Here is a 69,471-nt window from a genome sequence, read left to right as displayed (position 1 = left end):
TCATTTCTAAAGTGTGTAATGCAGCTGTTGCATCAGACAAAAGTTGCCATCAAACAAGGGCTATCCTGTGATTTCAGTGCTTAACCCTTAAATCAGCTTCATCCTACATCATAACAGTTGCCTTCTGAGCATCAGCAGTCCGCAAGCACACTCTACATTTTCTTTCTTATTTGCATTGGATTGCTAGGAAATAGCACTGGTCCATATATTGCCTGCTTAAAATATTGTTCTGCCTGTAAAATACGTTGGGTTCAAATGACTTTTAAGTCATCACTTGCACTAAACTAGTGTTTGCTAGTATTTCTAGTAATGCCTTCATGCATTTCCATCTTTTCCTACGAAAAGTCTTTATTCCACAGTGGTTTGTTAGTATTCTTGATGTCTGTACTTTTCAGCACCATGTCACAAAAATCACCCAGTATTACTACATACCATTGTTCTGGCTCAATCGTCATGTGTTCTCTCACTTAAAAATTCAATTGATAATAAATAGCTACACCTTTTCCTTATCTCACAGTGCAATTTTTTGCTTTTTTTTTTTTTTTTTTTTTGAATACTTACATTTAAAAATTAATTAATCCAATAACACTCAGCAATTAAGCTCTGCTTCTGACAGATAATCAAATTGGAGCACTGGTTTATTAATTGAACTTTTCTGTCACTATTAGACATGCTGGTCATTAAAGGCAATGAGGATGAAGAAATTCCAGTTTTTAGAAGACTGTTATGAAAAAAAGATTTAAGAAGACTAACTGAGAGCTACAGATCTTTTTTGGAAAGCACAGATATTTTCAAAGATGTAAAAGAAGCAAATATTCCTCATTTCTACAGGCTCATCAGCCTTTAAGCAATCCTCAGCCTAAATGGTAAGGTTGATTACTCTCTATACATGTTTTAAATCCAACACCTGTCTTCTGTACTGGTCAAGCTGACATTCGAAATGCCATTCTCCTGTCCCAGGGAGTGAATGCAGCCTTGTCCATTGCTCACTGCTTTGTGGCTGCCATGGACTTCTGCATCAGCTCTTCTTCCCTACTCCTTGTCCACGGTAACCCAATTGGACATTTCATCACCAAAACTTTTTCTGCTTTCACATGATCTAAAAGCTGTCCTTGCACAGATTTACTCCATGCTCAAGGAGAGGATTATAGGTTTGTGTCTGAAATCTGAAGAAGCAAGTTCTCTTCTAGGTTTTTCTCCCCATCTGAGCACACCAGGAACATTTTCACCCTGTGGTTCTGATTGTGTTGTGAAATGGTATCTGAAGAGCAAACTGCTCCATCTCCAGTGCTGCAGCAAAGACCTTCTGCAGAAATGCTGCAATATCAGAGCCTGAAGGCCCTGAGAAGGCTGGCTGCATCACAAGCACTTAGCTGCTGGGGAAAATGTGCAGACATCCTGGGAGATTAGATATGCCCATTTGAGCATCACAGAAATGGAAAACTAAAACTGACTGAAACACGCTGAAGGCTTTAGGCTCCATCCCCTCCTGGGGTCTCGTCCCAAATCCAGGTGAGGAGCAGCTCCCTTTTGCTTCCCCCAGTGCCCTACAGACAGCTTGCCCAGGCACAAGGCAGTGCTGAATCCATAGGGAGATAAGGCTGATGGATGGCATGGTTGGCTGGCAGGATGTGATAACACCAAGGACACAGGACCCAGCATGCAGCAGAGGAGCAGCAACCAGAACCTGTCTCCCACCTCTACCTGGGAAGAAGTCCAGGGCTTGACCCTGCTTACTGCAGTGAGAGCCTTCCATCTTCACTAATGGAAACTCTTATCTGAGGCTGGAAAATAACTTCATATCTTCAGAATTCACATGCCCTACCATCACATCCTTTGGTCTGTGGCCCCACTCCTATAAGAACAGGGTCCCAGTGGTCCCCAGGGTGCGTGTGTGGCAGGTCCTGTCTCACCGCTGCTTCTCAGCTCTCTCATTTCACTGCATCTCTGCAATTGGGATGCAGGAGAGTCTTCCACATCTTGGAGATGTTGTCTTCAAGAGAAGATGTTGGTTCTCACTGTTTACAACATGAGAGACATCTTGTAACTGGCGGCATCTTGGATAACACAGAAAAAAAGGTTTCCTGTTCTCTTTAGAGAGCAGAAAGAGAAAAGAGAGATTTCCAGAGTTGTGCTTCCGCCTTTATGAACTCCACAGTTCTACTTGGCGTAGTTTTAAAAAGAAATCTTCCTAAAACTGGAGGGAATCCTTTGAGTCTTAGAAATGCACTGTTAATACCACTGCTGCCACAAAGATATCTGTGAAGATGAGGACCATTCTTAAATGAGGGTTAAACAAACAGGTGTTTTTAAAAACACAAGATGTGGGGATGAACGAACCAAATTTATTCTGCTTTGAAAAGACTTTTAACATTATCAAGGAAATTTGGCTGATGTCTTTTTTTCAGAGTGAGCTCTCTTCAACAAATGAGTGTTTAATAATCCTCATGTTCTCCTTTTTGCAGTCACTTCAGTCTGATATTAAATACGACGTGTTCAGATGCCTCTCAGATACAAGGTATGTGTGCCAGTGTTTGGACAGAGAATAATTGGATTTATATCTCTGTTATGCTTTCAAATTGCTAGGTCAGATTTGGGTCTCTGGCAGTAAATTCTTCAATTCTATTCTAAGTCAAAGGAATGTGACAGATTTAATACCTAGCATAAGTTATTAACTGCAATGGTGCATAAACCAGTGGCACTCTTATAAATAGTACGTCCATAGTGCTCCTGTTTTCTAAGGGAAATAAATAAATACGTCTTATCTGTTTGTTTCTTGCAGTTCTTGTTAAGTTTTTCTTGATTAATCTGTGAAGAACTTGAAGGTGTGCCTAAAAGAACAACCTCCTTTTATTTTTATTGCAGTAATAATTTGTGTTGGAATTAGTTTTACTTTCAACATTAGTACTTAATTTATAAGAGCAAGAGGAATTTGTCCACATACATGGCATTAAAGCATCACTAGCTATAAACAGAAAGTGCCTGTTCATAGCATGAATTGTTTATGAAAGACTAACATGGAGTTACGTGCTGTGTGGAAAGAAATCAAGTAAGACTGTGCAAGCAGGAAACGTGGCCAACCTGTGCATGTGCCAGTGAAAAATAGATGGAGTGACCTGTTGACTTCATGCAGCTGAAAATAGTTGGGTTTTCTTCTCCCACAGGCTGAGTGATTGCTGTGTGCTCTGTGCCTGTCATGCCAGCCTGCTTTACCCCCAGAGGAGCTGGCCAGGGCTGCTGGATGACAGCTGGGACTCCTGCACGCAGTTTTGCCAATAGCACAGTTGTCCCTTCCCATCTCTCAGAATCGTGGCTTTAGGGTTGCCTTTGCCAGCTCCGCCCCAGTGCTGTTGTGAGGCTTACTCTTCTCTCTCCAGTAAATAGATGACAGCTGTTGAAGACTACTGGGGCTTTGGAGATGGAAACCTACCTGCCAATGATTTAGTTTCCATTTTTTTTATCTTTGGGAATTTGTCCCTGCATAACAGTCTGAAGGATCACCGTGATAACCCGTATTTTGAGAAAGTCCATGAGAAATGTAACAATTTTTCAATACTTAAGCTGATACAACCAGAAAATAGAAAACAGATCAGATCTCCAGCCACTCTATTTTACTCCAGGGAATTTTGAGACGTGAAATGTATCCATATCTTGCCATATTAAATATTTGCTCAATGTAAGCTAAAAAACAACTGCTAGATTTCACTTTTCAGATCCTGATATCCTCCAAAATTGGCTAAAACACAGTGTATACAATTTTTGCCAGATATCTGTGTTTTCTTTGCAGCTGTTTGGATGGATAGTTTCAGAAACATGCCAGTTTCTTTTTCTTTTTCTTTTTCTTTTTCTTTTTCTTTTTCTTTTTCTTTTTCTTTTTCTTTTTCTTTTTCTTTTTCTTTTTCTTTTTCTTTTTCTTTTTCTTTTTCTTTTTCTTTTTCTTTTTCTTTTTCTTTTTTTTTTCTTTTTCTTTTTCTTTTTCTTTTTCTTTTTTCTTTTCTAAACAAATAAGGGTCTTTTCTTTGTTTTGTTTGTTTGTTTGCTTGTTCAGTTCTTTTTAACCAGAATAATATAGTCATTTTTCATTAGTCCACATGGTTGAACTAACCTCCTCATTTACTGTGTGAGTAAAGTGATATAAAGTAGGGGACTTGAACTTAGGGCTCCAATGTCTCAGAAAAACAGCATAATTTCAGAATTATATCTCTCAGTTTCACTGCAAGATTTATCCTAGATCTGGGAAAACAATGTTTTTGTAAAAGTTCACATCTCAATACATTTTCAGAAAACAGTTTTTGCTGAAATGTTGCCAATTATCCCTAACAAGAATACAGAATGTAATACATAGCACAGAGTGACTCTAGAAGAAATAGACTTTAATGAGTCTTACATCCTTTCTACTGCAACTGAGGTGTTCTGGGGAAACTGCCTACTAGGCTAGAGCCAAGAAAACTTATGAAGCTGTCACAAAAGCCTAAGAGAATCAGTCCCGTTTACCTAAAAATGACACTTTTTTATTATTAAGTAGCATAATAATCACAGGACATGATGACAATGTATTGTCCTTTCAGGAGTGCTCTCACGAGACTCTTCATCCTTCCACTCAGAAGCCATGTTTAATAAGTATTAAATATTTTCCCCAAGGTAGTCAGCGTCAGAAGGTCTAACAGCTCTTGGCTACTAAGGAGCTTAGCACTAGCAATAAGGAAAAATGATTGAGAAATATTGATTTTTTATTTTCATGATCTTGATAATGGACTTAATCAAGCTTTACTACTGTCTTTTGTTTTATATACTGTTATTCAGAGAATTTCATATATATACGATGTCGTCAAAGCTAAGTGTTTGGGCTTAAGTGATAAATTCTAGGAAATCATGAAGCTGAGACTGCTGTGCTATCTTCAATTCACTGTGCTTTGTCTAGTTATGGATGGGACTCCAAAGAAGCAGAGAAATATTTGTAACTATAAATCAGGACCAGTCATGTGCATGTTTGTTTGTGACCTTAGTCCTACTTTGATGTGAGAATCACTTCCTGATTTTTAAGTACCCTGGGCATCTCTTTCACTTTATGAATAGTTACTTTTATACCAAATAATGTGTTAGGCTTTGACAGCACGATCAGAGACATTTTCTGTTTCACACATTAGGCACAGGGCACCACCTACTAGTGGCATAAAAAGTGCCTGGCCATGGATGTCCAGTGTGGCAGCAGGAAACAGGCAGGAAGGTGCAACCAACAGCAAACAATTTTGTCAGAACTGCTTTAGTGTTTTCTGTAACCAGAACTTGTGACTGCCATAGAGAGGCCACAGCCACACTGGAGTCCATATAGAATAACAAAAATCTGTGTTGGTTTTGATGTAGAAGTCCACAAAATGCTGGAATTAGGATCATAAAGAAGAAAGTGCGGAGTGTGTTTCAGAAGATTGCTACTGGGATCCCTCATGTGCTACTTTGTACTGTTTACAGAGCTACTGTGGTGGATCTCCCAATTGAAGGTTGTTTTTTCTTTTAAGAGTGGTAAAAATCCCAGTAATTTGAGAGATATGGTCAACTAAATTTAAATTAATTCAGAGAGGGTAGAGGTTCCAATCTTTATCTTTTAGAAAAAAAGTAGCAAAGCCCAAATTATATCTTAGAAAATATGTTGAAACAGGCTTTCATTTCATAGTCTTTTGATGTATTGAAGGTAGTTTTTATGATGTCATCCAGTAGTTTAAATAAACTGTTTGCATATAAGGTTAACAAGCTGCAGTGCTAACAGTCTGTGTGGGATTATATTAGAATTAATTTGATCAATTACTTTTAGTTCCAGAGGTCTCCAGATGAGACAGAAGCCAGCATACGCAGTTTGGCAGATGAAGAATCAGTGCAGTCAACACATGCCGTGAAGGTAATGAACATTCTTTTAAACTTCATTTTTCATCCTGAGTAGAGAAGCCAACTAAGCCCAGACATTGCTGCTCAGAGCAGCCAAAATGATAACTATAAATTATCATAATAGAGAGTCCATGGCTCACATGCAGTTGTGAAGGATAAAATAAGTATTCCTCCATCAAGATGATACTGTTAAACCCAGAATTTTCATTACAGATTGCCCTGGAGCGCATGAAAATTCCTCTACCTTGAGATGCACATTCTAAATTAAAAGATTGCAGAGCATTTTCTTTTGATAAACTGCTCAAAATAAGAAGCTGGGAAAAACATCACATAGTCAAATCAAGGAAAACCTCTCTGACACTGCATTTCACTTCCACAACTGCACTGAAATAGTGGAGGATCAGGTCTGAAGGCCAGCTCTCGCAGGAGGCAGTGGGAGGCACACCTATGAAGGGCTGCCATGGGCTCAGCACTGCCCAGCCTTTATACCACTGATTCACACACAGACCTCCTGCTGATTCAATAGCATCTTCTGACTGTGCTAGAACCTGTAAAGCAGGACCACAGATTTTCAGCATTCAACAGCTGCAGCAGTCACGCAAGCAGAAGATGAACATTTTATGATAGTGACGAAAAATTCTTATTGGCCAGAACTAAATGGTAGCTTGGCAGAAATTGGAATAAAATTGTGACAACAAATGCAAAAACGTACTGCACCATGCACATACACCCTACTTTCTGCCAAATGTACTTCCTTTTCTTTCCTTCTCTCTTTAAGCAAGCCCCGTGTTCTTATGGTGAATGTGAAATTCAGAGCTCTTGTTTTATACTACGTAGAATTAAGCTAACAAATAATCTTCACTATAAATCTGATTTATCAGTTGACAAAGAGATTACTATTGTTACTTGGTCCTTGTTACTATTTTATGGAATCGCAGGGGTTGTAAGGGACATTCAGAGATCATCAAGTCCAACCCCCCCTGATAAGACAGGTTCCCTACAACAGGTCAGACAGGTAGGCATCCAGACAGGTCACGATAGTCTCCATAGAAGACTCCACTACCTCTCCGGGCAGCCTGTTCCAGTGCTCCATCACTCTTACTGTGAAGAAGTTCTTATGCATGTTTGTACAGAAAATTCTGTGTTCAAGTTTAGGTCTTTACTCCTTGTTCTTTCACTACACAGCACCAAGAAGAGCCTGGCCTCATTCATTTGTCTCCCAGCTCCCTTCAGATATTTATAAATGTGATTCTGTGATTCTGTGGTAAACATTCATCAGATCCTCCTCTCAGACTTATTTTCCCAGGCTGAGAAGTCCCAAGTCACTCAGCTATTCCTTTTATGGGAGACCCTCCAGGCCCTTAATCATCTCCATTGGACTCCTTCTAGGAGATCCCTGTCTTTTGTGAACTGGGGAGCTTAGAAATGGGCACAGTATTCTAAATATGTCTCTCCCCTCCCTCCCCTCCCTCCCTCCCCTCCCCTCCCTCCCCGCCCCTCCCCTCCCTCCCCTCCCCTCCCCTCCCCTCCCCTCCCTCCCTCCCCTCCCTCCCCTCCCCTCCCTCCCCTCTCCTCTCCTCTCCTCTCCTCTCCTCTCCTCTCCTCTCCTCTCCTCTCCTCTCCTCTCCTCTCCTCTCCTCTCCTCTCCTCTCCTCTCCTCTCCTCTCCTCTCCTCTCCTCTCCTCTCCCCTCCCCTCCCCTCCCCTCCCCTCCCCTCCCCTCCCCTCCCCTCCCCTCCCCTCCCCTGCCCTCTTCTCTCTGCCATTCCATTCCATTCCATTCCATTCCATTCCATTCCATTCCATTCCATTCCATTCCATCCTATCCTTAGCTTTGTTCAAAATCTGATTGATCAATATTGCTCATCACTTCAACTTCACTCCAAAATTCTGTGATAGCAGAGCTATAAGTAGGATTGCAGCCCTGGACTTCATATCAACCATGTCCTCTTCTGTAAGTTACTTGGAGGAATTCCATAGGTTAAGGACCTGGAAAGTAAGAGAGTCCAAGAGAGCTTGGTGGTATTCAAGCATCATTTACTTCAAGCTCAAGATTGGTGCACCCCTATGAGTAAGAAGTCAAGTAAAGGGGGTAAGAGACTTGCATGGATGTGTAAGGAGCTCCTGGCAAAACTTAACAGAAGTATGCAGAATGTGGAAAAAGAGACAGGTCTCTTAGCAGGAATATAAGAAGTCAGAGTATGCATGATGCAATGAGGAAGTCTAAGGCCCACCTGGAATAATACTTTTCCAAAGATGTCAAGGACAACAACAATAAAAAGCCTTCTTGAAATACATCAGTAGCAAAAGGAAAACTAGGGAGAACATGAGCTCACTGCTGAATGAGGTGGGTGCCCTGGTGAAGAAGGATACAGAGAAGGCAGAGTTATGATTGCTTTCTTTGCTTCTGTCTTTACTGCTAAGGCCAGCCTTCAGAAATCCCAGACAATAGAGACAAGCACAATTTTGGAGAAGGGAAGACTTCCCTTTCATTTAGACAGACCTGACCCCACAAATCCATGAGCCTCAATAGGATGCACTCACAGGTGTGAAGGCAGCTATTGGACACCATTGCTGAGCCACTCTCCATCTGTGTGGAAAGGCCATGGAGAATGGGAGAAGTGTATGAGTATTGGAAGAATCTGCTAAGGAATCTGCTTTAGTGTAAGGCTGGACTCAACGATCTCCAGAGTTCCCTTCCTACCTCAGCTGTTCAGTGTGTGATTCTCTGTGTGATATAACTAGATTTACTTGCCAAGTAAATTAGTACATTCTAAATGAGAGTTGGCTATGCAGACACTTAATGTGGTTTAGCCAATCCATTTTAAAAGTTAATTCAGATTGATTTTTCTGCATGTTCTGGACAAAACCATCAGCTCTTAAAACAGCTAACTCTGAAATGGAAATTGAAATACTATTTATTCCAGGGATGTAGTTTAAATCTTACTTGCTAGCTCCTCTAAGAGTAATCTTGCTTGTCTGTAGTGTATGTACTAAGATATTTTTTTGAAAGAACTGAAGTCTTCTTTTTCCTTTCTTTTTTTCCCATTTAAAGAGCTTCTGTGTACATTTACTTGGCAATAGAGGATTCCTACAGGAATGCCACTCAACATCTTGGGACCTTAGACCAGCAGTAACTGTGAAATTTGTAATACATGTTTTCATGTCATGCTTTAAGAGCTGTTGCAAATGTTCTGAACAACAACAACAACAAAAATTTAACAAACTACTGTTACATGACAAAAGTGCAGAATAGAGGTTACGAGTACTGATAATTTTATGTTCAAGTCAAAATGGACTGCCTCAGAGGAGTTATTCCAAAATTAATACTGCAAAGTAAACCATACAGCTCCAATCTTCCATCTAATTAAAAAGTAATGACAGTAGACTGGAATGTGGCACATTAAAGACTCCTATTAGCCACCATCAGTCCTTGGTGGCTGAACAAAGTGTGACAAGAAAGATGACTGTGAAATGGGGCTTGCTACCAACTTCCCTAGTCACGTAGAAGTAGTTAGGATATTTTCTTAGAGTATGGCATTATTTAACATGTTTTAATTATTTATCAAATTCAGAGCAGGAGAGGAACTCTTACCATTAACTAAGCTGAAGCATGCTTTGTTCTACTGGAAAGAACTGTTAGTATATCATTAGTTTGGCACTAGCACAAGCAGCCCCAGTTGTTGACTGATTGATAAATTGACAGATAGAAGAGCAATATTTATTACATGTATGTGCTGTAGAGATAAGTTAGAGGAAGACTTATGAAGTGCCTCGCTGAGTTAGTACAACAAATTTTACTGGCAGTCAATAAAGATTTGTGTTCCTAACCTTCTTGGTGATTTTGATGAGAAATTAAAGATATGTCTGCCTATGAAAGTGCAATTGTGTAACATCTTAGTATACTGCTCCTAAATTAATTAAGTGCCCCTGGAGAGTTTCTTTTCTGATAGCACACGCTAAAATTGCTGCTACAATGGCTGTTATTACTATCAGTGCCATGAGGTTAGCCTAGATAAACTGGGATGTCATTGTGTGTGCAGATGAGTCTGAAGAGGACGACATATCTGACAAATAGATACTGAAAGACATTTGGAGAAAAAGGAGTTACTAATTTAGGATAACATCTAGGAACATTTAGGGATAGGAAAAACCTTAGGATTTTTAGATTTTAAGTTAAAAATTGCAAGATAGACCAGTTTTCTGGTATTTCACTCCTGTGAATACTCGACTTCACTTACAACTGTAATAATGAAATGGTTATATTATGTTTACAGGTATTCAGTAGGTCATGAAGAAGGTTTTCACAGTTTTCACATCTGGTCTTAACATTTTATCTTTTTCTTTCAGACCAGTTGGTACTTCAAAGATCCAAGTGTAGTAAATCTTCCAAAATAAAATCTAGAAATTCCTGGCAAAGTGTCACATGTTTAGATCTTAAGCAATCTTATCACACAGCATAATCTTGCCTAGGAACCACACAAAAATGTAAGCTTTCAATGTGTATGCAAAGCACATTCAGAAATCAAAGCCTTTACCTATGGTTCCAGCACTCTATTTTTGTACCTATGGAAGAGATGCTCTATCTTTATGGAACTTTCTACCTTCCCTTTCAAACTAGCAGTTAGGCTCACGGGAATAGTAAAAACCAAATTTTCTATGAAAAAGATATCCCTCTTATTCACCTTCGTGTCATACTTCATGTCCTACCCCAGAGCAGGACCCTTACAGCATACATGCAATTGCAAGACTTCATTCTTATGTAGCTAATATAAGGATATTTTGAGAAACAATAAACTACACTGAAGAAAAGAAAAAGGTTTAATTAACTGTGGAGCACATTGATTCAATTTTCTATTTGGTAAAGGCTATTTAATATTCCTTCTTGAACGTACAAAGATTTCTCTGGGACTGCTGAAGCAAAATAGTAATAATAGAAGTAGAGCACATTCACTGAAATGTCTAAGCTACACTACCAGCTCCAGGACGTAGAAGATTTATTTAAAGTACTGTTAGCTACTTGATCTCCTAGGGGCATGGCTATATGAGCAAGTAGAACGCTCTGGTACGAACACATTTGCAAGCCTTTTCATGTAAAGATCTGTATGTGTGAAAGCTACACTTAAGCTTGTATAAAGCTGTACCAAACAAAAAAAAGGTTAATGTTTGAGCTCATGCTTGAAGCTGAGCCTGCATTTCTCACAGTGAGTGAGCAAAGCAGTCAGGGCTGGCAGAGCTCTGTGGGGGCAGCTGCTTGCATAGGGGCAGCTGGTAGCTCTGATGGGGCAAGAAGGGTTCCTAAAGTCTTCCCTAGAAATGTCTTAGATCCTGCCTCAGTTCAAAGGTGTCTGTTTAAACCGTAGCCAAACACAGCAGTTTGTCAGATTAATGTGTACCATGGGGCTGATGTCAAGTTTATGCTGCCCAGAGGGGCAGGACAGAACATAAACACCTCCACATCGGTACTGGCTTGTGGTAGCATTACCTTATGTGACATGAGATCTAACCTCAGAACCAGCCATTAGTAGTGGGAAAATTAAGAACAAGGAGCCCATCGCTGTTACATAAGTGGAGAAAAGATACAGATAGTGATATACAAAAGACAAAATGTATAGATAGAGCTTTGAAGCTTTTCTAGATTTTGCTGCTTGATATATTGCAATAAAAGACATGAGGATGTATTAGTTCCTCATACCTCTGAAATCTATGAATAAAATTTATGGCTAATTACTATTCACCAGAGAGAATTAACAAGTGGGATATAGTCTTGTTTACATCTCATCACACTGAAAATAATCCCTTGGTCATAGATCACGGGAGTCAAAATTCTTTTGGCAGGGGAGAATTACATACAGCACAGAAAGGCCTATACTGCCTGTATGGGAACTGCTGAGTCACGGCCTGAACCTCTGATTAATCACCTGAGGCGAGCCATGAGTCAGCCAGAGGAGCACAGGTGAAGGCAATTCACCTGTGCTGCCGGAAGGGGTGGAGCCAGGCTCCACCCCTCCTAGACCTATTTAAGAGCTGGCTACCAGAGGGGAAGGATCTCTTCTGGAGATCCCTTCTCTTGGTGTCTTCTGGTGAGCTCAGCCGAAGGGTAAGCTCTTCCGCTTATTCTCTTTGTGATCATTGTCTACCTTGCTTGATTCTCTCGATTATATTGTGATTACAACATCTTGATATCTGTTGATTAAACAACTATATTGCAATTATAGCATCTTGATTATACACTTGGCGAGCCAGGCAGGCCAAATATACTGAAATTAACATCATGTCTTTTTTATGGAATTTCTATAAATGGGTCAAGGGGGAGAACAATACTCCTCTAGAGAAAATGATTCCAGGGCAGATCCCAGGATTTGAGGGATCGCCCTATTATGAGTTAGCTACTATCATTGAAAAATGGGGTCCCTTACGCGTTATGGGCAATATCTCCCCATATCGCATGGCGGACTATTTTCAAGGACTTGGCAAGGATGTCCTCATTACTAAAGAAAGACAACTGGCTGCCTCCATGGTGGCATGGCCATTATTAACTGCCTTAAATCATGCGGACTTAAGAAATAATACTTTAGAAATGGAAAATCAGCTTTTGAAAGACCGCGTTGAAAAGCTAGAGCACGAACTTGGCGTTTTAACAGGGAAGAAGCCAATTCTACATCTTCCCATAGGCCAAATTCGTAGTATTTCAATAAATGATGACCAGACTCCTGAATCAACAGACTTCGTTGATCAGGAGAACAAGAAATCCAAATCAGACCTTGAATGTCCTATTCTGACTGATCCCCTGGAAATCCGTCCTGTTGTAACCCAGAAAACAAAAAAAGTACAGGACAGACCGGCAGGGGTGCCGCCTGATCAATGGCCCCCTGCCCAGACTCATTTACATGTAACGGCACGGCCATACACGGCAACAGAATTAATGGACTTAGTACAACGATTTCGGCAGAAGCCTAGAGAAAGTGTGCCAGCTTGGTTATTAAGACTGTGGGATTCTGGGGCAGAAAGTGTCTTGGTGAATGGCCCAGAAATAGCCAAGTTGGCCACCATGACCATCCATCCTGCTCTCAGACAGAGGTTATATGTAGGTAATCAATATCGTGATGAAAACCATTCCATACTAGAATGGTTAATGGCAGCCTGCCGTATGGTATGGCCAAATAAATCAGACATACCTTTACATACAGGCATGTGGTCCTCCATGGAGGACCTTCAAAACTATATCCGCGAACTGGGTGTAAGAGAGGCCATCTATGAAGATACATTTGATGGCCCTGATATGGTTAAATTTTCAGCAGGGATGAGAGATTTAATTTTACAACAAGCTCCCTCCCATCTGTATGGCACCTTAGTCTCCATATTGAATCCCCTTGTAGCATCAGAAGCCGTAGTCCAGCAGGCTGCCCAGTTAGTTGCCGACCTGGGAGAAACAGAACGCCTGCGGACTAGGCGCAATATTCGGTTTCTGGAGGAAGCAGAGGTCCTGCCGGTAAATAAAACCAAAATGCCGGCTACTCGAGCTCCTCCATCGGGACCCATAAGGGTATCCCGAAAACAAATGTTTAATGATTTAATTCGGGCTGGGGTCCAATTTGCTAAGATTGACCACCAGCCCAACCATGTCCTTCTCCAGCTCTGGAGACAACTAAAGGACAATCAAAAATTCCAGAGCTACCCTAAGAAATCAAGGGTAAGAGCTATAGAGAGGGTTCCAACAACAACATGGAACCTAGAAGATTTTATTATTCCAAACAGAAAAAAGAAGCCACCTCAGGTGTCTCGGGCCACAATGCCTGAGCCATCAGAAGCAAAAGAATTGGCCCTAGCCCAATTCATGGAGTGACAAGGGATGTTAGTCCCCGTAGGGCCTCCAGACGGGACCGGAGGCCCTATGTAGAATTAACAATTTATTGGTCCCGAAAAAATATTCAGAGAGTAATGGCATTGGTAGACACAGGAGCAGAAACATCAATTATCTATGGAGATCCGGGAAAATTTGCTGGTGACAGAGTGATGATTGGTGGTTTTGGGGGACAGACTATTCCTGTCACCCAAACATGGTTAAAATTGGGGGTTGGGCGTCTCCCACCCCGGGAGTACAAGGTGTCTATCGCCCCAGTCCAAGAATACATCCTGGGCATAGATATTCTATGGGGTCTGGCTCTCCAAACAACTGTGGGAGAGTTCAGGCTTCGACAAAGATGTATCAGTATCCGGGCGGTGCAGGCAATATTAAGAGGCCATGCGAAACATGAGCCTGTTTGCCTGCCGAAACCGCGCTGGATTACTAACGTTAGACAGTATAGACTCCCGGGTGGGCAAGATGAAATATCGAGAACGGTGCAGGAATTAGAAAAAGTGGGTATTATAAGACCTGCACACAGCCCGTATAACTCCCCCATATGGCCAGTGCGAAAGTCGGATGGCACATGGAGGATGACAGTAGATTACAGAGAATTAAATAAGGTCACGCCGCCTATTCATGCGGCTGTACCCAATATTGCCTCCCTAATGGACACATTGAGTAGGGAGATAAAAACCTATCATTGTGTCCTAGATCTAGCAAATGCGTTCTTCAGTATTCCAATTGCTGAGGAATCGCAAGATCAGTTTGCGTTTACGTGGGAAGGCAGGCAGTGGACCTTTCAGGTCCTGCCACAGGGGTACGTGCATTCACCAACGTATTGTCACAATCTAGTGGCGCGTGACCTGGCTGATTGGAGAAAACCTGATGGTGTTAACCTATATCATTATATTGATGATCTCCTGTTGACATCCGACTCACTGGAGGCAGTAGGACAGGCAGCAGATTCATTAACTGCCTATTTACAACAGAGGGGATGGGCTATAAATCCCCAAAAGGTGCAAGGTCCAGGCCTGTCCGTAAAATTCCTGGGGGTGGTTTGGTCAGGAAAGACCAAAGTGCTACCCAGTGCTGTCATAGATAAGGTTCAGGCCTTCCCAGTCCCTACAACATCAAAGCAGCTGCAAGAGTTTCTAGGTATATTGGGTTATTGGCGTTCCTTTATACCTCACCTGGCGCAGCTGCTACGGCCACTATACAGACTCACAAAAAAGGGGCAGCTATGGGACTGGGGGAAAACCGAACAGGATGCTTTCCAACAAGCGAAATTGGCAGTTAAACAAGCTCAGGCATTGGGTATATTCGATCCTACCCTCCCAGCCGAGTTGGACGTTCATGTTACCCAAGACGGCTTCGGTTGGGGCCTGTGGCAACGCCAGAGCTCTGTTCGGACCCCCATTGGTTTCTGGTCTCAGGTTTGGCACGGAGCAGAAGAAAGATACAGTATGATTGAAAAACAGTTATTGGCTGCCTATTCGGCATTACAGGCAGTAGAGCCAATAACTCAAACAGCTGCAGTTATAGTCAAGACCACTCTGCCAATTCAGGGGTGGGTGAAAGATCTGACCCACCTTCCTAAGACAGGGGTGGCCCAAGCACAAACAGTGGCACGATGGGTCGCCTATCTCAGCCAAAGGAGCAGTCTGTCTTCATCACCCTTGAAAGAAGAACTCCAGAAGATCCTAGGCCCAGTGACGTATCACAGTGATGCACCAAAAGAAATACTGGTCGCTCCACCAGAGAAGAGTCCCGTTCAGGAGGGAAAATATCCTATCCCTGAAGATGCCTGGTACACAGATGGGTCCAGCAAGGGCAACCCGAGCAAGTGGAGAGCAATAGCATATCATCCTTCCACCGAGACAATCTGGTTCGATGAGGGGGATGGTCAGAGCAGCCAATGGGCAGAACTGCGAGCCGTGTGGATGGTTATAACCAAGGAACCCGGTGATGGTATCCTGAACATCTGCACAGATAGTTGGGCTGTGTACCGGGGGCTCACTCTTTGGATTGCACAGTGGGCCACCCAGGAATGGACTATCCATGCCCGACCGATCTGGGGCAAAGACATGTGGTTAGATATATGGAATACGGTCAAACACAGGACTGTACGTGTCTACCATGTTTCTGGTCATCAGCCCCTACAGTCACCGGGAAACGATGAAGCCGACACACTGGCCCGAGTTCGATGGATTGAGAATTCACCATCTGAGAACATTGCCCGCTGGTTACATCAGAAGCTACGGCATGCTGGACAAAAGACAATGTGGGCAGCTGCTAAAGCATGGGGACTGCCCATACAACTATCTGATATCATCCAGGCATGCCAGGATTGCGACGCTTGCTCCAAGATGAGACCGAGATCGTTGCCTGAAACAACAGCCCATCTTGCTAGGGGACACAATCCTCTCCAGCGATGGCAGGTCGATTACATCAGGCCCCTTCCTCGTTCCGAAGGGGCAAGATACGCCCTGACCTGTGTCGATACTGCAAGTGGGCCACTGCAGGCCTATCCAGTACCAAAAGCAAACCAGGCATATACCATCAAGGCACTCACTAAACTGATGTCTGCCTACGGGACACCGCAAGTCATCGAGAGCGACCAAGGGACTCATTTTACTGGTGCAACGATACAGCGCTGGGCAGAAGAAAATAACATCGAATGGCGATTCCACCTGCCATATAATCCAACGGGGGCAGGCCTCATCGAACGTTATAATGGTATTCTTAAGGCTGCCCTGAAGACAGACTCCCAGTCCCTGCAGGGGTGGACAAAAAGACTGTATGAAACCCTGCGGGACCTGAATGAAAGACCTCGAGACGGCAGACCCAGTGCCCTGAGAATGTTGCAGATGACATGGGCCACCCCGCTTAGGATCCAAATTACGGGCACTGATCATCAGGTAAGACCCCAGATTGGTAATGAAAATAATCTTCTGCTCCCTGCCCCTGAAAATTTAGAGCCAGGTACCCATAAAATAAAATGGCCCTGGAAGGTGCAAGTAGGACCCAAGTGGTGTGGCCTACTTGCGCCTTGGGGGAGACTATTGGAGGTGGGAGGCTCAGTAGTCCCTCCAGTAATAGGTACATGGCCTACTGATATTGTGGTCAACACTCCGATCTTTATTGCTAAAGGGACCCCCATCATGTCCCTGTGGCAGATCAGGACACCTCCTTTGGTGCCTGATATTGTTATGCAGCCGCAGATATCCGGCCAAAAGGTGTGGTACAGGCGGCCAGGACGTGCCCCCGTACAAGCGGAAGTGTTGACCCAAGACAGAAATACGGCCTGTATCTTGCCCTGGAGAGCAGACCTTCCCCTCCTGGTACCTGTAAAACATCTGTATTACTCCCCGTGAGTCTGTGAGCCTTCAGGACCACCGGAAGGAACAAAACGCCATCAAGTGTTCCAGTGTTGCTGTCAGATCACGTACAACACCCGGTGATGGTCTGCATGGGACTGATGGGACATAGAACGGACCTGCACCTCAGGACCTCATGCCTCCAGTCACATCATCGAGCACTGGCCCATAGAAGAACATGGACATTCACTAATCGTCACTTGTCTTGAACTGTACCAACACACGTCGCGATAAAATTGTATAAGTGTCGCGATATACCGGATCTCTGTATTAGGGAAAGCTCACCCTTTTGTTAACCTGATCAGTGGTTCACGCCGTGAAGGGGTGGAGTGTATGGGAACTGCTGAGTCACGGCCTGAACCTCTGATTAATCACCTGAGGCGAGCCATGAGTCAGCCAGAGGAGCACAGGTGAAGGCAATTCACCTGTGCTGCCGGAAGGGGTGGAGCCTGGCTCCACCCCTCCTAGACCTATTTAAGAGCTGGCTACCAGAGGGGAAGGATCTCTTCTGGAGATCCCTTCTCTTGGTGTCTTCTGGTGAGCTCAGCCGAAGGGTAAGCTCTTCCGCTTATTCTCTTTGTGATCATTGTCTACCTTGCTTGATTCTCTCGATTATATTGTGATTACAACATCTTGATATCTGTTGATTAAACAACTATATTGCAATTATAGCATCTTGATTATACAACTGCCTTTAAACATTTATAGTTCAAGACATCAGTAAGTAATTGAAAAAATAGAAAAGACTAATGAAAAGTACAGTAAAACTGGTGGGTATGAACTGACAGAAACACTAAAAACCTGTTTTTCTCAGGGGTCTCCTCAACATCAGTAAGAAACTCAGATGGTGTCAAGGAGTAAGTTCTTTACTATGAGAGTGGTGAGGTGCTGGAACAGCTGCCCAGAGAGGTTGTGGATGCCCCATCCCTGGAGGTGTTCAAGGCCAGGTTGGATGGGGCCTTGGGCAGCCTGGTCTAGAATTAAACGTGGAGGTTGATGGCCCTGCATGTGGCAGGGAGGTTGGAGATTCATGATCCTTGAGATCCCTTCCAACCCTGGCCATTCTGTGATTCTGTGAGTAGTATTGCAGTATGCATTAATTCCTGGATAAAGAATTGGTAAAGAGCCTGCTCTGAGGTAGAGCTATCTTTATTAACTCTGGGGCTTCATTTAAGGTATGATAGCTCTCCAGCTTTCCTTTTGTTAGGAAACTGTTCCCTATATGCACTCAGTCACACACACACAAACACTAAGTCTTGTCCAACCAGAATACAAATTTCCCCATGCTGATTTTAGTGATTCAAAACTCAGTGTACTTATGAACTCACACAGAACTGTTAGGAAATCAGAATTTAATAACAGTCCATAACAGTTTTGTTCCAAATATACAATTTTTTTTTAAATACGAAGGCTTTACTATTCAAAATAGGATTTTATCTTCTCTGGTGAAAGAGACTACAGAAGTCTTAAGGGTTATTTGTGCCAGATGGCACCATTAAAGAGTTCTTTCTGCCTTCCTGCTTTGGGCCAGCCATTCAGCAGTCTTCTGGTATTTCTTGAACATGAAGCTATGTCAATCATTCATAACGCTTAGGAATCAAGACAGTTGGGAAAGATTGTGTCCACAAACAGTGGCTCTCCTCATGTGCTACGAGCCAGCCAGAGGCTGACACCAATGTTTTCTTCTCTGGTTGTGTGCCTGCAGCTGGTGCTCATGCTGAAGCCATCCCCTCATGGATGGACAAGTCTGCCTTTGGGAATCCATCTGCCAATGGGCGGTGGAGCAACAAAGACACCTACTATAGAGGAGAAATGAAATGCTGTTGCCTTAAATGCTGCTTGTGTTCTGGGACACAATTGTGCAGCAAGTCTCAGAAGGTGTAAATTCATGTGGGCAGTTAAATTGGCTCAAAACAAACCCTGGTCTAACTCAGCAGTGATCAATTAAACTGTAAGACGTTTTTGATTGGGCCAAAACATACAGTGCTTGTAAGCATGCTTGTAAGCACCTAACACAGTGGGCTCCCAGTTGATGACATGGGCTCAAGTGTGCAATCGCACTGCAAAATACTAGTAAGTTATCTGATTTTATTATTATTATTCAGTGAATGCCGTAAAATGCAGTAAGCTAGTTTAGCTCTGTGGTGTTGAAGCATTACATGTAAACAGTCTCTAGCTTGCCAGAAGTCTAATTACAACTCACTGCAAGCAGACAAATGAATGTATCTGTGCTCTCAGTTTGCAGGGTGGGCACATCAAAGTGCTTGATGAATGGTGATGAATTCATGATTCCCGACTATATATTTTTTTCAAAGCATAGGATTTGATATCTGTTCAAAGTACAAAAGGGGATAAACAAGCATCAGTCATTTTTAACAAGAGGTTCAGCAGAGGGAAGGAACAAAATCTGTCTTCTGTTTATGCTACACATAAAAGAAACAAATTCAAATGCAGAGTTTCTGTAGGAAAGCAATGAGAAGAAATACAACTCTTACATATAAAACATAAAATCCACATCCTGACAGAGACATTTTGGAAAGCAAAAAAGAGAAAAATAGATGCAGGTGACAATCACTTTGCTGCATCCTGCACAAACAGACCTAGATAAAATAGGCTGCTAGCTCCAAAAAAGCATCTCTGGTATGGAGAGGAAACTCCCACTGATATCAGGGTAGTCCTTGTGGATGTCAGGGGCCATGGCCTCTGCCCAGCAACTTTGCTACTGCAAGACACGGTCCAGACACAGCTGTGTAGCACAAGGTTTACTCCACAGTCAGTAGCAGTTAGTGCTTTCAGACTGAAGTATTTTGACAGGTAGGAGGATAGAAGGATACCATGGCAGAAAGCCATGGTACCAGCATCGAGGAAAGGGGGAGAGCCCCTGCCAAAATACACTCCCTAAAAGCTAGCTGCTTACTATAATCGCACATCATTTATTGAACATGAAAGACAGTCTGAGACAAGCAGAGTGCAGTGACCTTGCAATTTATTTCACTTTTCTTTGTCACAGACAAGACACTTTTGGGTCAGATGGAGGTTCTTATCCACTCTCCAACCAATACATGCTTTTTCCTCCCCTTATATTAGCTTTCTCTACACAGACCAATTAGGAAAAATTCCTCCTCAGAAGTCAGTAGCTCAAATACAGTGCAGGTGTTTATACTGACCTGTCTCAAATGCTTGCTGTGAAACATAGTCCTGGTGATCTCCAGATAGCACACAGGCCCTGTCTTACTGACCTCAGCTGTGCCTGCCAGAGCAGAAGGGGTGACCAGGAGTCCTCCTGCAGTGGCTGGAAAATTCACTTGTCCTTGCCCGGTGCACCCTGACACCAACAACTTGGACAGAGAGAAAAGTAATTCAGAGTTTTGTTTTTCCGGTATTTCTTTGGGAGCATGTTAAGGTCTCAGAGATTTTCACTACTGGAATGTTCTGCTCATATTAAACATGTCTGGGCAATTTAAGGCAAGGATTTACTGAGTTTTAACGGGTTATTTTCTTTCACAGCAAACATCAGCAGGTATAGCATGACTGTGCAGAGCAGGGTGCATGAATATGCATGAACATAATAATTTTTTGGATGCTCCCCAGTGTCCATTGAATACTCCCTGGAAACTTGGCATACTTCATTTACCTGTAGACAACCAGGATTAATATACTACTGACACATAAGCAGATAAAAAGCTGTGGGCAACTTTTGGCAGGTGACCATCTATCGACGTGACAAACGTGTTGCTTTCATGCCAAGCAAACATTTATGTGCTGCCTTTTTGTAATCCACAGTGTAGCTTACACAGACAGGGGAGTTCAAAGATCTGTTCTTATGAAATATATATTTTGTATGTGTAAATATAATTTATTTACTTAATGAGCTTGCCTGCAGAAAATCATGCTGCTCAGAATAAGAAAGCACTGTCAGCGTACTCATCAGCAGGTCCAGCAGTAGTCCTCTGGCAAATATCCCCTTGTTTCATATAGAATGTAAAACTCATGCTTTAGTTCCACTAGTTAATATTCAGAGAGTGCTTGCTATTATTCTCCCAGGAAATAACTGAACTATTTCATTTTGCCTGAACAGTTCTTCCTCATTTGTTAATGAACTTTTCTCTCTTTCTGTTCCACAGTGCATTAATATGATTTACATTTGCTTGCCTTTTTCTCTTGGTTTGAGGACAAAGAATTTGACAGTGCAATATGCAGTCCAAGTCTTTTTCCTTAAAAATGAAATAGAAGCAAAACATTCAGATCTTTTATAATCAGTGACTGAAGAGGAATTTAGGTTTTAGGATTTTTTTTATTAGAAAATACTTTACAAAATGCTCTTAGAGTCAAGGTTAATGTTACATAAGACAAAAACAGGCAAGATAAGTAGTAAGATGTTCATGCCCTCAGCCTTAGCAACCTTTACCCCTGGACACTTAGGATGCCATTAAACAACAATATGCAGCAGCAGATTCTTTTCCCTTGCAGTGGTCTTGCAAAAAAAAAACCAAAGTTTCAGTACCATTAGGGTCACCAAGAAACTTGTGAATTTCCTAGTGAGCTGGAATGCCACACAGTGGATGTAGCAGAGAATCGTTGAGAGGTCCTTCCACAGTCCCTTCTCTGCTTCATAACACTTAAAGCCATGCAAACAAATGTCATGCTCAAAGAGTTGGAGAAATAAACATGGTCTGGTGTGAGAATGTGGCTGGGGAAAATCAGCTCATGAAAGCCAAACATTACATTACTTTTGGACTTCATTAGACTTATTTTTTTGTACAATCATAACCTCAGCTGTTGCTCTGGGGATAATAATGTAATATTTTAATTCTCAGTATTTCAGGCATCAGTTAGCAAATTTTTTGAGATAGTCATTATTTGTGTAACATAAAATATATCCACTTTATCTACTTTCCATGGTGTCCAATGAGAGGACAATGCAGGCATCTTCCTTGATTAACTTTGATTCAAGGAATTGAGCTAAATCTTAATACATGTGCACTATTAACACTCCAACTACACTTCATGTCAGCTCAGTGCATTTTACAGAAAAACTCCTTAAAAACCATATTTCACAGAATTGCAGAATGGCCAGGGTTGGAAGGGACCTCAAGGATCACGAATCTCCAACCCCTCTGCCACAGGCAGAGCCACCAACCTCCCCATTTAATACAAGACCAGGCTGCCCAAAGCCTCATTCAGTCCAGCCTTGAACACTTCTAGGGACAGGGCATCCACAACTTCTTTGGGCAGCTGTTCCAGCACCTCACCACTGTCTCTGTGAAGAACTTCCCCTTGACATCCAACCTAAATCTTCCCTCCCTCAACTTAAAACCATTTCCCCTTGTCCTGCTGTTACCTACCCTTTCAAAGAGTTGATATTTCAAGCTGCTTTATGATGGACTAGTTCATTACTCTCTTCAGTGGAGCCTTAGGTCCTGTCTTCTTCATCATCATCTCTGCTTTAGCACAGCCTTTCGAGATGGATGCTGTGGAATATCTCTCCTAGCACTAAAGATGGCTTGTAGCTCCAAATCAGACACATCTCCAAGGAGTTATGAGAGTCCCTGCACATTATCAGAATTATAATGATATTTATAGTAAGGATATACTTAAGTTACTTTCAATTCCTCTTTTTCTATTGTTTCCATGCAGAATTACTTGTAATTCTTGGTGTTCTTGTTATCAAAGTTCACCATTCTGGCCTACATCAAAAAAAGGCTGCCTGGGTAGACTCCAATACTCCATGGGGTTTCCCAAGGTTCTCCCTGAAATATGTGGGTATCATCCAGACAACTAGATGTTACCATACATGCTTGAGGCAGTTTATTCTTCCCTATTTCCAAGCAAAACAAATCTTTGCTGGTAGACATTGAGAAATACAGCATGCTTCTCAATTACTTTTTTTTTTTTTTTTAAAAATATGTTATAAAATTAAATATAAATATCCGAGCTTAATGATTTATAAATAACCCAGAATTTTATATTCCTGCATTGAGCATGGTGATTCCTTTTATTTCATTTTATATCATGATGTATAAATCCAGATCTTCAAAACCAGCTGCTAATCTTGATGTCTCCTTCTGGAACAGAGCTGAAAGGAATGTCAGAACATCTGAAACAAAGGTTGCCCCGTGTTGTCATTTCTTCCAGATGACAATAGCACTAGATGTAGAACTATGCAGATGTAATGACAGCAACTGAAAGAGAGAGGGGAAAAAATCTCACAAAGAGGATGAATATTGATTTAGACAAGAGGAGGAAATTTGATGCTCAGAGGAAAAAAACAAGGTATTGCTAGAGCACAAGAGTAGGAAAGAGCAGGTAGGATGCAATGTGGAATAATCATTTTGTTATTATGTGATCCAGACCACAATATAAATGCAATCAGAGTAGGGAAATATTAATTAGAAATGTTTTGAGATGATTATCAACAATTACCAGCATCGTTTCTGTGCTTACTGCATTTCCGTTTGCTTTATCTGTGTTGCTGATGGCTCTTCTATAGAAAGTTGTTTCCATCAGTTCTCTTTGTAGCAGCATCTGTGAAAGTATCAGAGCAAATAAGGGCAAATGAAATGCAGAAGCTAGAAAAGAACAATTCTGGGAAGAAAGAAAAAAATAGCTGTAAAATAGCACAAGAAAGAAAAGGAAAATAAAAACAAATAGTCAACCTAGCAACATACTGAAAGACGGGCAGAACAGTTCACCACATTTTACCAGATTTTATTTAGACATTAAATATTATTTTTTCTAACATGAAATTTTTGTCTCAAGTTTTCCCAAAATCAGAATGAGAAGAAAAATAGTTCATGCTCTAAAAATGGATCTATGCATTTTGTCAGACAGGAGACAGATGAGCATTAGCAGCGGGATGAATTAGAGATTTCTTGAGATCCATTCCAATTCCGCCTCCTACAATCCCACGATAAAGCAAAAAGCTATCACAGGCTCAGATACACAAAAATAACTGATCAGGTTGAACAAATATGAGACACGAGATATATATTTTTTTTTTTCAAAGAACTCTGAAGAAAATACTATGTACAGGATTTATATTGTGACAGAATGATCTCAGTGGTTTTGGTTCATGTTTTAGGATTACTATCTTGCTACACATGAATTGGAACACTTGTTTGTGTTGGATGCTTCCCTTTTAAAAATTCCCCTGTGGCCTCTTTTTCAGATATAAATAAAGTTGGAAAAAATATGTGAAGTGTGGATGAAGGAGATAAACAACACATCCAGACTCCCTGGTACCATTCAGTGGTAGCAGATGCCAAAAATAACAAGTTTTACAAACTTAATGCACCAGTCACCTTTTTCAAGAAAACTGTGAGGCAAGAAAAAAGAGTTGCATTCTGCACCTCTCAGTAGTTACACATATCCATAAAACAGAGATATCTTTGATGCAGTGAATGAATCCTGTGCTTTTTGTTCATTTATGGCTACAGTCTAAAACTGAGCAAAAGCCTATAGGAGCTGCGTAGACTCAGAGGTGAGAGGTTCTGTCCTGCAACCTAGAAGAAAGGGGCCCATCTGTCTCCCTGTTGTATGAAGGCCACTTTAGAAAGACACTGTTCAGACTATTGTGTACTAAAGACACAAAATTATTGTGTGTCTTTAGTGGTCTGAGCACTGAACTATATAAAAACAAATGAACAAACAAAAACTATGTTTTCATTGATACATAAAATGTTTCTGTTAATAGTCCGGAAAGATAATTGCGTGGTTTTGACATGGCTCTTTGACACCTCATCATGAGATTTACGTGATAGCAACTAGTAGCCATGTCCCAGTGGTTTCAGATAGCTTTGTAAAGGAGATGTGTCTTTTAAAGTGCAAATTACAATAATTACTCAAAACTGTGAAATGTTTTTTCCTAAACACAGCAAACCATGTAAGGCCACCAGCCAGTGGTCTGCAATAGTTTTGATCCAGTTGACTACCATCTTTCAATATTGCAAGTAACTTTTTATTTCTTTGTTTTTTAGTATTATCCTTTTGGATGAACAACAGATGGAGCATGTTTTATCTGCCTAACAAGATGATACTTGTGATTACTTTATGATACTTTTCTGCTGCACACCTCCATAGTTTTTGAGATTGAATTCAATATCCACTTACAAAGGAGCATGAAGGTAGACTCCAGTGAAATTACTTTTATGTTAAGTTTTGAAACATTCATTTCACTAGCATAGCTACTTTATCAACCTAGAAATGGAGCAATCACTAAGTTTGCAGTTAACCACCAGAGGGAGTTTACCTAGCTCCACATCTAGCACAAAATACCATCTCAAGAAGAAAGGAGGGAAGGAAGGTAGAGAGAGAAAATATTTCTGACTATAAATTTTAAAATAAAGTCTGATAATGCATCTCTGAAATAGGAAAACATGAGTGGTAACCCTACAATATGTTCTAAGTATAATCCGTGTTTCCAAGTGTGTTTTAAGCACTTAAGTTAGAAAAGAAAGTCTTCTAGTTTGTTGATTTAATCAAGTATCATGCTGCTGCTGCCAGCTTTGACATGTCTGGGGAAAAAAAAAAATCTAATGCACTGTTTTTCTTTAAGGAAAAAAAATTACAAAATCTTTTGACTGAAACTGATGAAATTTTCCAGAAATAACATGCTCATCTAAAATAATAGGTTCCATATCAGCATGCTGACTTAGCGCACAAAAACATGTTTTTGACAATAACTGAGAACAAAAAGCTCGCTGGTCCAAAATAGCATTTGCTTTATTTTTTTATACTTCTGATTAAATAACATAAATAAATAAGCATGAACAAATATACATAAATAAGCATGAGAATTTCTTAAGTTGATGATTTATGCTTACAATTTTTTAATAGAAATGGCTTCTTAGTAACATTTGTTCTCCAAACCAGAAAACTCACAATGCATTCCTGTCATACTGAGGTCATCATTACAAATTCACTAATGTTTTCAATTTGATTTCATTTTTATATTCTAGTGCTTGGATCTAGAAAATAGTGTCTAGAAAACAGGATTTAGTTAGTATTTAAGTTTTTGTTCATCAGTGTCAGAGAAGACTTTTATTTCTTCTAAGTTTTAAATTGCTTAAGTCAAAATATATAAGTCCTGGAAAAAAACAGTATCAAAGAAACGTATCCCATGCAGTATTCAAAGGGGTTACATTAATTGTAGTCTTCTCTCAGTATGCATACACTGCTTATATCACACAGAAAGATGAAGATATATCATACACCCATAATTCAACCCTGAACCCCACACTTAGGCAATGCTGAGAATCAAATAAATGGCCACACTTTTATTTACCTGCCCATGTCATCTCTGTCAGCTTTCCAGACATCTCCTGGAGGCTCCAGCTGTATCCAGAGCACATAGCGCTGCACCTGTGCACAGAGGGTAAGATGTGCTAGCACAGCCTTTCAGTCCTCCCAGAACCATGATGATAGGGAAGTCCATTTGGTACATGGCCTACCCTCAGCCTGCTCTTATCTGGGCAGAACAAAGCGAGCAGTCACTCCAACTCCTTAGCTGCCAGCTGTGCACTTCTGTCCAGGTGCTGCTGCATCTCCTTGCAAGGGATGGCAGTAGAGACCAGGACTCATGCAGAACACCCTTGGGTGCAATTCTGGCCCAGGTCCTTGCAGGCACCATAAGCTTTTCTGTCAGGCAGAATCTGCCCTGTCACTGCATGGGAATTCTTTGTCCCCTTCTGCATGGAGGCAGTGATGCTCTAACCCAGGGAGATGCTGGATTTTGTCTGCTCTAGGCAGCTGATGGCTCCAGTAGTGGCTCCTATTGTTCCAAGGAGCTCCAAGTGGATTTTTTTCCTCGACAGTAGCAGGCATTTTCCCAGCAGGTGCCTGTTGATGGTACAGCAGCTTTTAGGCAGTCCTGAATGGTCCCGGGGCTGTGAGGTAAGAATTTGTAATCACTCATCTAGGTACACACCTCTGCAAAGCAGAGGTTTGTATGCATAGCATTCCTGTCTATAGTGCTGACAAACCCAAAGGAAATGTAGGAACAACAAAGAACAGAGGTCCTATCCCAACCACTAAATAAAAATGGTCCTCCCACATAATAAAACAAAGAGAGGGTAAAGGGAATCAACTTTTTACAAAGATAGACAGTGATAGGACAAGGAGGAACGGTATAAGCTCAAGGAGGGAGGGTTTAAATTGGATGTCAGTGAGAAGTTCTTCACAGAAGGAGTGCTGAGGTGCTGGAACAGGCTGCCCAGAGATGCTGTGGATGCCCCATACCTGGAAGTGCTCAAGGCCAGGCTGGATGCAGCCCTGGGCAGCCTGGTCCAGCATTAAATGGGGAGGTTGGTGGCCCTGCCTGTGGCAGGGGTTTTGGAACTTCATGATCCTTGAGGTCCCTTCCAACCATCTGGCCTACCAGGTCACTGCCAGCTGCTCCCATAGCTCTGAACTCCTCCTGAATGAGTACTCCTGCATGACACACTGAATGCACTGATTTATGAAGAGGAACCTGGACATGTTTGTTGGATTAGATTCTTCAAAATAATTCAAAGAGCTATGTCTTGAAATATTTAATTCCACAGAATGGCTGTGTTTGTTGTTCTGGATAGGTCAGCTTGTCAGCTACAAATGGCCTATTTACTTATCACCAGGCAGGAACTGGGAGGTTACTTTTCCTTCTTCCATGTTAATCTACAAATCTTCAAACAAGAAGGGGAGATGTCAGTCCATTATCATTACACTAATGTATCAGTACACTAGCAGCCACAGGAAGAATGCTCAGCGACCTCTAGGAAAAACAGAAGTTTTTATTTGCTAAGAAACTGTACACAATTGTACAACATAATACTTAGACATGCTCAGACAGAATTTTGTTAATAACACTTTAACTTCTTATTCATTTTTTCCTGAACAGGTTAAGTGATTATACTATTTAACCTGCTGGCATAATAGTACCGTATCATCTATTCTATTGAAATGAGGTGCTCGAAACCTTGTTTTTTGACATGCATAGCACTACTTCAATCAAAGAAAATAAATTACACTCTAAAATACAGCATACAGCCCACATGAAAAGAAGATTAAAAAAACAACATGCACAAAGTTTTTAGCTCCATTTCTAACTTATGCAGATTAAGTACTTATAAACATCCTCTGAAGACATCAAGTGAATCTCAGAAACTCGCTTCTGAAGCTCCCATCTCTATGTCAATGGATTCCTCACTCTCTTAGGACTGCCATGTTGCTCTTTAAACTTCCCTGAGCTCATGAAGTAGCTTTCTTACAAAAAATAAAAAAATAAAAATAAATTGATTTTAAAAATAATTTAACAGTTATAGTTTATTTAGACAGTATATTTTTTACTTTCTTGAGAGATGCATTTCTTTTCTCTCTATTCATGTTTAGCATTTGTTATCTTTTCAAGCATAAACTTGAAAGAAAAAGCTTTTCTAAGCCCAAACTTAATCCTTCACAGGATAAATTTAGTTGGAGCATACTGAAATAAAATTTGTTAAAGAAGGACACTGCTGTAAAACCAGATTTTTACTTAATAAGCATGAAAATAACTTAAAGAAAATATATGTGTTAATGCTCTTGTGGCTACAGTGCCAGGTTATTCTTTTGTGTTGCTACCCTGTTACTTACAGATCAAGGCATAATCAACATTAAATTGATAAACTAATTGTTATAACAGTCAGAGACAGTGCTATTTGGTGGAAATCAATTATGCTAGAAGTTTTTCATTTTTCCTACTTATCTTTCACCTGGTCTGGCCATAATGTAGACAGATGCCCCAAGTCAGTTTACAGCAAAATTGTAAACGATGCAAATTACAGCTGCATTTGGGCTGTGCAACTTTGAAATAAAGCAAATACTGTTTCATGCACGCTTGATGTGTCATGAAAAATTGTTCTCACATGCTCTTATGTTACATATTTCCAAAAAGGAAAAAAAATTCAGAGGACTAGAGATTGTGCTCTGAAGAAAATGACTAGAGACATTTGAAACAATCTTTTCTAGCACCTCCCTCTCTTAACCCACACAAAAGCAAATATTTTGATAGATATTTTAAAATTTGAGTATGCTTTTTATTTTCTTTAATTCTAAGGATCTGGGTTTTTTGTTTGTCTTATTTTGTTTGACTTTTAGGGTTTTTTTAAACAACAGGAGCACCAAGCCTTTGTACGCCTGGAAAGGAGGGAAGTCCATTTTTGGCAGACTGATTTTGGACAGACTATTATCAGTAGTATTTTGAGTCCAGTTAATTTAATCACTTTATAATTTTTATGATGATAGATAACATAATCAGCCATCAAGCTCTATTTAACATTAAGGCTCCATTTTAAAGAGGGTTTGCAGTTTAGGATATACATGTGTGCTTTGCTGAATGAGATTTTCTCACCTAACTGCAGTTGCCCTAAAGTTAAGCATCTATGTATGCGTTTTGTAATCATCCTGTATACAGTGGAAACAGGCAGTCATCACACAATTCATCCTAATACAGCAGTTTAAGACACGTAGCAGAGGAATTACCTTTTATTTTGATTCCCTCTTTCCATTCCCTATGAATTGCGCTGAATATGTTACAGTACATTTCTGCCTTTTAGAAAGCTAAAGACAGCTAAAACCTATATATATATATGGAAATGCTGATGAGGAACTGAAATACAGGTTTTTGGAGCCATGAGTTGGATATGAGCATTCTTAAAATTCCAGCAGTTGTGTCAGGGAACAGAACTGTTTTCTCAGTTTCTGCTTTTAAATCAAACTGTTCACCCCACTCAAGCTGAGAGGGGCAAACTATTTTAAAGTACTGAATATCTATGTAAGGGCAGAGCAGCACCTCCTTCATTCTGCATATGCGTAATCACCACAGAGGAACTGCTGGGATCTACAAACCTAGTCCTCCCCACAGCTCTCTAAAGACCCTCTTGGCAGCTGCCCTGGCAATGGTTTCAAAGACTTTTCACCCCTGAGAACATATCAAATACTTTCTCTTAAAAATAGCATAATTCCTTATCTGTCCAAAAGTACAGGTTGCAATTTTTGGCCTCGCTTCTTATGCGCATTTTATCAATGGATGAATTAGCAAACAATTTAGTTTAATGTTATAATAGCATAGACTATCTTACAAAAGAAATCTTGTAAAACTTAAAATCTGGGTGTTTAATTCTACAGCAGCAACTGAAAACTGTCTGGCCCCTTAGGATATAGCAAGGCCACCAGTGCTGTAATGGAACTGGCAGATGTATCTATGTATTGCAGCCAATGTTTTATGCCAAGTAAGAGGAAAATAAACTTCCTTCCCAAAGGCTCATGCTGCCAGAGTTTATGTCTATGATGGTGGACTGGGAGGTGACCTATTTTTCTTGCATGTCACTCATTTTCTTCCTCACTGACATCTTCTCTGCCTTCAGCCTTCGGCCATAGGGGCCCATGAGGTTCTCACACAAAAACCTTCCTCTTAGTACAGGTTATTTCCTATTCACCTTTTGCAAAGCTTCCAAACTGAGATTGGCCACAGAAGCCCATCATTTTGGAAGCTTCTTCAGCTATCAAGTGATAACATAAAATCTGTGAGCCTTCATCCAAGTCCTACACTAGATGGGGATAGTACCACTGGCTGAAAAACTTACACAGAGATGCAGCTCTGACTGCATTAACTTTTTAATGAAGTATGCATTTTTCAGCAGATTATTTTTCTCCCAAAAACCTGGCATTTGTGAATTGTAGTTGTTTTTCTGAAATTGTTTTCACTATAGTTCTATATAATTCTTCTATGGTTCCGAGTCTGATGTTCTCACACAGTTACTTTTTAATTGTACAGGGCTGTGGGTGAACAAATAACTACTCAGCATTTAGGCTGCACTACTGTGAACTCCTCACTTTCTTTAATGTGACTAAGACTGTGCTTGTCCCTACTAAGGGGGCCATAAGCAGAGGGCTGGAGAAGTGTAAGCTTCAGGCAAGTGGCTATGACAGTTCTCCTAAACACTGATCTACCTTCTACTATTCTTGAGCTTTGAGACATATTTCTTCTACACTGGCAAGGAATGCCTCAGGTCAACTACTTGCTAGCCACATATTTACATATGAATGATTCAAATACAAACCTTGACTAGCTTTGAGAAGCACTGACTAATGAAGACCAAAGCAAATCAAGTTATCTCAGAAGCTGCTGTGTATTTCTCATCATGTTAGTCAGGTTTGGATTGAAGTGTTAAATAAAAACAAATATTTGCTAGGCGGCTTTCTGTCTCTTGTGAAGCATAAACAGTGGAGGACAATCATGACAGCAGATAAATGACACGTGTATTGTGGTAACCAAGGTTTCCCTTGCCGTGAGTGTTTTTAAAGATGGGGAAAAAAAAAAAAAAAAAAAAAAGCTGTCCTTCCTCATAATTTTAATTTGGTTTAGTAAGGAAACCAGTGATGGTGAATTGAACATCTGAGTTGTTATAAAACCTGATAATTTGCATAACAACTGTTTGTTTCTAATGCATGAAGAACACAAGCTACTCAGCAAAGAATAAGACCAAGGTGCCAGAGCAATTTTTTTTTTTTAACTCGCAATTAAAAGCTCAGATGGAAAGTGGCATATGCTTCATGGAAGAACAGTCATTCTGAGTGTAGTGCTCATTTGGCTAACTGGATGAGTGGGTACATGTGTCACACACACAGATTCCATAAATATTTGTGTTTTAATTTTTCTTAGTAAGGGTGACTCATTGCAGTGCTCTATCACTGCGAACAAGTACAGGCTCTGTAATAGCATTATTACTTTTAAAATATTTTCTAAATGGAAAAAATCAAATCTCTGAAATTCATGAACTCTGAGTACTCTGGTGGTTATTGTTCCCTTACTGCACTCGGCCATTTCCTTACAATACCACTTAGTGAGGAAATAGTCTTTAAGCATTTCTTGAACATTTATCTACGTGACTTTCTCATAAGGAAGCTAATGGAACAGTATTTGCAACCTAATGTAGAGTTGGTACAAAGCTGGTGAGAATACACTGTTACAGAAGGATGCATTGAATGAAAGACAACAGTGGTCTATTGCAGGCCTGATAAGATTTAATATTCTCCTCAATGATGAAACGGGCACAGTGCTCATTATATTTGCATTATATTTCCAAACAGGTAAAGCATAGCAAAATGATTCAAAATTGTCAAAACAGATTGGAGAAAATGTCAGTAAAAGGAAAGACAAAACTCAGAAAGGAATGTGAAGTTTTACTCCATAGTCTGAGTAAACCATGTTATGGATAAAAAATGAGGCTGAGTATGAGTTCTGAATAAGATCACAACAAAAGACAACCCATCAGTGTCATACGATTACCAAAAAATACTTCAACAAAAGACTGCATCACTAGCATGAAAGCCATTGAAACCATTGAAATCATTGACTCTTTCAGTTCCTTTGATATTTAAGTCATTAAAAAGTCACGATGAGACTGCAGTGGCTGTTCCACTGGTACAGTATTTAGATGAAACTGGTAAAGAGTCCCACATGTCAAGAAGTTACATGAATCTAATACATTTCACGGTAAAACCTTGATTCACATTGCTTAGAACTCTGTTAACTTTATTGTCTCATGCAGTTGTTTTGGGACAGATGAATTGCAATACAAGCAGAGTAGAATAATAAATACTATTTTACTTATACCTGAACAACATAGCTATTTTAGTCACGGGGCCCACAGGAGCTGCAGTAGAGGCAGGAGAGGTGCAGTGAAGAGGCTGTGCTGAGGTGTTACTGGCTTAAAAGAACCACTGGCTTGTAGGGCAAAAGGCAGAAATCACTTTTTTTGGAGGGTTCTTAGCTTCCTCAAGGCTAATCCAGAAAACATGGGAGCTGACAAAGGCATACAAAATGATAGGGAGGGACAGAAGAAAGACAGAAAGAGCAAAGGTCCATCCCTAAATAGCAATGTGATAAGGCTAGTACTGGCATATTGAAGCTCACTGCCCAGGCAAAGAAACCACTGAAATATCAGGGATTCTAGAAAAACTCAAATCCCAGCTATCTCAAGCTAGAGATCCAAATTAGCAAGCACTTGTGTTTCACATGTATTTTTCATCCTCTGCTCACTGCCTGTAAAATGGGCAACAAAATTTCAAGGGAATACACTACAGAAAGCATTCATCAGCATCTGTGAAGTTTAGATTCTGCAGCAAGGAGCCTGTCCCATCCCGTTCCCTGATTTATTTTGGCCACTGAGAAGACCATGACTTTGACACAGTTCACTGACATAGATCAGGTGCACCAGACAATTCATTAAATGCACTCTTAGCAAGCTGCTGCACATATAATCTATAATTACATGGATTCTAAGAAAACAGTATTAGCTTATGACTAACCAGTATTCCTGGGGGGAGGGAGGGGGGGGAGCAGGGGGAAGTAAACTAAGGCAGGAAAGGTGATACGACCTGTTTTGCCAACACGTTTTCATGGGATGAGGTCCAAGGGAAAGGGGGCTTGCAAACTGCAGGTCTCAGGCTGAGGGTAATTCTGAAAGCTGTCCTCCAGCATCCTGACTTCATTCTCTTTCTACATGTGGTTTTCAAAGGTGGCAAACTGTAACAAGGCATGAAAACAAAGATGTAAGCAGAAGTATGAAAAACACACGACTTTGCAAAAAAAGCAAAGAAACTTCCATTGGTTCCTTAAGATCTGGTTTTAATTTCCTAACAATGTGAAGGATTGTTCCTAGGTTAATCATCACACGGTTTTACTGCCTCCATGTTTTTGCCAAAGACAGCACTTTCTTTTTTCCTTGACAACTTCTAGTCATAGCTCAGGCCCCTGACATGAGTACTAGATTCCACATCCTGAGGCACAGATAAAGTGAGAGGAGTGACAGTGGTACGGCTATGGCCTTTCGCAGTCTGCATGGCCAGGGGCAACTCTCATTGGCCAGAGGATGCTTACCAGACTGACATGCTATCCTATTCTTCAGTTTTTGCCCAGCCTCTCCCTTTCTTCAGCAGGCTATGCTAGGGCCACGAGCCACAGAGCCTTGCAGAAAAGGCTTCACTGAGGTAAATGATTTTGTCTTTAAAGCAGGCTTGGAACTGCATATAATAGTCGAGGTATGCAGGTGACTGTGGAAACCAGAGGCAGAGGTAGTGCAGTCAATGCTCCCTGAGAACAAGGCTCCTATGGAGATGTTCACATGTAATCACACAATTAAAGCAGGCACAGTACATACACACAGTGGCTTCAATCAAATTCCACAGGTAACCTTTGTCTTGGCATTTCTACTGATCAGGTTCTGGACTTTCCAGCCTTAATAGCACTGTCAGTGTTAGAGAGGTGGATTTACTGGCTGCAGAGGAAGGGTTGGCTGCAGTTCCCATTAGCATACATGGGTAGCCTTCTCTCCTTCCCTTTGCATTCTGGTTTTGTAGCATGAGTTCGAGCTGACCACTATTGTGCGTTTGTTGAACAGTAAGCGACTAGAACCTGTGTCAAGTAGGATAAGGCCTTCCTTTAAATCCAGCTTAGTTTTTGGTTCAGTGATGCATCACTATCTCTTTGTCTATTGTATGTTTTGTAACCATTGTAAGTTTTCTTGTAGCATTAGTGGTTTTCAAAGTTAGTGTTCCTTGCTGGCAAAAGTGCACAGCTAATGGCTGAGCCTATGTTGGAAAGCAGTACTTTACAGCTGACAATTTGCTCTGTTAAATGGTACTGTAACGCTCCTTGCATCTGCTGTAGTTTTCATGGAAATAAACAGCAGGCATTACTTCCATTTCATATCACTTTGAAATGAGAGAGCTAAAACCTTAATTTGTCCTTGTTACTGAGTGAAAAATAACACCAAAACTGACATCCTGTCTCCTTTTTATTTTATTCTGCTTCCACCCCATACTCCATTGGTGTGATAGATGACCACCTCCGAGTGTTTCAGAGAGCAGATTTGTAGTCCTGCCACACCAGCAATAAAGCCGTGGGTGCGAGTCCCGATGAAGTTAGAAAAGCAGTCAGTCCAGCAGAAAACCACTCAGAACCTAAGCACGACTAACTCTCACAGAGCACATGGGATGGAAGTCTCAAAGTCCTGCTGGGGAGGAATAACTATGTGCACCTGTACACGCTGGAGGCCGACCTGCAGGAAGGGATTTCTGAGCAAAAAGACCTGGGGGGTCCTGGCGACGAGCCAGCACCGCTCCGCTAAAGGCAAGGCGGACGGCCAACAGCACGCAGCAGCACCTCCGCGCCTCAGCGCAGGGGGTCCCACAGACACTGCGCCCCGCCGCTCGCTCGCTCCCGCCTCGCCGCGCGCGCCCGCTCCCCCATCACGTGCCGAGGGGCGGGGCGGGAGTCACGTGAGCGCGGGCGGCCGGGTCGGAGGGAAGATGGCGGCGGAGCGGGAGCCCCCGCCGATGGGGGAGGCGCGGTCGGCCGAGCTGGAGGAGCTGGAAGACGGCGAGGACCTCTTCACCAGCACTGTGTCCACGCTGGAGGTGAGAGCCCAGCCCCCGCCCGCCCGGTGCCGCCTGTCGCTTGCTACGCGGCCCCGCCACGGGAGCGGCTCCTCCTCCCGGCCCCGACCCGTCCTCCCGCGGGCGGCCCGGCTCCCGAGACGCCTCTGGTGCCGAAGTAATGATCGTAAGGAAAACGGACGGAGCCGTATCTGCGAGCGCTGCGGCGCCGGAGGCCGCTTCTTCAGCCCCGCCGCCTGGTTGTCCCGTGCCGCTCTGCCCCGCGCTGCTCGCGTCCCGCCCCGAGCGCTGCCGGCCCCGCCGCCGCACCGACGCTCGTTTGGCTCGCGCGACTCCGCGCTCTGCCCGGCCCCGGGGCGGCTGGCGGGTCGAGGGGTGAAATCCGTGAGAGGGTGGGTGCGGGGCACAGCGCAGTGCCAGAGCTGTGTCAGGAGGGAATAAACGGGGAAAAAGCAGCCTGCCAGGAAGCACTTCCTCTTTCTGAAAGCAGCCGGTGTGCCCGTTCGTTGCGGCGGGTGCTTTTCTTGCTGCGTCGTTGTTGTATTCCCCCCTTGCCAGTATCTTCTTCCAAACCTTATTGTTGTAGATGGTAAGCCTTTCACAAATAAAAGTGTTGCTGTGCCTCTCCCTGAAGTTTCCTGTCCTTGGCCTTTGCAGTAGTAGGATCAGCGTGTATTTCTTTGTTCTTCTGTGGCTATTGCCTGTCCTTAACAAAAACGGGTCAGAATACAAAGCAACTCTTAGAGTGTTTTAAAACCTTTAAAGTTGATTGTGATGCATCATCTGGGCAGTGGCAGAAAAAAGATGTGTGGAATCATGCCATGAAGGAATAATGAGTTGTGTCAACCTGCAGTTGGTGTCATTATATCAGCAGACTTCTGTCCATCTGTGTGGGACACTGTGTTACTGGAGTCCTTTTCTATCCATTTAGAAAGACTACAGTAAAATATAAGTATCATTTTTAGTGATAAATTACTGCGGCTTAAATTCTACACCACCATAGAATTAATGCCTAAATCACAGTTACAATGAGAAGCCCTCATCTTAATGATTAAATGTAGTTACTGAAAACTTTTCTACCTTGAACCTTGTCAAAAAAATACAGTTAGATGGCTTGGTTGACATTTCTGTTTTGCCACTTGACTTTTGTATGCTGTTTATTAGGAGAAAATTAGCAAAGTAGAAAGGGGAGACCTCTTTGCTTTTTTTGATGTCTCATCAGCTATCAGAATTTGTGGATGATCACTGCTCTTGTGATTTTTATAGCAGATTTGGATGGAAGAGATCATGATTCATGAAGGAACAGAAGTTTGAACTTCTCAGTAGCATGATTCTAAGTAATTTAACATAAGCATGTAGAGCACCTTAATCTGAAGAGGAACAGTTATCCCACAGAGTGGGCCTTGTTAAGCTTCTGTCCTGATGTTTTAATCCATAATAAATGTTCTTGGAGTAGCTATTTGAAAATGGTAGTGGAAGTTTGATAAAGTAACAACAAAATGCCATTGCACTTTTCTTTGTGGATCACATACTTATTTGCAGATAATTCAGGTGAACATCACACGGGATGATGTCTGGTGCCAATTTATATGAAGATGGTGCTGTGTGAAAAGGGGTCTTATTAGGTTTGTATTGGAGCTCTGCATTTGCTTTTGGTATGATTAATTTCTATTCTTGGTTCCTCTGAGCTTTTTTCTTGCTTTTGTTCTCTTTGAAATGCATAGAAAGCATCCTGCTCTTGCTTTATCTACAATTTGTCTGTGCACTGAAAAAGCTGTAAAATTGCTAATAAGTCTTCCAAATAGCTTCCATATTAAAAAGTCTCTTAGAAAACACATGCTGATTCATTCATGTTAGTTATGACTAAATATAAATTTAGTGTACGTTATGAACAGCAAATAGCAAATATTTAAATGCAGTTTATAAGGAAGGCTCACTGACTTGGTTGTCTAATCAAATGGAGGCTTGTTTAATTCGAGCTGATTTCTCTCTGAAGAGAAAAAAGCTGAGCTTTAGCCTTCTTTGTGCACATATTGGAAGTTCATGTTTTGCATTAAACCCTCTTAATTCTAGAATATAAAATGTTAAGACATCACACTGAGTTGTAACATCTGGAAATTCTGGGGCGTAGCAAGAGAATGTTCTAGGGATTGAAAAGTTGCTGTGTTGAAGTTAATGAGAACGCTTCCCTTCCTGTGAAAACAGGACTTGAGAACTTTGGGCAGCTGTCTGAGCAGCAGCTTGTGTAAGCTGGTCTCACTTCCTGGTCAGATATCCTCAGTGCCCCTGAGCAGTACAGTGATTCTTGAGTTTTCATGGTGCCAACACTATTGTAATGCCTCATGGAATATCTCCCATTAAATTAATGGGCACAGGGTGGTCTGTCTTTAGCTGCCACAGTTGCTCTCGTCAATGAGAACAGCCACACTAAATTGGACAAATGATCTGTCTGAGCCGAGACTGTATTTCCTGTGGTAGACAGTGGTGTGTGTTATGTGAAGAATGTTACTGATGATTATTTCTGTTTGTGCTTATCTGCAGTACAGTCCCAGCTACTGTTTTTTTGTAGTTGCAGGACCAAGGTGCCCTAGGTAACATTGTAATATTAATAATCCTCCATGATTTACTTAGTTTCCAAGTTTTCAGCAAACCTCTCTGTTCTGTAAAGCAGGGGCCATATGAACACATACCTAAGCTGCCACCTACTCATTTTAATTGATGTTTATATTTCACTTTTTTCTATTATTGGACAAATGCATTGAGGCACTTTAAAACAGTGAGTGTGCAGTAGATATGGTAATCTGTCAAGTACTGTCATTTAGGTCAGGGTGTGTATGTAAATCCATTGACAGTTTAACAGTTTATGTCTAAGACCTGCAGTGTGTGCTTTTTTTTTTGTACAGGAGGCAAAATATGAAATACACATGTATCCAGTTATCTTTATTGTTGTGTGTTTAACAGAGACAGTTATGGTTTAAGTTGTAATGACCTCAGTGAAATATCTGACAGTAAAATGTTAAGTCCTTGAACACTGTACTGTATCTTCACAGAGCAGTAAGTCTGCATTCAGGATTAATTGGTATAATTCTAATGAAAGTATGTCTTGCTCCTAGGTGTTAAATCCCATCTCTGATGGAAGCATCTATTAGTTTATTCTGGTATGACTGTGTGCATCCTCTTTCTTTCCACTATACGCCTCACTCTCCTACCTCTCTGTCTTTGTTCTGTTTAACCATGCAGTGATTTGTGAGCATGTTCCATGCTGTTTCAGTGAAAATGATCCAGGTTGCCAAAAATACTGGAACAGTATGGCAGTCTGCTTTTGTCAACCTGCTATGTTTGGGCCAAAGGAGGCTTGGCAGAGTTCAGGCAGCTCTTTAATTTGATCTGTGGGAGACCCTATGATTGAGAAAATGGATGATGACCAAACATTTAGGGCTGTAACTTCAGCCAACAGAAAATGTGAGAACTTGTTTTTGTGCTTTCCTACACCAGAGCTATAGAGTTACTCATTTATTGACTTGCCAATATAACTCACAATGAAAGTGAAGAAATTTGACCTTGTTACTGCCATTGTAGGTTGGAATGGACCCATAGAAAATCGCAGTGGCTGGACTTCTGGAGATCATCTAGTGTTCAATCCCCCTATTTACTACAGCAGGTTCCCTAGTTAGGTTGTAAGTCTTCTCATCAGGAATCTGTTTGTTAGAGAACAAGTAAAGCAGAATCTTGAATGTCCTGCATACCCAGTGTCCCGATGTTTTTGGCTGTTAGATGCTGCCACTGTATTTCTTTCTGCTTAGGAGCCAGACAGCAGCTTCACAGGCATATATATTTCAGGAAATAAACAGGCTTGTGAGTCACTGGCATAAGGTAGGTTTAAAGCTTGTGAACGGCTATGCTGTCTGCATGTGTCTTGTTAGTGAGTTGTTGTTAGTCTCTCTCTTCAGTTTCTTTTCTGATACTTAGTTGTTCACTGCTTTGTGTATGTACTGGATTCTCTCTCAGCCTTTCTTAGACATTTTAGCTCTATATTGTAGTCATTAAAGGACGAAGTTGAGCTGGAGAATTTGGAATAAGCTCTCTTAACTTCCAGCTGTAGCTTGATATTGCTATTGGTGTGGTTGCTGTTTTGTAGTTGGAAAGGCTGAACAGAATAATTAGGTGATCAGGCATTACTGATTCTAGTTCTGACAGATTCAGGGCTAGTGGCTTTCTGTGTCTTTGTAGTTCACTGAGAACAGCTGTCCTGTTGAAGATGACTTTTGAGGATGACTAAGAAAATTTCATTGCAAAACTCTGAGAAACAAGATGGTGCTGTATCCAAAGTTAATGTTCAGAGAAGGAATCGTCTTTAAGAAGCTTGTATACACTCTGATTTAAGTTCTCTCTCTTTCTAGTTCTTTTTTCTTTTTTTAATATTAAGAAGGTATTTGACCTCATCCTTCGTTTATCACATCTGAGAATGACAACTGTTGAAAATTTCCAGAGAGCCATTGAAAGATCAGTCAGCTGGGAAATATCAGCAGAAGGCTGTTTGGAAGGAAAGACACTTTACCTGGAAATCATCTTCAGAGTTAAACTTTAATATTTTCTATTCTTAAAAACAGATCTTGAGATTATGCAGCACATACAAATTTTGTGTTATGTCCATATGGTAAATAATTAATGGAATGTCTTTTTCACTGGAAATCTTTCTGAAAAGAGTCACTTCTAGATACTGTAACCTTTGAACAGTTTTAACAGCTGCATGAATAAGCTTTGTTTCTTGAGCTTTCTGTTGTGCCTTTAGGGTTGTCTGAGGGATCTCGTTTAGGTTATATTCTCCACCTGTGCTTCATGGACAATTTTCCCCCACTGCCATCTTTCCATCCGTTTATGTCTGTTCCTACAAAGACTGTTTCCTTCAAAGTTGGAAGGCCTGGGTTATGTCCTCTGGTTATCTTGCTGATTTGGGTGCATAAGCGTTTTCATATTATGACATGTGTGGATCAAGTTCAAGAGTTCAAGGTGTATTTTTTTTTCTCTGCTAGGATTCCTTTTTGTAATTAGGAGCAGATATAATGAAAAATAACAATCAGTAAGTAAAATAGCTATCTTAGATAATACGAGGTAGATTAGGGGGATGCCTTGAAGATCTAAATAATCTTCAGTGATTTTTTTTTCCCTCCATTCTTTAATCAGCTCAATTAAGGGATAAAGCTGGGTACAACCTGCTGCATGCACCAAGTGTTCAGGGAGGCTTGGCATTTTACAACTGTTTCTCATGAGTTGAGTTAGCAAAAAATTAACTACACGTGATTCTGCATCTGTGCTAGGGTGGAGTACCACTTCAAGCTGAACCTCAGATCTGCAAATATATAGTGGGGCTTTACTTGAAGTTGAACATCAGCAAAACTATTTTGAAATGAGTAATCTGTAAGTTTGTTTTTTTTTGTGCAGAATAGCTTTTGTTGATATAACTTTGAATTGCTTGGTTCTCAGAGGGAAATCAAGCTTTTCCTTGCTCTCCTGTCATAGTTGATGTGCACAGTCCTGAATTTGTGGCTGAAACCGTACACAAGAGGTAGGCTGTTTCATCTGGAACATGTTACTTGGAAGGTCAACAATTAAGTAATTTGAGAACACCCATGCAATGCAAACTATCTGCACTGTCATTTGTAGAATAATGAAGTGTGTCAAGAGGTGAAGTTATTTTTAAATTTCCTAGTTATATCTTGAAATATAACTTAGGATGATGCTTTAAAGTATGAAGAAATATAGCTTTATTATCTCGTAGCACTGTATTTCCTGTGGAATTTATTTGGAGATGGACATAGTATGAGGTGAGAAGTATATGTGTGTCCAGTGAACTGCTTGCTTGTAAGCTCACCCTCATGTGTTGAGCTCCCCACTGCTTCTGCCCTGACCTTCCTTGTAGGCTCTAGAGAGTCCAGCAAGCTCTTGGAAAGTCTGCTCCTTTTGTTGCATATAACTTCGGGTTTTTGTGATCGTTTCCTTGTATTTGGGCTTCTCAGGGAGTGGCAGCCTATGACAAAGGAATATAATCTATTGTTTGAATGAAACTGTTTCTCACTGCAGCAGTAGTAGAATTTACATTTAAATGAATCTGGTTTCCTTGTGTTTTCTATCACCTTCTTCTGACTTCAGTAGGCAAGAGCTTAACACCTTTCCAAGTCAAGAGAGATTTCATATGTCCTGTGAAGAGCAATTCTGTGCTATTTTTGCATTTTTTCTGTCAGGACCTCTGCTGCTCCTTCCTTACTTGCTCTGACCAGAATTTCAGATGTCTGTGATTTGGATTGATTTAGGGGCCAGAGTCTTATTCTCTGCTGCTTGAAGTAAAGCAACAGTTCTGTATGTCATGCCAGAACATCTACTTTTCTTGAAGAATCAGCTGTGAGGAATACCTCTCCCTTAGTTCTGATGGCTGTGCTACTGTGCAATATGTAATCTGGACAGGTTATTTCAGTGTTTTTATATTGTCTTTCAGGGTTGTTGTTGTTTTTAAGATCTTTTGGCATTTGTTGAAGTGTGACCTGAAACTTTTCATATCTGTTATGAATTGTGATCCTCAGCAACAGTGGCACAGTTTACAGACACCCCTTGTGAAGTGCACGTGTTCGTGAGCAGATAAGCTGTTGCTGAAAACTCCTTAAACAGATTTATTTCTTCGATAAAGCTGCAGGAAGTGAGTTTTTCAAGTTTTCTAGTACTGTTGGAATAACTGTGGTTGATACTTAGTGAGTAGGATTTGGTAACTGAAGTGCTGATCTTCAGTTGAAAGTAATCTGTTTTCTGAGTAAGCTGTACATCTGGTACCCCAGCTTCAGTATTGATTCTGTTTTCCTGAGTGTCCTCCTTTTCACAAGGAAAATTCTAGGCTTCAGTGATTAAAAACAAGACAAACAAAAAAGCACGAATGTGCAACTGTGGTAGGCATAGCTTACATGTCAGTACAATGTTATCCTCTGCACCAATAATCCCCTAATTCAATCTGTTGTAAAGGTACAAAAACTGCTTATGTCTACAGGCAAGGTTCTGTTCTTTTAGTGGCTTCAAGTTCTTTTAAAAATCTCTGAAAAATTTCTATAGGGAACTTGAAGGTATGGTTATTAGTTTTTCTGCATACACATCCAAATCTAAAAAATATAAGCCTTATATTGTAAGCCTGTAAAGGAGCTCAGTAATCAAATTACATTCAGCAGTACTAATAATTTTATTCTTGATGCTTCTGTAGCAGCTTTTGTTTCATGTTATTTAAGTTTGAGGAAATGAGTAACTTTTTTCTCCCTCAACAGAGGAATGGAGAGCTGTTGACTAGCTCATATCCTTTGTTCATTGTTATTACAATAGGAGTAGGAAATGGAAATAGCTGACATGGTTTCCCTTCTGTACATCTTCCCTTGTTTCTTTGCGATGAAAGAATGTTGCAGTAATTCCTACATGCTGACACATGGGAACTAATTGTGTGCCAATTATTTCACATTGTTGTTGTTGTTTTTTAACAGTCAAGTCCTTCATCTCCAGAGCCAGCAAGTCTTCCAGCAGAAGATCTCAGCACAATCTCCAATGGTCCAAAGCCAGCAGAAATGATAGATGATGATAGAGAAGATCTTTTTGCTGGTAATTACTTTTTTCTTCTAGCGTGTCAGTGTAAACTCTTGCTCTTGGATTTTAGGGAGTGTGCTTTTCTGAGAAGGAGAGTTAATGCTTTGTCGTGCTATTTAAAATCATTTTCATTGCCTGGGTGTGAGGAATTTTGAAGCCATTCCCTTTTAATGAAAACTTTAATACAATTTGATATTGTAGCCAATTGTAACCATTGCTTGTTGTGTCAAAGGTACACTTCCTGGAAAGTTCATTGAGTAATGAATTAGTACATTTCAGTATTAGCAGTGTTGCTAGCTTTCATCAACATTCTTTACTGGATTCACCAGTCATATTTATTTCAAATCCTGTGATCTTCTGAAATATGCTGTTATATTTGTGAATTCGAAAATTGGCATGAGTAATAAGGAAGGAGGGACAAGTTTCTTTTCTCTTCAGATTTGTTTGTTCTTTAATTGCTGACATATTGATACTGACAATATCCTGATAGTACATTGTGAAACTGTTTTGGAGTGCAGCCTTTGAACTGAGAACATTTTTACCTTGCTTTTTTAGTTAAAATAAAGTGATATGTGACTTATTTGGATTAGATGAGTTTTAATTTCATTGATAAATTAGATCCGGGACTTTTTTCAACCAAATTTTAATGTGTTGTCTGAAGAGTAAACACTCTGTTATACCCGTGGCAATATATGTATTTGTGGGGTAACAGAGAAGAATCGTTCTCATACTGAATAAGTGGCATCTTGGAAAACTTATTAAATAGAAAAGTTAAATTTTCTTAATTTGACAGTTTTTTTCATGTGGAACTCCATAGCATTTGTTAAATCTTTTTACTGGGCGTCAGTTTATTGGTAGTGTGAACTGAGACTGCACAGTTCTCAGCAGTAACACTTTCCCTACTACTACTTGTTGCTGAGTCAGTTCGCAGTCTGTTTTGAATACAGTCCTAATCTAATATCATAGATTCCCTGATACAACCATTTGAAAATAAGTTCCTGTCTTATTTTTTATAGATAGCTGTATACACAAGTCCATTATCTTTATTCTGAACTTAACAAATTTCCATATATTTGAACTTTTATTTACTAAGGGACTTTAGAATATATTGACCGGTTTGTTGACTCTCTGAAACTATTTTAAGATAAGAGAATGAAAAAATAGAAGGGCTTTCCTGGTTCTTTTGTATTTGTATTATGTAATTTTATGACTTGAAGAGACAGTGGTTCAGGAAAGCTTTCTAGTGCTAGTAGTTTATGCAGTATATAAAGGCAATCTTTTGTAGACACAGAGCTGTCTGGAATGGATATATTTTAGGACAGCCAATTCTCATCTGGCTATAAAAGAAGGTGGCTGGATTAGATATTGATGAGAACCTGACAGAAGGAACAAGAGTTAGCAGCCGGATTGTTTCAACTAAAGTGAGTGCTGTGAGAAAGTGAATGAAACTGATTTAATGAGTTTGAGTTTTTCTGTGGAAGACATTCTTTTAAATGCATACGGCATTGAACTGAAAGCTTCTGACATACTGCATGTCTAACAAAGTAAAACCGGTTTGTGAAGGGCAGTTTGTGTACTGACTGAGGCTCTGTGGAGTTTCAAACAGGGAAGAACAGGAATTTATGGAGTGTAAGATAGATTTGCAGTATCTTATTCTGATCAGGAAGTTTGTATAATACAGTTGTATCCCAGTGAAGAACTTCCAGCTTTGTATCACTGGCAGCATGGGAGTTCTTTAAAGAAGAAAAAAAAAGGGTCATTTCACAGAATCACAGAATTGTAGGGGTTGGAATGGACCTCAAGAGATCATCAAGACCAACCCCCCTGCCAAAGCAGGTTTAGGTGCTACGCTCTCACAAGTATAATTACCTTTTCCTTTTTTAGGACCATTTTGCTGGACAGTGATGTTAATCCAGCCCTTCAGTAGAAGCAAAACGATAAGAATACACGAGGGATTTGCTTTAGGCTTGATGGTATAAACCTTAGTTTCTGTCGAAGAAAGACCTAATTAAAATATGAATGTAACTGTGGTTTTTTTGTTCAATGTGTTGAAATTCCAGAAAAGTACATCTACCTAGCCTACTGGAACAGAGGCTAACTGGAGAGGAAAATAATGACATTCTACATTTCATAAATTATGTTGTTCCTTTATATTGAATTATTAGATGCTATAAAATCCAGGCAAAAGGAAATGCTGTGGGTGGCTTCTGAAAGGAGATTTGGGAAGGCTCTTTGGGATTATAAACAATCACAGTTTTGCAGCCGAATTTGTAAAAAAAAAAAAAAAAAAAAAAAAAAAGAGGGTATTCTTTAGCTCGTGTAGGTTTGAATGTATTTTTTTCATTATCCATCCATTAAAAAAAGGTGATAAGTAAATTATGATTTCCTAATCTGTGTTGATGTAAGTCTGGATCTGGGATATTTTTTTCAGACTTCTTTGACTGTCTCACAGCTTCTTTGCTGTAGCTTTCCTGGGGCAGACATAGGAAAATATCTGAAATAATTTTTTTTAGATATTCCTTACCTCATCTCTGCTGACCCATAAGTTCTTTGACAGAACAAAATGAAACTGGGCTGTAAAGGTAGAAGAAAATGGGTTTTCCATCTGCTCTGTTGGAAGCTAATAAACCTCACTGCTGCATTCATGAGTATTGTGTTTCTTGGCTCTGTAAATAAACTGCCTTGCTAAACTCATTTAAGTATTTTCACTTTTAGTGTAAAAGTCACTTTGTTGTATATTTGGCCAGAAATGAATTACTTTATGTTGACCTATAGACCTCATACATGTGGGGAACATTGTGATCAATGATTCATTTCGTATCAGCAGTATTTTTTAGAGCTTTGAGACGTATTTAAATATTGTCCATCCATAAGTTTCTACTGTAGAGTAAGTAATTAGATCATGAGTTGTTGTCTGAAATACGGGCCTTCAGCTGCACGTGTAGCTGCTGGACATAGTTGCCTGTGCCTTCTGCCTCCAGTGCTCATAGAGGAGCAAGGCTGTTAAGTTACTCCCATACTCTTTCATTGTTTACAGGAAAAAAAGAAAATTACAATTTTTCCACTCTTGCACCTGGGAAGGAATAACTGCAAGTATCAGTAGAGGTTGGGACATGATCTGCTGGAGACGAGGTCTGTAGGGAAGGACTCTGGTCCTGGGGATTTTGGTGGATGACAGGTTGGCCACGAGCCAGCACTGTCCCTGGTGGTCAGGAAGGCCAGTGGGATCCTGGGGTGCATTAAAAGGAGCACGGCCAGCAGGTCAAGGGAGGTGATCCTCCCCCTCTGCTCTGCCCTGGTCAGGCCTCACCTGTTGTACTGCATCCAGTTCTGGGCTGCTTGGTACAAAACAGGGATCCTGGAGAGAGAGTCCAGCAGAAGGACATGAAGATGATAAAGGGTCTGGAGCATCTCCCCCGTGAGGAAAGGCTGGGTGACCTGGCTCTGTGCAGCCTTGAGGAAAGAAGACTTAGAGGTGATCTTGTTAATGCTTATAAGTATCTTAAGAGTGGGAGTCAAAAGGACGTGGCCAACCTCTTGTCAGGGCTCTGTGGAGACAGGACAAGGAGAAATGACCATAAACTTGATCATAGGAAGTTCTGCACCAATATGAGAAGGAACTTCATAGCAAGGTGACAGAGGGCTGGAACAGGCTGCCCAGGGAGGCTGTGGATTCAGCATCTCTGGAGATATTTCAGACCTGCCTGGACGCCCCACTGTGCAGCCTGCTGTAGGGAGCCCATTTTGCAGGGGGTTGGACTCAATGATCTCTGGAGGTCCCTTCTAACCCCTACAACTCTGTGATTCTGTGAAAGCTGGGAATGGATTCTCTTAAGCTGGTATCTAACTGCTCTGTCTTGGGGAGAAGTTGGTGCATTTCGGTGGGATTTTTTTCTTAGTGACGGTGTGTACTTCAGGTTCTTTTTAATTTATTTCCTTAAGATACATTTTAATTTTTTTTTTCTACTCACTTGAAAGTTTGTAAAGATAGGAATATGCCAGTTCCATGAACCAGACAAGACATAGTTTCCATTTCAGTTTTCATAGTTTCATCTTAGATGAAGTGAACAGCAAGAATTTCTAGCAATAACATCTGTTAGTCAAGAGCTAGTTGCAGGTGCTGGGCTGGTTATTAGAAACTGGTTATTGACTTTGGGTCTGAACCAAAAACAAAAATGTTTGAACCAACTAGTGGCTGTTCTGTTAACAGTGTTTGTTTTCTCACTGTGATTGTTTTAGTCCTTCTGTCATATTAGTAAGGGTCATGGCCTGTGACTTACACATTTTAGAACAGTCTGTTCTGTGAAGTTGTCTGTCTTCAAAATACGCTAAACCTGCAGCAGCAGTTTTTTACCCAATGATTTCTCCTTTCTTCTGGGCAGCAGCTCTTACTGAAGTTTACTTCCGAATTTATGTGATCAACTTAGTAAACTTTCAAGGATAATAAGCTAATTTGAGCACTCTAGTGATGTCAGTATGTTAGAGATCTATGACCTTTGGATGTGTCATAGGTAAAAATAACTTAGCTCAGAAGTGAGCTGCTTGTAAGGAACTGCAACACTTGCACTTCCTCATATGCTTGACAAATACTGGTGGTTAAAGGAGCTGCCTAATGCTGAGGTTAAGCTCGCTGCTTAAGTGCCAGTGTATCTGATTGCTTTCTTTAATAGGCTGATACATTTTCTTGTTCTTTGAGAGCTTAACATCTTGAGAATGATCTTTGATAAAAGACCTCTTTGTGAAGCTGGTATTCATGTGTACAAATCTTGCAGTATCAAATTGGTGGGAGCTGTTAATATGTGCTGATAGCTGCCAGAACTGATGTGAGCATTGGATGTTAATGTTTTCCTCTGTGGAGTTGAGCATAAGAAGAACTTACATCTTTGAAAACTATACAGAAAAGCAAGACATCCAGATCTCATTCTTCATGCAAATATTAATACAGAGTGAAAATATATATATATGTCCCCTTCGCACAGCCAAATATATGAATTTTCTGTGGATCATCTAAAATGATTAAGTAAAGCAGGTGCTTCTGAAAGCACCATAGTTTCTCCTGTGAAACCTACCAAATTCACCCCTCAGTGAAAAAATAAACATCATTTACATTTTAATCCACACTGTATCATCTAATTTTCCATATTGAAATGATGAATGTAAGAAGTGTAACTGGCAGAGGTCATCCAGACTAATCTGTTTCTTGAGAAGTAATGCACGTGCTTGTCATAAAACATGTTTCTAAGCAGGGAAAAAAGGTAGGAAGCACAATAGCCTGCTATTCTTGCTGTAGAAATAATAATTCTTTTTTCCTTTGCAATGTGTCTTGAAAGTCAGTAATCTACTTCTGAAATTTTAAAACTTCTAAATGAAGAAAATGTGATCCTTGTCTGCTGCTGTCTCCCCTCAACACCCTTCTGCCGAGCTTTCCATTTATCTCTTCTGGATACATGTTGTATGCTGGATGCATGCAGATTTGGAGTCAGAGATAGCAGGAGGGAGGGTAGCATGAACTATAATTTCTTTAAAATAACTGACTTGATGTCTATTAAACATACCTTTTTTTCCTCTCACTAAGTTCCTCCAGGAAAAGAAGGGTTCATAGGCAACACCTTAAAAACTTTGTTCATGCTCAGCCAACCTGGACTCTCACAGGATTGGAAATACTGGTATGAGTAAAGTCTGCTCTTATGCCTGTTGTGATCATAAAGCTGCAAGATGGTGTTCTTGCATTTCTAGCCACGTCCTCTCTTGCAGAAATAGTGCAGCAGTGTCACTTCAGCCATTGCTGAACAGGAGTAGGGGGCTGGTCTAGGTTGTATTTCAGGTGATAATCAGCCTGGATTCATTAGTACTAATGTGTGTGAATAACAGACTGAGACAGAGAAGTGGTAGGGAAAAGGTGTGCTATTGTTTCATCCTAAAGCAGTGCTGGTTTGGTGATTTGAATTCACTCTGTTTTCATGAAGTTTCATTTTCATGATAACGGGAATGTTTTTCCAACTGATGAGAGTGTGGAATGAATTACTTCATGTTTTGTATTATAAGCCCATCTAAAATTTGAAGGTACAGAAAAGTGTTTACTGTTGGTTAATGGTTTTTTTCCCAAATGTGCACTGGTATATAGCTGGTAACTGGAAAAGGAAAAATTGGAATTTGGTAGCTCGATTTGTATTTGTGTGTGTGTGCACAAGTGCATACACTGATACAACTACTGAATAGAAGTATATACACTTGTATAAATCCTTATGTATGTTGAATGCTGCTAGACAACAAATGGTCTCTCTCTCTCTTCCACACTGAAATGTTGTTCTTCCACTTTAAAAGGTTCTTATTTTCCAGCTGTGTCAGCATGACTTTTCATGCTGACATGAAAAGTGTTTTGAATTAAACTTCTTTGTTGTACAAAAATGCAATATCTTTCCTGTGGCATTTGAGGGTAGAAACCATAAGTAGGATTCTTCTACAATTCCTAAAGATTTAACTAGAAAAATGAAGCAGTGGTAGGAAAACAGCCTTTTTCAAGTAAGTATTTTAGATAATCTTTCTGATTTTAAAATATGACAAAGTCCTTGTGCTTAATATTACTTTGAAAATAACAAATAACCTGAAATTAGAATAATGGTGCCAGGAAGTCAAGAAAGGTAGTCCTTCCCCTCTGCTCAATGCCAGTGAGCCCACACCAGTGGGCCCAGTTCTGAGCAACCCATTACCAGAGATAAATGGAGTGAGCTCATGAAACGGCCACTAACGTGATCAGGAGCATGAAGTGCTTGACAAGGGAGCAGAGGCTGAGAGAGATGGAACTGTGCTGACCGGAGAGGAGAATGCTAGGATCGTTTAGGCTGGGAAGATCAAGTCCAGCCATCACCTGACACTACCAGTCCACCCACCTGTGTCCCTAAGCACCATGCCCACGCATCTCTTAAATATTTCCAGTGTTTAAGATGATGATGCCACTGCTTCTCTGGACAGCCTGTTCCAATGTCTGACCACTCTCTAAGTGAGGGAGTTCTTCCTGATATCCAATTTAAACCTCCCCTTCTGCAACTTTATGCTCTTTTCTTTCATCCTTTCACTTGTCACTTGAGAAGAGAGACTGGTGCCCACCTACAACCACCTTTCAGGCTCTCCTGAGCCTCTTCCATTTCCCTCAGCTGTTAGTTATAACTCTAGTTTTGTAGTCCGTTTACCAGTTTGTTTTTCTTCCTTTAATGCATTCCAGCAACTCCATATCCCTCTTATAGTGAAAGGCCTTAAACCAAACACAGTACTCAAGGTGCAGTTTCACAAGGATAGAGTATGTGAGGACAGTCATCCATCTCCTAGCCCTGCTGATGGCACTATGTCTGATACAAGCCTGGATGCCCATGGCCTTCTTGGCTGCCTGGGCACACTGCTGGCTCATGTCCAGCCAAGTGTCAACTAGCATCCCCAGATCCTTTTCCTCTCTTCTCAGTTTTCTAGCCCCAAACCTGTAGCAATACATGAGGTTGCTGTGACCAAAGTGTAGGACCTGGCTGATTGCCTTATTCAATGTCACGAGACTGGACTCAGACCATCCAACCATCCTATCTCCCTCTGTAGTGTCTTCCCACCCTCGACAGATCAACACTGCCATCCAACTTGGTATCTTCTGCAAACTTACTGAGAACATGTTGGTCAAGATCATTGATAAAAATATTAAACAAAACTAGCCCTACCACTGCATGGTTGGGAGCACCACTAGTGACTGGTGCCAACTGGATTTAACTCTGTTTTCAGTGACCCTTTGCTCCCACCATCCAGCTTCTTACCCAGTGAACACTCCATCCCTCCAAGCCATGAGCAGCCAGTTTCTCCAGGGAAATGCTGAGGGAGAAAATATCAAATGCTTTGCTGAAGTTCAAGTAAACAGCATCTACATCTAAAATGATTTCCCTCATCATTAAGAGTGTCATCGCAAAAAATCAGGTTAGTCAGACGTGACCTGCCTTTCATAAATCTGTACTGACGACTATGCCTGGTTGTCCTTAACATTCTGTATGATGGCACTCAAGATACCCTGCTCCATGAACTTTCCTGGCACTGAAGTCAGACTGACAGGCTTATAGTACCTCAGGTCCTCCTTCTTGTCCTTCTTATAGATGAGTGTTGCATTTGCCAACCTCCAGTCACCTGTGAACTCCCTAGAACTACTGGTAAATTATTGAAAGAAACTTGATGATCAAACTCAGAGAAATTCATCCAGGTGTACAAATACCTGATAGGAGGAATTAAAGAAGGAGGAATCAGACTTAGCGGTGCCCTCTGAGAAGACGAAGGGTAGTAGGCATAAATGGAAGTATGGGGGATACTATTTAAACATAAGGGGAAGCATTTTTATTTTTTATTTTTTAATTTAATGATGAATTTTTAAAGCACTGGTTTGTGTTGTCCAGAGAGAGAATGGAATCTCCATCCTTCAGGATGTTCAGAACCCAACTGGATGTGGTCCAGAGTAGTCTGTTGCAGACATTGCTTGAGCAGTTGGGTTAGGCTAAACAATGTCCAGAGGTCCTTTCTAACTTCAGCAGTTCTGTGGTGTATTCCAAAACAAAGTGATAACAGCAAATTTTGCTTGCCTCAAGCCAGAATGAGCATATTTCAAACAGGCTAAGGCATGATGACCTTAAGTTTGTTTTTAATTTGAGTTCTGGTATCAAGCAAAAATTTAGGTATTCAGCTGTTTTCATCCCAGTAGTGTGGTTTTGAACGTTTATGAAAAAGTGTTGTAGAAGAGTGGGAAATAGAACTAAGTAGCAGAAATGGCAGCAAGGATAAAGCTGGGTGGCTTTGATATATTGATTATGAAAGACCATAATATTGCTTCTTTCAGTAATAACTGTTATGCTTCATTTAATGCTGTTTCCAGTTTTGCCAACATTGCTAGTAGATTAAAGGCTGTTCTGAAAAACTGAAAAATCAAGTGATGCTGTGGGGGATGAAAATGAGACTTTTTTTTTTTTTTACACATAATATAGTAATTTCACAAATTTAGGGTAGACCTGATTGTTAAACTGGCTTGTGTGTTGTTGCTGTTGTTGTTGTTTTCTTAACCCTTGAATAAGAACTTGTAGTAAGAATAGGAATTGATGATGATCAAGATTTTCAGTGGTACGTGGTGATAGGACAAGGGGAAATGGCCATAAACTGGAGCACAGAAAGTTCTACACCAATATGAGAAGGAACTTCTTCACAGTGAGGTGTCGAGCACTGGAACAGGCTGCCCAGGGAGGCTGTGGATTCTCCTTCTCTGGAGATATTTCAGACCTGCCTGGACGCCCACCTGTGCAGCCTGCTGTAGGGAGCCTGCTTTGCAGGGGGTTGGACTTGATGATCTCTGGGGGTCCCTTCCAACCCCTGTAGTTGTGTGATTCTGTAATGCTCTTTATCCGTACCAGGATTTAAGAAGTGGAAGGAATGTGGCTTAGTTTCTTTGGAAAATTGAGCTGTAACATAGACAAAAAAAAAAATGCAAGAACAGCTCTTTTCAAATTTGCATAATAATCTGTTTTGGAAACTTTGCAGGACTTAAGAGTAGATCTGCATTAATGCCTGAAGCTATGCTTGATAAAGTGGTTGGAACTGGTGTGGGAAGTCTAGTTGGTAGTACATTCTGAGAACAGTGGTGGAATCAGTCTCTGTATCAGATGTTGTTTTGCGGTCAGTATTATCTTTAGAGGAACTGAATTTCTTGCAAATGCACATTTAGCAAGAACCACAGCATTAATCACTGAAACTAGAACAGGAACTTCTTGGTAGACAGAAAGAGGATAGCTTGCCAGTGGTCAAAACCAACTAATCAAGGAACACATGCAGGATTTGTAGTGCAGAGATTCAGATCCTCTTCAAATGTAGATGAACTGTATGTGTTCTGAAAGTATTTAGCTTTGAATGAGCTATTGTAAGCCTATTGTAAAGGAGATTGTTGTAAATAAAAATGATCTTAAAGGTCAGAATGCCTCTAATGCTAAAAATATTTACTTGCTAGGTTATGGGCTTTGGGGTGGAAGCCTGCGTTATGGTTGTGTAACTTCCTTTAAAGCATGCTACTTCGCTGAATATGCTTGATTATCAGCCTGTATGATTAAATTAGTTGTTCAGGGTACAAAACCAGAAAAGAATAGCCTTAAGGATAGAAGAAACTGAGTTTTCTTTCATAGTATCTCTTACAGAAATAAATGACTAAAACTTCCGTGGATATTCTAAAAGACTATTTATCTGACTGTATAAAAAAAGAATTACAATATTAATCATACTGTAGCCTAATATAAATGATGCATGTAGTTTTATACCTATTTAAAGAAATTACCAGCACAAGCAGGCGCTTCTTACGGGTGCTTTTACCAGACTTGTACATTTTCACTTTATTTTGTGTGTGTTTGTTATCTTTGTGATAGGCAACTGTCTCAGCTATGCAAAAACTAACTCAAATTCTTTATCTAGAAGCCACAGAAGAAGTTTCATTGGACAGTCCAGAAAGGGATCCAATACTTTCACCAGAACCAACTCCTGCAATCACTCCTGTAACACCTACTGCATTAGTAGCTCCTAGAATGGAATCGAAAAGTGGGACAGCCCCTGCAAGTTTTGATAGATCAAGAGAAGAGGTATACCTCAAGTTCAGAACTATCTTGTTTGGACTTGGAAGTTGTGGGTTATTTTGTTGTTGTTTTGTGTATTTCGTTGTTCATTACAGTTTCTAAATATTATTTCACAAGATTATCCTTTGGTTAGGGGAAATGTGTATATGTTTATATTTTTGGCACTTGAAGTTTGATATACATTTGAGTCTTTAAAAAATACCATGATAATTCATTACATAACTGTATTGGAGATCTGTAAATTAAGAAGTAACACTTCATTCCTGCAGGTTAGGCATTGTAAAAGTGGGTGTAGGAGCAAACCTTGAGCTTGATATGGGAGAAATGTTAATGATGTTATATTGCAACTCTATCAAGTTACTGATTTTAACTTTTGTTTATTAAGTAGTTGTTAATGGGAAAATGAAAGGGGCAGTTGTTAGCATTATCCTGTATACTAACAAACAGAGAATGTTTGTTAGAATGATAAGGATTTAAACGTTTACATTTGATGTTCCATTCAAAGTCAGGACATTGGCAAATGGCATTCATTCCACAGTGTCAGTGTAAAGAGTTTGTAAACAAGACTTGTTTGTGACTCAGAAACTACTTCTTCCCCAGAATTTCTAAGATGGTATTTTATTCTTATTTTCTTCCTCTTCTGCCCCAACATACTGTCCTTTCTGCCACAGTGTTTCCTTAGATCCCTGTTTATCAAACTTTTGTACAATTGCATGTAAATTCTGCATGACTAGAGCCCAGGCGAGTATCAGAAATTATCTGCCTTTGACTTCTTCCTTCCCAAATATCTGTATTTTGATTTAAAGATTATAGAAACGCTGCTAACAAGAGCATTTTTTTAAACTATGTTATCTGCTGAGAGTGGAGGCAGTAAAATGAGTATACCCACAAGATGAGTATTTATTAAAAATTCTGAGGCTACTTTATGTGAGAGGAAGCTTCCATACTAAAAAGGTTTTCCAGGAAGGCTTAAAATTAAGAGCCCTATGAGAAATTACGTTCACATAATGTTGGATGACAGGTCTGGAAGGGATTTTAAATTCACAAGCATACTGACTCCTACTTCCACTGTTCTCTTATTTTTGTACCTGCAAATAATATGAGTGCATATTAACTTGCTAACTGTTCATTTCCTAGATTGAAGAGGAAGCAAATGGAGATTTGTTTGATATAGAAATCAATGTGTCAGACCCAGAGAAAGTTGGTAAGTTTCTCAAGACTAGTAAATCAGATGATGGACTGTTTGACCTGTTAAAGGCCAATCTGAGATTTTAGCATTATTTCTTACTCAGTAATCTTTTGGGTGCTTTCAGTATCTAAGTGGAAATACATGAAATGTATATTCTGAATCAAAAAGTATCTGGAAGCATTAAACTAATTCTAGCGTAAGTGTTTTAATTTTCTTTCAGGGGATGGCATGAACGCTTATATGGCATACAGAGTAACAACAAAGGTAACTAGTTCAACAAGTATTTACAGGTACCTTTGTATCATAACTAAGTAAATGCATCAGCAAGTCATCACTAAAATTGTTGTTGTTTTCTTCAAGACATCCATTTCTATGTTTCACCAAAGTGAGTTCTCTGTTAAAAGAAGATTCAGTGATTTTCTTGGCTTGCACAGCAAGTTAGCAACAAAGTACATGCACATTGGTTACATTGTGCCTCCAGCTCCAGAAAAAAGTATTGTAGGTAAGTCTAGTTCCTGTGCAGTTGAAAGTACGTGTGCATGTCATTTAATTACTGTAGTACAAATTAAACATTTTAATACCACTGTGCTTCTAAGGTAATTACTGTTCTGTGCAGATATTTCTTCCTTCTTATCAGGTGTTCCAAATTACCATGTATTTCTCCTGTTCTCAATTTTTAGAAAGTTAGGGTTAAGCTGAAAAGATAGGTTGTGGCCTCTTCTTAGCTCAAATCAGTGTTGGTAATAAGAAAGACATTCATCTTAATGCTTGGTGCTCTGTTTCTTATCTACTAGTCTTTCTTCACTGTTGCCCCTCAAGAGCTGATTAGTCTGTCAAAACAAAGATGTTAAAGGAAGGTTTATTTTTAACTTGTGTTGTTATCGGTTGTTCACAATACACAGAGCTTCATACATACCTTACCTCTCTGATATGTCAGTTGGTTTCTTCTAATCATTGTGAATGGTGAAATGCTTAGTTAATTCTTCAAAGTTCTAACTTTAAAAATATTTTTGAGTGACACTGGTCTTACTGAATTCCTTGAAAGATAAGATTTTTGTTCCATCAGGTAGGGAACACTGTTTATGTAATGAAGCAAGTTTTTTAGCTCGAAGTAGGAGAAGATCTTTGAAGACAGTTAAGCATTTAAAATAAGAAATGTGTGGAAGTCTAGTGGCTTTTCCATGTAAATAAATCAATGGACATTGGAATGCTACTTGATCTGTAGGAAATGACAGGAGTTGTTTTTTGTTTCATCTGTAAAGCTGATTAGAGCAGCAGCTTTTCATTAAAGTAGGGACTGACTTTCTTAAGATACAGATAAGTTGGGAAGTCTGTAGGTTGTTTTCAGGACGCATGAAAGTCATACCTCAAACCTGAACTGCTTGCCGTTCAGTGCAAGTTTGCTGTTTGGTTCTATCAAAAAATACATGGTCTAATTCAGGAGGAGTGAAAGGATGCTGGTTTAAGATGCAACTGAGAGCTGGTAAAACAGCTGAAAGATGGCAAATGAGTTTACATCACATGCTTATTTTAAGATTTAATATGAAACATTTTACATCCAGTTTTATGTGATGTGTGTTGTACAAAATCCTTAGTCTTTTCATTCTGTTACACTAGTTATAGGGCTCAGAGTTCGAAGTTAAAATCAATCATTATTATTATTGTTTTACCATCTATTTATTTGGTAGGAGTTGGGAGGGACCTGTGTTTAAGACAGTTCACAAATACAAGTGTTGAATTACCAAATATCCTGTGAAACAACAGAATAGAACTGAGTCATTGGTGATTCAGAGTTCAGTGTTCATCTAAACTGCCTCGTTTTCACATCTATTTTGAAAGTCATAGATTTTGCTTTTTAAAAAAAACAATTGGGAGTGAAGCAGTTTTGGAAAGTGCTGAGCTGACTGGCCACAGAGTACTTTTTCAAATTTTCAGAGCTTTCTACTCAGAATGTATAGTTCGAAAAGCACAGAAGTAATTGGACATGTAAAAATGACATGTCTGGATTATAATATAACTCTCCCATGCTTTAGAAAATGAGTGACTTTGAATGTTCAGTGTATCTTGTTGCTTTTTATAGCACTTGGGTTTCTAAGTCCTCTGAATATGAGTCTTAAGTATGAAAAATACTGACATTAACCATAGTTTGAGTTCTTTCTTGCTGAAGAAGAACATATTTCGCATACCACAAGACATCAAGAACTCCTGGTTGTAGTTGTAGTTCTTTGGCCACTGGTTGTAGTTCTTTGGCCACTCTTGACTTTCAGCAGAGGAAGAGGTATAAAACTGTCTGTTTTCTCCATTCAGTTTGTAGTTTTTCAGGATTTTCAAAAATGCTGTGTGGTTTCCATTAGTTAATTAAAAGCTTCTTAGTTTTGAAGATTAGACTATAGTAGAATGAAAATATTGGCTATGAAAAAACAGTAAGTCTCACGTTAAAGCCTGTTTTCTTAATCTGCTTTATTAGCATGTTTTCTTCTTTTGAACATGACTGACCAGTAAGACTGATCACCATTTTTTGCTGCTCTCATAAACCCAAATTCAGTTCTTTGTTTGTTAACTTTTTAACCACAATAGTGCAGTACAGGAAACTGTATTTCACAGGACTGTTCCGAAAAGACTGTTCAGACTGCAGTGTTTGTTCTTTCTGTTCTTGTGGGGTAATTTTTATTGTAATTTTACGTACAATATCTGAACATAGATGAGCTTTATCTTATAATCATATCAGCTATACTAATGATTTCTGTGTAATAAAGTAAAATCCATATGATGCCATTTTCTTCAAAGGCATGACCAAGGTTAAAGTAGGAAAGGAAGATTCTTCATCTACTGAATTTGTAGAAAAAAGAAGAGCAGCTCTTGAAAGGTAATGTGTGTATCTAAAACTTGTTAGTCTCTCTAACAGGTATCTGACCCATCTGTGTTTAGGTGTATTCTGAAGCCTGTATGCAGCTGTCTCTTTTTTGTTTAAAAAAAGTTGCATAATTCCCCCAGTCATTAATAACTGGAAATGTAGACACATTGATATGGTGAATTACAGCTACCACCTCTAGCTGGTCAGTGCTTAGTTTTGAGACTGTAGAGAACCAGTAGTCTGAACTTTCTTCATTAGCTTGCATTGGCAAAACTTGTGCAGGTATCTGAGCTTTTCAGTGTGATTTTTTAATATGTTATTGCTGTGATACGATTGCCTCATTTGAGAAGAATATTCCATACAATGGTTTCAGTTAAACTGGAAAATAAACAGAAGTCAAAACCTTTAGTTTGTCTCTGGAACTCCAAGGCCACAAGAACTTCATACATGGTCAGCTAGATCAGTCTTTGGTGCAATCTTAACCAAAAATTATCACTTTAGATTCCTGTCGCTAATACCTTTCTATTTTCTTAATAATATAAAAACATCTGAACAGGTACTGAACCTCCAAATACTGACAGGTTGTACTGTCCTACAGATACCTGTCACTGGAATTTGGTGTATGACTTAACATTTGCTACTTGAAATTGTACCCAGAAGTTAACAAAGTAGTTCTGTCATCTGGAGTAGAACTGTGAAACATCATGTATGCTTAAACAAGTCTGTTGCTAAAGGAGTGCTGCCATGAGATATAAAGACTTGGAGTAACAGTTGGGATTGGAGGAATTAGACTTAGATAAATGAGGTGACATTTCCTCACAACTTGAAGTCGGAGATTACTAACGGAGATTACTGTTTTCCTCCTTTATTTTGTCATGTGATCAATAGAACTGTAACTGGAACAAGTTTAACGCATGAACTTGTGTATTTAAATGCTGTGGGTTTTTTTTTCATTTATTTGTTAAAGGAGTTTTGCTGTTGTACTAGTTTTAGTGGATGTTGAGTGTATGTCAACATACTGAGGAATGAACTCATTAGGATATTTGATAATGTTTTTCAGAAAAACTGTGATAACATTACCTGTCAAAAAGCAACTTTTTCATCGTGCCAATTTTAGCTGGCTTTTGCTTTCAGAATCTTAAAGTTACATCCCTGTCAAGGTGTTCAAATGCCATTTAAAAGCAGTGGTTCTGTTGATCATTACGTAACCCAGGGGAAACATATTAATATGCTCCAGAAATCCAGACCAAATAAATGTGCTTCAGTTTGTTCTTTCATGATCCCAAAGCTGTAGAGAAAGTGGGAGGAAAGACCTTTTGAGGTCACTAAAATTTATCTTCTGGAGTATTGAACTTAAGTACTGCAAGTCTACCAGATGTCCTCAGGCAACACAGTCACTGGTGTCCAGTGAAAAAGTAATTCCCATGGACTGAGTTGTTCTGTAGTAGCAGATTTCTAAAGAAAAATATCTTTGCTTGACATGGCAACTTTGACTTACTAATTATCAGAACATGCAAGGAAAAGTTGAGCAATCTAATTTATGAAATTGTTTCACTGCAACAGTGAGTTTCTTTAGGAAGCACTGAGGACCCAATGACCATATCTAATGGCAGATGGAGAAAATACCTCATCAGTGTACTCAGACTTTGAATTGGGTGTTCCATTCCATAGCACTTCGTAGGAGATTCTAAGTAATCTGAGAGTGTCCTGGGTCTGATGTGGTATTTCATAGCTGAGACTTAGGCAAAACTAATCATTAAAAAAAGTACAAAAGGCAGTTGATAGTATTCTGTTAGCAGATTTTGACTGTTAATATCACATATTCTTATGCTCTTGTAGTCTTTTGAAATACTGTATTCCTACAAGGCACTCTATGTAAACATTTAACACTTTCTGTTAGTGTATAATACGGCAAACATTTATGACAAACTTACAGTGCTTTTTACTGGAATAATACTGTTGAAATTTCACTCTTCAACCCATACTTGTTCAATAAGTAGTTTTTAAATTAACCAAAAATGGGAAAGAAAAAGAAAAAAAAAAAAAAAGCAAAGAAAGAAAACAGTAAGAGTTGCATTAATTTAACTTCTATGTGTATGTCAGAAGTAATGAGGAAGATCTAGCATAATTACCAAATAAAGAGCTCATGCCTGGAACATAACTGGCTCACTTTTTCAAGACTGTCTGTTATTCTAAAACGAGTAAGGCAGAACAAGCCATAACAAACAAAAACAAACAAACAAAAAAACGAAAAAACATATATATATATATATATATATATATATATATATACATGTTTATATATATATATATATATATATATACATGTTTTTATATATATATATATATACATGTTTATATATATATATATATATATATACATGTTTATATATATATATATATATACATGTTTATATATATATATATATATATATATATACATGTTTTTATATATATATATATATATATATATCCTATGTACACTCTATTATGTAAGAATGTTTAAAGCATTTCATCTTTTTTCTTCTCTCTTAAATTGTTTTTCTGGCCTAAAATTGGCTGTTATTAGAGCAGGAGGATTTCATTTTACTGATGAAAATAAGAAATATAGTATTTTGACACTGTGAAACGTACAGTTATAGTAAGTCCCACCTAAGCTAAGTTAGCAACCAGTTACTTTGGTGTGTTATGGTATGATATACAGTGTGTGTGGCTGCATTTTATCAGAAGTTTCAGGTTTTGTGTCTATCTTACTAGACTAAGACCTCACTGAATGTTTAAACTGCTTAGTGGTGCTAGCCTATGTAGCTCTTAACCTACGTGTATGTTGAAGGAAGGTGGCAGAATGCAGAAATATGATATGAACATTCAGTAGGGAGGCAAAGGATTGAAGCAGTGTGGAGCCTGAACTATTCCCTGACATGTTAGGGGTGACTTTACAAGTATTGAAGTCCCATTAGGTAGTATGGGACATGGTGTTCTTCCTGCATTGTAAAGCTTTTTAGATGGAATTTTTCATTGCTGTCAGACATTCAATCTGTTATCTAATATTTTAATTTTTAAATCACAGGTATCTACAACGAACAGTAAAACACCCGACCTTGTTACAGGATCCAGATTTAAGGCAGTTCTTGGAAAATTCTGAGGTATTTTTAAGTTTTTTCATGTTCCATTTATTTTTGGATACTGTGACATACAAACTAATGTATTCTCTTTCTGCTGAGACCTAATCTCCTAGATTAATCTAATGTAGAATTGGATTGCACTCTTCATCATACAGTGGTACATGGTACAGAATAATAGAAGGATACTTAGGAAATGGTGTGTGTGTGCATCTGAGAGAAGTTAGGCTTACAGCGACCAAAAGCTATCTGCTGCACAGTTTCTTCTTGAGTTAGTTGGTCTCTACATTTCTAGTTAATGCTTGTGCACACGGTCACTATCTGTAATTGATGTTGCTAATAGTTAAGTAAAGTTAAGAATTTAATAGCCTTGGAAACAGGTTTCTTGCCTCTGTGAGTCCTTCTTGACATTTGTCAGTGTGATAATGTGAACCTGCTTGCAGTGCTACTGAACAAGCTAGATGTTTTCTGCATAGAGAACTTCAGCCACCAGTGCTATCAGCCTGATACCTACAAAATTAAATATATTGCTAAAGACATATGGTATCTTTATACACGTGCAAAGTGGATTTGCTGTAACGCTGAATTGTCTTTTGGATAATGTTAGTATTTTAGTTATGCGTGTAGTGGATTTGCCAACTGTACTAGCAGACAAATTGTTACATGTGAAAAGTCTGATGTGGGGGCCCACCTTGTACAGCATCTTTAGAGTAACTTGAGTAATGGTAATATTTGTTAGCTTACCCTCTGCATATCTAAACAAATGCACAGTTCTCCCAATAATCATGAGGTAGGTGGAAAAATATATCCATCTTTTATGATTACTATACAGTGCAAATCTTGCATTATGATGAAGTGTTTGACAAATTTCTTCCTTCTAATTGTAAACATTGCTCTTCCTGTAGCAGCTTATTCTCTGTTGCGTATAGGTGGCTAGTTAGGACCTTTAGCTAGTTCATAATAACTTCGGACAAGTTGGCTGATTGTTCCATTTAAATGTAAAGATGTAGAAGAAAAGTAAATAGTCTATATTTTTAAGTTTTCCTCTGAGAATGTAAAAGTAGTAAATCCAAGAAATTAGATTCCACTATATTGAAACACATAGGACTGAAGAAAGCACTATATCCTTTTCTTTCCCCCTTGTGCCCCGTTAAGCCTCCATCCTTTTAACCAGTCTGTTTGCTCTTATTTGTCATTCAATTCCAGCTGCCGAGAGCGGTTAACACCCAAGCTCTGAGTGGAGCAGGAATATTGAGGATGGTGAACAAGGCTGCCGACGCTGTCAACAAAATGACAATCAAGATGAATGAATCGGATGCAGTAAGAGCTGAATTTTCGACTTGAATAATGAGACGAATTAATGAGGCTCAACAATTGCATTTTAAGGCTGTAGAAGTAGAAAATGGGTTATTAATTTGCTTATTGGCTTGGATTCTTAGCTGTATCAGTTGACCACCCTGGCAGTACATGGATAATTTGCTTCTTTAAACAAGAAATGTTGTTGGTAATCTAATTTGTAATGCTTGGTTCTTTCATCTTTTGTCAGTGGTTTGAAGAAAAACAGCAGCAATTTGAGAATCTGGATCAGCAACTTAGAAAACTTCATGCCAGCGTTGAAGCATTAGTCTGCCACAGAAAAGGTAGCTTCTCTTTCATGTGCTTACATGAACTTAAGTTTAGGAAACGGTGATGAAAGGAGAACTTATTGTGTCAGAACTCTTGACTAATGAGTGGAGTTATGCAGGAAATTTTAATGCAAAAATCTTGTAATTGTAGCTTTTACTGTAAACTGCTGTATCAATTTGATATACCTGCTATTAATTTTAATTCTCTCTAGAATATCAGCCATCCCTTCTGTTGAACTTGAAAGTTACTATATTGATCTGGTATAGTTTTTTTTCTTTTCCTGCAGAGTTCTAATACCATTCCTAGCAAGGATTCTACTGCAGTAGGCATATATAAATGTATCTCTAGATCTCATGGCAAGAGTAAATTCTTTCTGAGCAAAAAGTTACTGCATAAATCCATTCAAACGTTGTATGTTTCTGTACTGCTCTGCTAAATGAGTTTAAGCTCTTAAATAGGCATTTTCTGTTATTCATTTGATTCACATAATGATACATCATCAAGCTGCTGTTCAGGTAAACTTTACTGAAAAGATATTCTAAAAATATCAACTTTGGATTTATTTGTATTAGAGGGAAGTATTGCCTACAAGTTTATGTCTTGACCACCTTTGTAGCTGTTTTGTCAAAGACTGCTTTCCATTACGTAAAAACAAAACAACAAAACCACTTCTATTTGCAGTGCAAAGCTATAAATATGCCTTTTGGTTACTGTGCTACGTTAAAATTTATAGATTATGTTTCAACTCTGTACTTTCAAAAGTACACAGAGCTGCATCTTCCTTATACTACTATGAACTGTTCTCTGTAGTGTAAAAAACACGGACATGAAGAATCTTTGGGCAGATGACCTCAAGCTTGAATAGTATTTTAAGGAGTAATTCAATTGGAAAATTGACATGATTTTTTCTGTTGATTTGAGAAAGTGTTTGTTTAATTTTAAAGAAATTATTTAAATATGAGTATCACATATCTGAAGATGTTTTTTCTTCTGCAAACATTTCTGCTGTTAAGGATTCTACAAAAGCTGTAGAGTTGCAAACAAGCTTGCACTTTCAATTCTTAAGTATTTTGGATAAAAATATATATTCAAAGGTCCTTTATAGGAGTTAACTTTGTAGAAGATGACTTGCATGGGATTTGATGAAACAGTTGCCTTATAATTAGTAGTAAATAAGCTGAGAACTTCAGTTTCATAGATACCAGCCAGCCACTCAGGTATATATTGTATTATTTTGTTGTATTTATTTTTTTTTCCTCTATGAAGTGTCAAAAGATAGCAGTGTGTTACATTATGTACAATTAGAAGAACTTTAGTCAATAGGACAGTCCAACAAAAATAAATTCACTTGTGGTGGTGGTGTTCTTGTGAAATACATAGGACTTTCCGACTCTTAACAGTGCTTTAGACCAGCTGAGGTTGGTTTGAAGTTGCTCTCAAAGTGACTTGGCTTTGGTTCTGTACGCTTGGACTTTTCCCAAACCAGGCATTTTGTTTATAATGAAGTAACATTTTTTTCCATGTCTCCTGATAGAGATGATAACAGGGTCAGCAAAACATTCACTGATGGAGAATTCTGTGCACTGTGTTCTCCTAAATATGGTTTCATTGTGAATGCCTTCTGTATTCTATCATGAGCTTTAGGAAGTACATCTTCTGTTTTTCATTTGGAATGAAGTTCATGAGGACTGCATTAGGGCCGAGGCTCTGCTGTGTTGATCTGTGCTGCAAAGTAATGTAAGTCGACTACATTGTACTGAATGTTGTTTCTGTATTTTAGAACTTTCAGCCAACACAGCTGCCTTTGCTAAAAGTGCTGCCATGTTAGGTAACTCTGAGGACCACACTGCTCTATCTAGAGCTTTGTCTCAGCTTGCAGAAGTTGAGGAGAAGATAGATCAATTGCATCAAGAACAAGCTTTTGCTGATTTCTACATGTTCTCAGAGCTGCTTGGTGATTACATTCGTCTCATTGCTGCAGTAAAAGTGAGTACTGGCCAAAAAAGAGCTAATTTTGTGTTTAAAGTCACAATCCTCAACTTGTACGTTCAAAGAAAATGAATGTTTGTGTGTATATGTACATTTTTTACACAGTTGACACAAAGCTTTTGCCTTTCATTCTGAGTAAAATAAATGAATTAGTGATCAATTATTCTAGTGTTAAAATTGGGAGGAATTTATAAGATGCAGAAAAAAGGTAATTGGTGAATATCTTCTTTAAGCAGTACTAATTGTATATAGGATCGTAGAATCACAAGGTTGGAAACGACCTATAAGATCATCTAGTCCAGCTGTCTAAATATATGGTTTTAGGGCAAGCTATATGCTGTGAAGTCTGAGCAAGAGTGTGTTTTGGCCACGCTTCTTGGCTAGCCAGAAGCTTCCTTAAATATGAAACAAATATAGATTTTGGATGTATGTGTCATTAAAGAAAGCATCGGGTTCTGTTGTTAGTCATACTGTATAATATAATTAGGTTTTGAAATGGAAAGGGATGTCTGAGAATTTTATCCAGAATTACCTCTGCACTTGTCAAAATAATCTTTTCTCTCTCCTCCCTTTCTCCATTTCCACCCCCTTTGGTTGCTTTGGTAATGTTTTGTTGGAATGAGGTACACAATGTACTATGGGGCACCGTCCACTCCGAAGAGGCTTGTTGAATGCCTTCTGTTATTTATAGATCATATTTAGCTGTGCAGCCATGCTGTTAAGTGAAATGCAAGTAGACGTGTTAGACACAGTGAAGTTTGAAAATAATTCTTCTAGTTTTATTCAGAAACACCTTATCCTACAAAAAATTTAAATAGCTGTTACATTTCCAGTTGTTTAATAAATTCCTTCATTCTCACAGGGTGTGTTTGATCACCGAATGAAATGCTGGCAGAAGTGGCAAGATGCTCAGGTTACTTTACAAAAAAAACGTGAAGCTGAAGCAAAGCTCCAGCTTGCCAACAAACCTGACAAGTTGCAGCAAGCTAAAGATGAGATAAAAGAGGTAATGTTATCAAACATTATTTTGGTGATCAGACTTTCTGCTTTGACTCATTCATTCTGCATCAATGCACTACTTTATACCATTTTTATTTAAGAACTGCTTACTCATTTGCTGTCTGCCATATTTACTGAAATTGTTGAAATTTATTTTAAAAATGTGCACAATTTCTACGCATTGTAAGATGTGGAAGGCAGTTCGAAAGATGTCTCTACGGAGTCTGGGAAATGGGAGGAGGGAAAAATGGACAAGTTGAAGTGCATTTACATTTTAACAAATGACTTGGATAGAAACAGGAGCATCTTCACTAAGATGCTAAAATTTCATACAAAAAAAAAAAAAACCACAAAAAAATAATGGAGAACTGTTCCCATGTTTTGCTTTATTGTGCAGCGTTTATCTACCCATATATATTTGTATGTATATATGGTGTGATTTCAGTAAAAATAAGTCTTACATGTTGAAGTGTCATAATTTATACACTTTTTCTATCATGCTTCACTAAGGAAATTGAAGAGGTAGGACAACTTAATTATTTAACATTAATGCATTCTGATTATGCAACAGTATTCTCTCATTAAATAATGGGAGAACGTTAGATTTCAAACCCTGTTACGCAGATATTTTGTTTGGCTTCCTCATTGGTCACTAATCACAAGCTGCTTTGTTCTTTCTATATTTCAGTGTATTTTGCATATGGCGTTGAAGTTTCCCATTAACTTGGCTTTTTCTTTAAAAAAGCCCTTGTTTACTGGGAAACTTAGTGTGAGTCTTATGTGAGCATATTCTTTCTGGTTGATATTCTTGACGTCATTCATCTGTTCACAGTACAAGTGATGTCATTCCTTGACCAAAATTTTCTTGAATATTGAGAGTAGTAAGAAATAGCCAGTGATCCTTTCTTAGTCCCAGCATGAAAAGAATTAATGGTGTTGTTCCTGAAGGATGTACTTTTCCTGTTTAGTTTATGACTAAAGAAGGTTGTTAGTAAACCCTCAGTTGGAATATGTGAACGGAAAATGGCTACCATTGAGATAGATTCAAAGTTGCTGATTCTGTAGTGATAATTCTTCTGGCAGAGACATTGCAAAATGGAAAACTACACGGATTGGACTTCGTAAACTGAGTTGTTTTTTGCTGGAAAAAAATAATAAAAGAGTATTTCCAAAAATACCACTATTGAAAACGGGAAATTCCTCTTTGATGGAAACTATAACATGACAGGTCATCATTCAGTGATAATTTGTGTTAAACATGGTACCTGGACGTGGCAAAGCTAGGATAGGGGTCCATACAGAGTCAGACATTGAAGTCTCCTACAGCTCTAGTTGCAGTGGTAGATCAAAACAGACAGTCTGTGTACCCTTCCATTGTCCGAGCTTTGTGTTGTTTCAGTTATTAGATAACTCCTAAGGTTGTGTTTCCTTGAAGCAAATCCAGTTATGGCATAATGTGTGGCTTTGTAAATGTGAATCTGAACATAAGGAGTTTCTGAATAAATGTGAACCAAAAATATAAATGTCCAGATGCTTACTGGAACAGGTTCATCTCGTAACACGACAATAACTTGATAATGCAGCACAAGATGTTTTTATGGATATACAGCACCACTGACAGAAATGTGTTGCCTCCTGGCCTTTTTCTGAAGAAGGTAACTGTTAATTGGATATGTTAGCTTCTATGTTTCAGTTTGTAAGGTGGCATTTGAAATACCAGTTAACTGTATCTGCAGTGTCAGGCAGCAGATAACTTTTTTCACAGTGTATCTATACGGATGCTATAAATTAATAATATAAATAATTGTGTTAAAGTAAATGCAAAAGAAAGCGTACTAGTTACAAGATAATGCTTGATGATAATCTTATTGTGTGGCTAGATGTGTTTTGGTATAAACTAAGGATAAATACAACCTACTGTGGTGTAGTGCTGTTGTGTAAATGCCACGCTTCCATTATGACAAAAATCCCGAGCTGTAACACCATTTTCTCTTGATTTTTCTTTTATATTCTTATCCTTAATAGCTTTTTTATTCCTCCTGTCTCGTTAGTCACCTCTGAAACAGACACTTGTTTTGATTGTCCCAAGCAACTTGCATCCTGACTGGAAGACCACAAAATGTAGCATTGTGAGCTTGTCATTTCTGACACAAAGATAAGCATATGTATGACTGTAGGCAGAGAGAAAGATTTAATCACTTATTCTGGGACTAGGAAAGTACAGGAAACTGACTTCTGAGACTCTTCTACATTCAGTTAGGTAGGCAGTCACAGAAAGCTTACAGATTGAGGTTTCTGTTATAGCAGCACCCGCAAATAATATCTAAAAAAGCTGTAGGGATCCTTTTCTTTTGCTAAAGAATCTCTAAAATCGATTTTATTAAGCTTTTATTCGTAACAATTCTGAGATGTTTTTGTCATCTACAGATGTCATTATGTTAGATGCCATTGTTTGATCTGATGTCATCGTATTCTGCAAACTGTTACGTAGAAGTCGTTATTTGTCCAAAGGATGAATAGGTCCTTTTCATTTCCTGAATTAATGTTGTTAACTTACTAGGAAGTTCACATACTGATTGACTGTGTGGGGAACACAAAGTCTCATCTCTGCATGTCTTTCCTTTGCCAGTGGGAGACAAAAGTTCAACAAGGGGAAAAAGATTTTGAACAGATCTCCAAAACGATTCGCAAGGAAGTGGGAAGATTTGAGGCATGTATAATTTTGTCTAAATAAATGATAGTTTTACTTTAGATGATATTGACATTCAAAGTAAAATTGATAAAGAGGATAATATGCTATAATTTATTTGTTAACAGAAGGAACGAGTGAAAGACTTTAAAACTGTTATTATCAAGTACTTAGAGTCATTAGTGCAAACACAACAGCAGGTAAGAAAAATTTTAAGTTTCATACATGTTAATGTTTAAAATGTTACATACCATTATTACAAAAGACAGTCTTTCAACTACTTCCAGTAGTGCTCTACTGAAGAAAATGGTGGCTTCAGTTTCCCAGCTGTTACTGGGCTTCCTTGCACAGCTCTTATCTGAGAGAAGCAGGGGAGAAGCTCCTGTTAGGGGAAGAGGATGTGGGGAGGGTCTTGTCTGTTTTTCTGAAACTCAAATGCTTGCTCTTTAACAGTGGAGTAAATTCTAAATATGTACTTAGACCTACTGAAGAGACTGGAATACTCAAATGCTTATTGCTCTTTTTAAAAGTTTAATGTATTACTGAATATTGTCAAGCAGTAAAGTTGGTTTCAGTGACTCAGAAATAGACTTTGTTCCCTGAAGAGTATTTGCTAACATTTCAGCCTTTTTTAAATTGAGCAACAAAAACGTGATGCACGTTAGAGATAAAAGTAGCAAATGAACCTTGCAAACCCATTCTCTGTAAGTGTATTCTGTAGTACTCTGCTCAGTGTGTAATGATTACTGTTAACCAGACTTACATATTTTTAAAACTTTTTTTTTGCATCATGTAATAATGAGAGTGGGTAATATTCAGCATCTGTGTTCTTACCTCATCCAGAAGAGAAAGTTTAACACAAGAGAAGGAAGGTATATTTGTTTTCCAGCATTTAGCTATGTAGTGATTCTTTTTTTTTTTTTTTTCTTTAAGCTAATTAAATACTGGGAGGCATTCCTACCTGAAGCCAAAGCCATTGCCTAAAAGAAGAATATTCCAAATGAGAAGACATTCTGTATGTTTCTCCTGGATAAAATTAAATTCCACAGTGAAATCACTTTAAATCATCCAAATAAATCACAATATATTTTATGAATTAACATGTGGCTTTTTTTATAAACTACAGCATTTTATTAACAAGCTGCACGTCCTGACCCTCATTGAAGTGGACTGTGGCATGATGTTCTGCAATACATTGCTGAATTGAACACTATTGTGTCTTAATACTTGCACTAGAATGTGCACTGCAAGACC

At 39.4% G+C, this 69,471-nt stretch overlaps 1 protein-coding gene across 2 annotated transcripts; it reads left to right on the top strand.

Annotated features, from left to right (window-relative positions):
- Nucleotides 1–35,429: 35,429 nt before the first annotated feature.
- On the top strand, nucleotides 35,430–69,201 carry SNX2 (sorting nexin 2; the record flags this gene model as incomplete). Of its 2 annotated transcripts, none has more annotated exons than XM_079548479.1 (15): nucleotides 35,430–35,537; nucleotides 43,028–43,142; nucleotides 53,592–53,755; nucleotides 54,887–54,953; nucleotides 55,159–55,202; nucleotides 55,299–55,440; nucleotides 57,726–57,804; nucleotides 60,863–60,938; nucleotides 62,121–62,234; nucleotides 62,461–62,554; nucleotides 64,321–64,526; nucleotides 65,392–65,535; nucleotides 68,158–68,238; nucleotides 68,346–68,417; nucleotides 69,151–69,201. In XM_079548479.1, the coding sequence occupies 15 exons, from the start codon at nucleotides 35,430–35,432 to the stop codon at nucleotides 69,199–69,201; spliced, it is 1,557 nt and encodes a 518-aa protein (XP_079404605.1). The 2 variants fall into 2 exon arrangements, with proteins under 2 accessions (XP_079404605.1, XP_079404604.1); XM_079548478.1 differs by having other exon boundaries at nucleotides 53,559–53,755.
- Between the last annotated feature and the right edge of the window lie 270 nt (nucleotides 69,202–69,471).

This window comes from Tetrao urogallus (assembly GCF_951394365.1).
Source record: "Tetrao urogallus genome assembly, chromosome: Z".
In the NCBI taxonomy this organism is placed as follows: domain Eukaryota; kingdom Metazoa; phylum Chordata; class Aves; order Galliformes; family Phasianidae; genus Tetrao; species Tetrao urogallus.
Note: the sequence above shows the minus strand (reverse complement) of the source record. Positions and strands in the feature narration are given on the sequence as shown.